Raw genomic sequence first — 69,509 nt, forward strand, 5'->3', positions numbered from 1 at the left:
ACGCCAGAGACAGCAAACACAACGCACACTGTGGGGAAATGAGAAGTGAGACACTGGAGGCCATGGGCACCGGGGAGTCACTCAGAGGACACTCAGGGCATGGAAACCCCTTTGACTATCTGCATGTATTAAAAGCGAAAGAGGGGCGCCTGGGTGGCGCAGTCGGTTAAGCGTCCGACTTCAGCCAGGTCACGATCTCGCGGTCCGTGAGTTCGAGCCCCGCGTCAGGCTCTGGGCTGATGGCTCGGAGCCTAGAGCCTGTTTCCGATTCTGTGTCTCCCTCTCTCTCTGCCCCTCCCCCGTTCATGCTCTGTCTCTCTCTGTCCCAAAAATAAATAAAAAAAAAAATTAAAAAAAAAAAAAAAAAGCGAAAGAGAGGAGTTCGGCTTTCTCTCGGGATGCAGAAAGCCACAAGAGAACGTCACTTCTAACAAGACAGAGCCAGATAATCTGCAAACTGAAAGTTTAAAAACCCACCAGAGAGCTGAGGTCGTTGTGAGCGACCAAGAGAACTGAACTCCAAAGAGTGAAAATTGCCTCTTAGGAACGACAGGACAGGACGGTTTGCCTCGGGAGCTCAGGTGGGGGGCGGGGGAGCACCCAGCCTTTCCCAGGAAGCAGATTGAAGGCCGAGTGGGAGGAGCAGGAGAGGGGAGAGACACCGCCCCCACCCCCCACCCGCACCCCCCCAGCACGTGCAGGAGGTGATTGGCTGGAGGGCAGTCCCTGCGACGTCTCCTGTTTCTCAAGGAGGTTGTCTCTAATAAACCACTTCCGGTGGGGCTGGTTGGGGGCGCAGCCGACTCTGATCCCAGGGCTGCTGGAGGAGAGGCAGAAACGAAGATCCTCTGTTTCTGGGGAGGATAAAAGTCCACGCCGCCTCTTGCCTTTTGGGAGGTGCAGGAACCTCTCTTCTGTCTAAGTCCCACCGAGAGACACGAGGTGAGGGTCAGGAACACTGCCAGGACCAACCCTGAGGTCCAGGTGCACAGGTTCTGTGAGGCTGGCCGGGAGAGCGGAGAAACAGTAACAGCAATCTACCACTGGGGGGGGGGGGGGGGGGAGCAAGAGCACGCGGAGGGAAGACTCAGCCGTTGGAGGCAGGCCGGGACCTCTGAAGGCTGAAGGTGGAACACCAACGGCGGGGTGGGGGTGGGGGGGACCCTCGCGAACCCTAGGCTGTGCCTCCAAGAAACCCGCTCTAAATATACAGACCTAGATATTAGGTTAAAAGCAAAAGAATGAAAAACAGACATGCCATGCAAACGCCAATCCAAAGAAAGATCAAGTGCCTATACTAAGACAAAGCAGACCTCAGAACAGAGAATAATTCCAGGAATAAAACACATAATGATAAATGGGTCAAGTTCATCAAGAGGAAAACCAACCTCAGGGGGGAGAACAGACCCCCAGGATACATATAATTACAACTGAAAGAACTGAAAGCAGAAATGGACAGATCCAGTTCTCTCTGAATACTTCAAAGAACGAGTGAGTAGACAGAAAATCGGTCTGGATGTGAATAACTCAAATAACACTGTTAACCAACTAAGCCCGACTGACATTTATAGGACACTCCACCCAACAACAGTGGAATACACATTCTTTTCGAAGCACGTGGAACTGGACCAACATTGATCATAATTCTGAGCCATAAAACAAATCTCAACAAATTAAAAATAATGAAAATCATACAAGTATGTTCTCTCATCATAATAAAACTATAAATCAATAACTGAAAGATACCAGGAAAATACCCAGATATTTGGAAGTTAAACGATATATTTTTAAATAATTCATAATTCAAAGAAGAAACCATGAAAGTAATTGGAAATATTTTCATTAAATTAAAAAAAAAAACACAACCTGGCAAAATTTGTGGGACAGAGTTTAAAGCACTATTAGAAGGAAATGATAGCATTACGTGTTTATATTAGAAAATGTAGAAGAATATGTTGGTGACCTAGTTTAGATAGAGATTTCTTAGATAGAACAAACAGTACAATCCATTTAAAAAAAAAAAAAGATTGTATTGGCTTTCACTAAAATTAAAAACTTCTGCTTTTCAAAAGGTACTAGGAAGAAAATGAAAATACAAACTCCAGATTGGGAGAAAATATTCGCAAAACACATAACTGATAAAGAACTTGTATCCAGAATAGATAAAGAAGTCTTCCAAGTCAATAATAAGACAGGCCATTTAAAAATGGGCAAAGGATTTGAAGAGAGACTTCATCAAAGATGAGATATGATGGAAAATATGTACATGAACAGATGCTTACCATTATTAGCCATTAGGGTATGGAAAATTAAAAACATAATGAAATACCAAATACAACTACATACCTATTAGAATGGCTTAAAAAAAAAAGACAATACAAAGTTCTGGCAATAGCCACTTTGTAGAGCAACAGTGACTTCGGACTTTGGCAGTTTCTTGTACGGTCAAACACGCACGTATCATATGACTCAGTAACCTCATTCCTAGATGTTTACCCAAGAAAACTGAAGATGCGTGTCCACTCAGAGATCCGTATGTGAATGATAACAGCAGTTTTCTTCATAATGGCCCCAAACTAGAAATGACCCAAATATTCATCTTCTGGTAAATGAAAAAACAAACTGTGGTCCAGGGGATGGAATACCACTCAGCAGTAAAAAGGACCAAGCTGTTGATACATGCGACAACATGGGTGAATTTCAAAAGCATTATGTTGGGGCACCTGGATGGCTCATTCGGTTGAGCATCAGACTTCAGCTCAGGTCATGATCTCACGGTTGGTGAGTTCGAGCCCCGCGTGGGGCTCTGTGCTGACAGCTCAGAGCCTGGAGCCTGCTTTGGATTCTGTGTGTGTGTGTCTCTCTCTCTGTCCCTCCCTCACTCGCACTCTGTCTCTGTCTCTCAAAAATAAATAAACATTAAAAAAAAAAAAAAGCATTATGTTATGTGAAAGAAGACATACAAAAGGCCATACACTGTATAATTTCATTTATATAAGATTCTAGAAAAGGCAAAACCATAGGGGCAGAAAACGGATTAGTGGTTGCCAGGGGCTGGAGGTGGGGGTAGAAAATTGGCCACACGGAAGCATGAGAGAACTTTCAAGGTGATAGAAATATTTTACATCTTGATTGTGTGTGTATGTGTGTGTGCGTGTGTGTGTGTGTTTTACAACTGCACATACTTGTCAAAACTTATCAAACAGTACACCTAAAGTGGGTGAATTTCACTGTATGTAAATTATTCCTTACTATATCTGCATTAATTTAAAAGTGAAAGAGACAATTGCTGTGAATCCAAAACAAGGTGGCCTTTGACGTCACATATCCTGTAAACAGAGTCCTGCACCTTCTGGTGGCCTCCAGGTACAGTGACAGTTTGTTTTCTGGCTAAGAAGCTCCCAGACAGCTGGGACCCCAGACAGAGGCCAAGGCCCGCACCTCTTGTCCAGCGTGGGTACACTGCCAGCTGGATCAAATCCCTTGGGCCCAGGATTTGGTAGCCCAAGTCACCGCAGGCACTGTCCCCAAGTTTTTGGGGGGTATGTATATTGATACCTCAAAGAGGGGATTCCATTAACACTTGATTATTTAATCAGATGTTACCAAGCCCAGCAGGGAGAAGGCAGAGGACGTAACCTATTTAAAGGCAAACAAGCAAAGACCTAAGAGCTTCTTGAAAAGAAAAAGAAATGACAAATTATCAACCTCACAGGGTATTCCAGCTGACCACAAGTTTCTAGCACGTAGCAGTAATTCAAGCGTAATTGAATTCAAGTAATTCAAGAAATACAAATTCAAATTTGTATTTCTGCAGGCTTTGCATCCTGTCTCTGCATCCTGCGAGGGGCAGTTAAGAGTGTAAGGGAATGTTGGGTCCCTTTTGTTTGGACCCAGATATTAGGGTCCAGTTTAGCCCCAGCACAGAGCAGGGGTGCGGGAAAGCATGCCAAACACCCGGTGTTGGATAACTGTGGGCATCACTGACTGCATCAGAGAACACGATAATACGGGGTTCTGCTTGCTGGCCTTTTATCCAGGACTTTTGTATCCAGTGCCAAGAATAAACCTGGTCTGTGGTTCTTCATCATGAGGGCGGGCAGGGTGACACGGTTATCTTTGTCAGATTTCTGTGTCAGGATTATGTTAGCTTCATAAAATCAATTCAGAGGCATAAAATCTCTCTGTCGTTTCCCCCATATGCTCTGGAAAAGCCTAGCCTAGAAATGACCTCCTCCCCTAGTTTGGAATAACTCATTCTAAATCGCTCTACCGGTGGTGTCTTCTTTAGAGACGACAGCTTGTAAAATTTCTTCTGCGGTGACTGGCCTTGCACTCACTGAGCCAATTTTGGCAACTTGCAAATATATTCCTAGAATATTATTATTCAATGTTGAAACACTAATTAATAAGCATGGAGTTGTATGTACTGTTCTCTTAAATTTCAAAAATAATCGCCATGGCTGTGTTAACATTCCCTTTCTAATCTTGTATTTTGTGTTGTTATTTTTCTTGACTAGACTAGTTGATGGTTTATTTTCTTAAATTTATTTTGTTTTTATTTTTAGAGAGAGAGAGAAAATGCACATAAGCCAGGGAGAGGGACAGAGGGAGAGAGCGAGAGAATCTCAAGCAGGCTCCACGCTCAGTGCAGAACACAACACAGGGCTCGATTCCACGACCCTGGGATTATGACCTGAGATGAAAATCAAGAGTCAGACGCTCAACCGACTGAGCCACCCAGGCGCCCCAATGACTTGTCTATTTTAATTAGCCCCTACCTTATAAGCATTCTATTTATTTATTTATTTATTTATTTATTTATTTATTTATTTTAATGTTTATTTTTGAGAGAGAGAGACAGAGAGACAGAGCATGAGCAGGGGAGGGGCAGAGAGAGAGAGAGAGACACAGAATCTGAAGCAGGTTCCGGGCTCTGAGCCGTCAGCACAGAGCCCAACGCTGGGCTGGTTTGGCTTTGAGCCGAAGTCGGACGCTTAACCAACGGAGCCACCCAGGCACCCTCCTTTAAAAAAAATTTGTTTTTAATGCTTTTTATTTCTTTTTGAGAGAGAGAGACAGAGAGCGTGAGTGGGGGGAGGGGCAGAGAGAGGGGGACAGAGGATCCGAAGCGGGCTCCGCACTGAGTGGTGAGCCTGATGCAGGGCTTGAACTCACAGACCATGAGATCATGACCTGAGCCCAAGTGGGACGCTCAACCGACTGAGCCACCCAGGTGCCACTTCCCATAAAGAGCGATCTAAGTGTGATTTATACGACTTCTAAGAGGAATTTTGCTTTCCTTCTCCCAACCACTTTTTGAACTGTTGTTTCCAGGAGTCATGATTCCAGAGAGTTGCAGAGGAAGGAGATGAAGGTTTGAACAGTGGTCTGGCTGTGCTTCAAAGCACAGGCATATGGCTTTGGGTCTGGTCCCAGATGTCTTTGAGGATCTGGTGGAAGCCACCCCCCATCTCCAGAAATGTGCCTGCATTTGAATCCTGGCTCTCTTATTTACTAGCTGGGGGATAGTGGGGCAAGTCACATGGCCTCTCCATGCCTCAGCTTCCCCATCTGCAGAATGGGAATAATAACAGTGCTGCCTTTATACGGTCATTGTGAGGAGTAAAGACTAACATTTGTATAGCATTTAGAGCAGAGCCTGGCACATGGCTGTGTTCCAGACGTTAGCCATCATTATCATTTAAATTTTTTTATTAATTTATTTGTTTAATGTTTATCTTAGAGAGACAGAGTGCAAAAGGGGGAAGGGCAGAGAGATTGGGGGACACAGAATCCAAAGCAGGCTCCAGGCTCGGAGCTGTCAGCACAGAGCCCGATGCGGGGCTCGAACTCACAGGCGGAGACACCATGACCTGAGTCAAGGTGGGACACTTAACCGACTGAGCCACTCAGGCGCCTCCCCCTTATTATCATTACTGATGTCCTCCTGCCCTGTCTTTTTCTCCTCCCCTGCCCCACCCCCAGAAGGTGCTTGTGCTTCCCCAAGCCCTTGGCTTCGTGATCGAAGTGGCTTCGTGAACCCAGGCACACACCATGGGGGTGAGGGAAGGTTGCCCCAAAGAGGAAGAGGAAAAGAGGGAGGGATTAGGGAGGACATGGTGGAAGCCTGCAGAGGAAGGGGGATGGGAGACCTCCCCTCCCCCACCCCCTCCCCCTCGACCGAGAGATGGGCTATCCCTCTGCTAGTAGCAAGGACAGTGTCCTGCCTGGGCAGTGCCCTGGGGGGTGTGGTGGACCTCAAGGGACATGGCTGCGTGGGGTCCTTGTGCCCAGCCTTGCAGGAAGCAGGGATGCCCTCCCTGGGGAGTTGTCAGTGGGCCAGCGGGTGCTGCCTGCCACCGACTGAAGACCTCAGGGCCCCTCCCTGTTGTTCTGGGCCTTTTGAAACCCCTAAAGTAAACCGACTCAGGACATCGGATTTCCCACCTAGTAGCCAGCGGCTCAGAACTAAATTTCATTTTGAAGAATTAAAGAAATAGAAGTGATTTCACACAGCCAGGGAATATGGAAACCCAAATCCATACCTACTTCCCTTGCCTTGAGTATTTTGAGTGCCACTGCTAAAGCCTTTTCAGGACCTTTTCATTCTCAGAAAGTTCCGCGACAGTTTCCAGGGTGGCGTGTGTCATGTGCACCCTTGGGTCTCAGGTTCTGGCTGCTCTCCTCACCCATACCCCCAGGCCCCAGTGAGCTTCCTGGGGTGTGGGCAGCACCACTCATTCTCCCTGGCCAGCTGGTGCCAACCTTGCCCACGGGGACCATCTGCATGATTCAGTCTGGGGATGCTGGGCGTCACTTTCCAGAAGTGCCTTGGTTGTTGTAGGTACCCGGATGCAGCCATAGGGAGGAGCAGCTGGGGAGGGCCCGGCCCTATCAGTGGCCACAAGGCTCAGAGGCTGTGGTTGGGCAGCCAGAGGGCTTTGGCCTCTTGTTGTGGGCATGAAGGGGAAGAGATACCTGGTGGGAGCTGGGAAGTAGGGCCCCCCACCCCAGGCTGGAGGGGTAGGTGCTATCAACCTCACTCAGTCTGGAATCCGCAGGGCCCCACAGGAACCTCTCTCAGGAGGCTGGCCTGAGGGGTGGCATCGGGCGTAAGATGTGGCCTGGGGCCACCGTGGGTGCTGCGGGATCGGGCTGAGAGACCTCCGATGCAGAGGGATAGGGGCTGGGCCCCCGGCCCCATCTCTTCAGGGTCAAACTTCAGAGGCTTTGTTTTCGTGAAATCTGTAAATGGCCTCACAGCGCCCCTCCCCCGCCCCTTGCTGAGCCGTCTATGAAAGTGCTCTCTCTTGAGTCAGTTCTACAGAGGAAAAGCTCCTCGCCTAAAAGAACCAGCTCTGCCGTTCACACTGTGGTTACCAGATGCTTCCATGAGACAGGCCTAAGTAGCTTCTCAAAAAAGGTGGGAATTTTGTGGAGCCAGGGGAGCCAGGACCCGTAATGTTTTCTCCCGGGCCCTGCCCTAACGAAGAAGGTGCTGCTGTCCTGGGTAAGGAACAGGTGTGGAACTATGTTCCTCTGGGGAGGGAATGGAGAGAGGATGGAGGCTGTGACTAGTGAGCAGAGGGATCTGGGTCCAAGCTGCCCCATTAGCAGGATTTCATCGGAGGCCCCGTCCCTGGCCAGGGTCCACCCAGCCACACCTCCCCCTGCCCAGGGCCTACTGACTGCCAGCCTTTCTGAAGGTTCCAGATGGAACCTGGTTTGGCATCTGATGCCCCCACTTCAGGCCTCCGTCTGTGGCATCCCCCATGGCCAGTGATGCCCCAGGCCCTCCCCAGGCTGCAGTCTCTCCCTTGGCTGCCCTGCTCTGAGCCCAGCAGCAGTCCCCAGGCCTGTCCCCACACAGCCTGGGCTTTGCATGGGTCACCTCTCCTCTCCTCCTCTCCCTCCCCTTCCCCACCCTCCCCTCTCTTCTCTTCTCCTGCCCAGTTCGCTGGCAGATGAGGATCAGCACTGGAGCCCTAGGAGCCCAGCCCCTTAGGGCACAGATGGGGAGATGGGGGCCTACCGGAAGGGAGACTTAGGGCCACAGGCAGGTCCCCTGCCACTTGCATGGCGTCTGCTCTCTGTCCTTCCTGCTTTCTGGCCATGCCCATCCCAGATTGTTAGTACCTAACATTCTGTGGCCTCGACCTAAGAGGAGGCTGAAGGGAAGCCCATTGTGCCTCGAGATGTTTCTAACAGCATCATCTGAGAGTCGTAAGCTTCTCTGCATGGGCGCTGAGCAAGCCCGGTGGGGGGGGGGGGGGCGGGCGGTACTGGGCAGGTGTCCGGGATGCCCTTTGCAACCTAGGTGGCTTCCTGCATGTGAGTGCCTAGATGTGCTGGTGGAGACCCTCTGGCTTTGTGAACCCCCGGAGGGAAGTGCTGAAAGTCATGGCTCACCCACCAGGCCTCCCTTCTTCCCCCCCGGGAGGGGGTTGAGTGCGAGCTCAGGTGGGGCACGCAAGCATTGCCAGGGACCAAGAGGGACCCTGTGTGGCACTGAGGACCTCACTGACCGGTCAAACCCCATAGCGTTTTCTTGGAATGTGAAGGATTCCAGGCAATCACCCTTTTCGGGCTCAGGTGGGGAAGGCAATCCTGCTCTTCTTGCTGTGATGCTCCTCAACCCTCGGGTCCCTGGAGAGCAGCAACCCCCCGGCCCCTGAGCACTGTGCATCCCAGGGGCCTTTCTTGAGCTGAAAGCACAGATATACCCCCACCCCCCACCCCCCGAACACACCTGGCATGCGGCCCCGGCCTGGGTTAGAGCATGGGTTCCGGCACTGGGTCTGGTTTGAACTCACCCGTGGCCTCAGACAGGCTCGCATTCTGGACTTCAGCCGTCTGACCTGGAAATTGGGGACTTTTGACTCTACCTTATAGGGTCCTTCTGTCTGGAATTAGGGACCTTGTCTGAGACCTCCCTTGCTCACTCCTGGGGACACCTAGAAAGGAGAGGGGTGGGGCTGGAATCAGACAGCATCCCTGAGGCATACATGGGCAAGAAATACAGCAGAATGGGGGGGCCCTTGGATGACAGGCTTCTCCAGTCCCTCACAGAGAGTGGCAGGGTCTCAGCACCCACCCTGTGCCAGGGGAGAGTTGAAGCCTCTCACGGCTCAGTCGGGGAAGGTGGGAGGGTGCAGCCATGCTTCACCCCGTCCTGCTGACTGGGCTGGGGAGTGGTCCAAGGGCTCCAGTGGGCTGGAGTGGGTCTAGGGCTTCTAGAACTGTGTGGCTCCAAGAAGCCCTCCCTCTCCACAATGTCCTTCACAATGTCACCCAGCCAGTGAGCAGGAGAATTGGCCCTGGACCCTAGAGCCCTGGTTCTTGGACCAAGTGCCCTACCCTTTCTCACTAGTGTTAATCCCCTAGGAAAGAAGGAGGCCAGCAGCAGCAGCAGGGGCCAGCTGAGATAGCCTAAGGGCTAGTGGGAGGGACAGAGGGGAGGTGCCTTCCTTCTGCTTCTTCCTGCCCGGACTCCCCTCGGCCAAGTAGATTCTTGTCCCTTCCCTTCCTGGGAGATGCCACCTGCCTTCAGAAGTTTCTACCATTTCCCTGGGGCTGTCTCACTAGGTGTGGTGAACACTCTCCTCCCTGCCCTGTGAACTGCCCGAGAGCAAGACTGATGCTCAGCCCTGGCACAGGCCCGGCATTCAGTTGGAACTCAATATGTGAGTAAGACAGTAGGTGGCTGGAAGAGTGAGTGACTGTGGGAGAAAGTGAGGGGTGGGGGGGATGGCGAGGCTGCAGGAGGAGGGGAGGCAGAGGAAGGAGACCCCGAGGAGGGGTTAGTGGGCTAGAGCTGCCCACCCCATCCTGCCAGGACCCCTCTCTCAGGGATGTGAGCCCCTTCCCACACTGTGGGCTTGGCCTTGGGATAAACCCACGGGGTTTCCACACTGGGCTGGATGCCCTCTTGGTCAAGCTGTGGTCCTGGAAGGTGGCGGCTGCCATTTCCACATTCTGCTAGGGGAAGGAAGAAGCCCGAGGATGTCCCCTGAGCCCAACTTTGCTTTGGCCAGTCCAGCCGGCAGGCCACATGCAGAACCACAGAGTAGAAAAACCTTGTTTTATTCAGCCCGGGGCCTGGGCAATCTTGCTCTGTGGTAAGGCCAAAATACAAAAAATAAAAACCAACCATCGACAAAATAACGTTGTAGAGAAGAGTTAAGTACAAAATTGGGCCTGGCATCCGGAATCCCTGTGGTTTCGGTCTGCGTTTGCTCCCTGAGGCCGGCAGGGAGGGATGCCTGTGGCTTCCAGCTGCCCCTGCCTGTGGGTGGGGGCTGGGCCCCTCGGGGCCAGGTCTGTCCTGGCAGGAGGTTTCCTGGGGAGCCGGGCCGGCTTTGGGAAGTGGGGACATTGGCCGTGTGTCCATCCTCTCCAAGATCAGGATCTAAGGAAAGAAAGAGAACAGTGGTAGGCTGCAGGGCAGGACCCCTCACTCGACTGTCAGCAAGCCCACCTCTGCCTCCCAAGCTGAGGGCTCCCCTTCCACAGCCCAGATCCCTGGGACGGGAGGCCCCAGCTTCAAGAAGAGGGGTTTCATGGACTCACCGACCCACGCAGGGTGCGGTCTCTGCACCACCCCCTCCCATGCCCCGAGTTCCACAGTGTTTTCTAGGCCATTAGTAGAGCTGCTACTGTCTGGAAACACTTTTTTTTTTTTTTTCTAACTCAGTACTTTTCAAAAAAGCCTCCTTCTTCCTTTTCAGAAACATGAGCGAAACCCACAGGCGTCAGTCCCATGGCCTTTCTGGGAACACTGCGTCCGGCTTCCTGTGCGCTGGCCCGGCCGCCCGCCTGCGGTCAGGGTAGCAGAGACGCTCTAATAAGACCTGAGCCTTTCCAAGCACTTATGTAAAGGGCTTGGAAAGAAGGGCCTCAGCCTTCCCTGGCCCACAGGCCCCAGGGGAGCTGGAGGGGTGCATGGGGCTGCTTCTCTGTCTGCCCTGCTGAGGGGCCTAGCTCATGGCATCACCGGAAAATGGGATGCTTTTCAATCCAACCTTTCCCAGCAGCAGGCAGGACAAGAGAGGGATGCAGGCTCCCTGCTTCCCTGCGTATCCCTCGACCCCCTTTTTTCTTATGTGCCCCTTCCTTCCTTCCTTCCTTCCTTCCTTCCTTCCTTCCTTCCTTCCTTCCTTCCTTCCTTCCTCTTTCTCCTTCCCCAGAATTGCTTCCCAGAGGCCCTCTACCACTGAGATGGCCCCTGAACTAGGAATGGCTGAATAAGAGAGGCCCTGAGGAGGAAGGAGGTCAGAAACCCAGGCCTATGAGAGAGCCAAGTTGCCAGGGATGGGGCAGGAGTCCGTTGTTTTAGACAGACTCTGTGACCTTGACAATTTTGATCAAATTCAATTTATGAGGAATCTGATCTCTGTATTCAACTAGAGGCTGCTGTTCTCATTTTTAGCATACGTGGTGTAGTGGGGGTGGGGGTGGGGGTGGGGGTGGTGTGTGTGAACAGTTAGTTTAATGGTAGCAGCCAAGGGTAAAAGGGCTGTATCTAAATGGGCCCTGACTCTGATCACACACTGAGCCTTAATCCTGGTCACACACTGAGCCCTGACCCTGGTCACACACTGAGCCCTAATCCTGGTCACACACTGAGCCCTAATCCTGGTCACACACTGAGCCCTGCCCCTGGTCACACACTGAGCCTTGAGCCTGGTCACAGGCTAAACTTCCTACCTGTCAATCATTGATAAGCATATGCTGACTCTCTGGGCCTTAGAATCTCTGCCATTTGTCACCCAGCTGATGGCCTAAAGCAACTCCTGGGCTTTTTGTTTGTTTGTTTTTAAATGGAAAAGAGTTGCTGTGGTCTGATCATTTTAAATTCACATGGGTGGGGTGGGGTTTCTTTGTGAGTTTGTAAGCAGAGGGTCCCTCTGCAAAGTGGCAACTGAGGACCCCGCCAAAGGCTTGGGCCAGAGTCCATCAGCTTCCCCTACCACTGGGCCCAGGCGTGGATGAAAGCTCATTCCAGCCAGTATCAGTTCTAACTCGGGGCTGTTTAACTCAATCCACTTGATAAGGCCACTAACGATTCACTGAGCACCATTATGAAGGATTCTCCAACCCGCAGACATCAGGCCTTTCAATCTTTCAGTCTCACAGGCCTACAGGGGAAGGGCCTATTTTGTAGTTGCGAAAAGTAGTTTTCGGAGAGGTGAGGCGAACTGCCCAATGGTCACAGAGTGAGGAAGCCTCAGAGGCAGGACTGCAGACTTCCACCCAATTATGCTGCCTCCTGCTGGTTCCCACCTGGAGCCACACAATCTGGCCCCAGATCAGCACGCCAGGGCCCGGCTTCCACCTCGAGCACTCAGCCTGGGGCTGGCATGGACGAGGCTCCTCCTGCTTAGCCTGTGGGCTGGGCCCAGGCGCAGCTGGGTTTGGCTAGGAAGGTGACCCAAAGCACAGGTATCTTGTGTATTTCATACAGCCCTGCTTGCTGCTCTCCCTCCCCCCCCTTCCCCCTCCCCCACCTCAAGGGTAGAAAAGGGGCTGGGGAGGGGAGGGTGGTGGGTGTGCACTTACTGGACAATCTTGCAGTTTGTTGTAGAAACATAGCGACCTGTATAGTGAATGTTGCATCTCACCACATTGTTGGTGAAGTCAGATTCCAAAACAATATACTTCGGGTTCACGTGAACCTGAAGAAGGAGGGGAGGAGAGGGCAAAGGGACCTGGTCAGGGGGCTGCATTTCACCTGGTCATTAGGGAAGGCCCCGGAGACGCAGACAGACAGACGTGGAGGAGACAGACGACAGAAGGATATAGGACGATGGAGGAAGACCCCTCAAGACCAAGAGGTACGGAGACAGAGCCACACTGGTGGAGAGACATGGAAAGAGAGAGAGGAAAGAAGAGACAGCTCGTGGTCAAAGAAAACATCGCCAGATCACCCTTATAGGAATGTGGGAAGCTTCCCCGGAGCCAGAGCCTGGGCCAGGTGGGCCCTCCATTGGGCACTCAGGGTCAGAGAGGTTGAGTCACTGCCCCAGGGAACACAGCAGTGAATGGGGGGCAGGGGCTGGGCAGGGATACCAAGGCTGGTCTCCTGAGTCTGAGGCTGGCACCCTGTTACCACCCATGCCTGTCTACATGACCGATGGAAGGGTTGTCTCTGCCAGGTGGCATCTCCCGCCCTGGAGCTGGAGAACCTGACGCTCAGTGAGATGATGGCCCACCCGTGCCTTTTGTCTGAAGAACCACTGGGACACAGGAAGCCTTCTAAACGTCGGATTAACTGGGGAGGGGGCGCTTCACTGGGGCAGGCTACACCCAGACTTATATTTGCAGAACATGGAAGAACATGTTACTTTTAAATCCTTTACACTCCCCAAGGGCAGGAATTGTGCATTACTTATGCGGTTCCAGTCCCTAGTGCCTGGAACTCAGAGGGGCCTTTGTACACGTCTGGTGAGTGGATGAACCAAGGGAAGGAGAAGCACCCTGGCCCCTGGGTGAGTTGAGCAGAGGGGCCTCTGAGCCTGCTGGGAGGTGCTTGGGACCGGACTGTAACCAGTGGCTTCCGGGTTGCTGTGTTCTGAATGCAGCTTTCCCGACAGGCTGTGTTCATGCAGGTTAGAGCACCTCCCAAGCCCATCGTCACTGCTCACAGCTCTGTCTTTGCTGCTCTGGGGTGTGGAGCTGCGGGTCCAGGGGCCCTGGTGGAATGGTTCCCCACCTTTGCTTTGCACCTTCACAGAGGAGGCTGACCTTTGACTTCCCCAGGTGAGACCGTGATGCCCCGGCCCCAGCACAGCCTGCATGGATGTACCACATGGGGCTGTGTGTCCATAACATGCTTTTCTACCCACTCTCACCCTACCCCCAGGGAAGTGGCTCTGGAGTAGCATTCATTGCAGGAGGGGTTCAGGCCAGAAGGGACTCTTGGTCACAGGAGCCCTGGGCTTTGCAGGGGTCACTGTGAGGAGTGGAGGGTCTCTTCAGAGAATGGCAGGGTCCCCTTCCAGATGGCACAAAGCCTGCCCTGTCTGCAGACAGGGGGGTGCACCGCACTTCAAATCCTCTGTCGCTTAGGGAAGACAGTGTCACTGCCTCCTATAGCATCACCGCACCCGGGCCGAAGGTGCCTTGGTGTCTCTATGGAAAGAGAGGCTCTGTCGGCCTGAGGCTAAGAGCCTCCAGGGGGAAGAGGAGACCCCCACTCCAGGTTGATGTCCAGGATGCCACCTCAGCAGCTGGGGGAAGAGGGGGTGTCCCAGTGGCTAAAGCATATCCCAGAGGCAGGGGCACTGAGCACAAGCAATAGTAGGGGGAGTGGCCCAGACCAGGAGGCCCACCTTGAGGACATAGTTCCCGGGCTGCACATCAGTTATGTCAATCCACTGGCAGTCGATGTCCGCGTTGTAAGTGTCATAGCAGCCGGGGCTCAGGCCCTGGGAAGAGGGGACAGGATCAAGGCTGGGGTGCCACCCTGTGCCTTTCCAGCAGTCTGGCCCCACCTTCCTCTGGCCCGGGGTAGCTGTTCAGAGTGGGTGTGTCCCTTCTTTTTTTAAATTTTTTTAAAGTGTATTTCTTTATTTTTGAGAGAGAGGGAGAGAGGGAAAGAGAGAGTCCCAGAGCCGGGTGTGGGGCTCAAACCCAAGAACCGCGAGATCATGACGTGAGCTGAAATCAAGAGTCAGACGCTCAACCGACCTAAACACCCAGGTGCCCCAGGGTGTGTCCCTTCTGAAGCCAGTGGGTGGATAGACCAGAGAGACAACAGGGAGGTATAATAGCCAGGTGGAAGGGACTGAAGGAGGGGGATGGCTGGAGAGATGGATGGAGGACTGGATGAAGAGACAGAGGGGCAGGACAGATAGACACTCGGTGGATGTTTGGACAGACTGATAGAAAGGTGGATTTGGGTGGACGACCAGGCAATGGAACACCACGCCATCTACATTTCGCTGCAATGTTCCTTTCTCTCCTTGGGCAGCACACCTGGGAGGCGATGCAGGGAGGGGCCCAGGCAGGGGAGGCGGGTGGGCGGCCCCCACAGGGCCCTGTGGTGGCCTGATGACCCGTGAGAAGACCCTTGCTCTGACGGAGCTGAGTGGAGCCTTGGCGCTGACCTGTCTTCAGCCTGGCCCAGCTGAACATCGCTCTCTGCTCCCTGGTCCCCCCTGGCCCCACTCCCCTGGGCAGGCTTCACCCCCATGCTCCAGTGTCCCCACCGCGGTGCCCTCGCCTGGCCGGACCTGCGTGTGAGAGGTGCATGCGTAGCGCTTGAGGTTGCCGAAGTCACAGGTGCTGTCCTCCAGGCAGAAGCTGGCCTTGTGGCCCTCGGCTACCTTCTTGCCTGTGGCTGCATCCAGCAGGTCGTAGTGGCTGAACTCATCCATGCTGTGGTAATGTCTGGGGGCAGAGGACAAGAGGAGGGAAAGAAGGGGGCCTAGTCACCCCTGGACTTCCTGTAACACCGCCTCCTGACCAGTCTGGGCTCCTGGGGCTCCTTGGTTCCCCGTGTCCCTCAGGGCAGGGTCTCTGGGGCTCCCCACCTGGCCAGGTCCCCTGGGAGGGCACCCCCTCAGGATTCCTCGCGTCCTTCTTGGGCTCCTACCTGTACCAGCCTCCCTCGGGCAATTCCCCATACTCTAGACATTTCTGTCCCCTAAGACGGATCCTCCTAGGTCCCCCTCCTGCAGTCTAGCTTTTGCTAAGGAACTCTTGCCCCAGTGGTGGATCCATGGCAGCAAATGTCTCCCGGGAGCGCCTGCCCCTCCCTGAGCACATACACGGTGGGGGGAGAGGAGGGGCCCCACCCGGGCCCTCCCACCAGCACCTGCCCCTCCCCTGGCACCTATGGGGGAGAAGAGGGCCCCACTCACTGGTGACAGCTGTGCCACTCCCAGGCGTGCCGCGGCCGGTGCGGGAGGAAGTCCGCGGCGCCCTGGTTCTTCACTCGCTGGGGGAAGCGGAGTAGCACCCGCACGTCGTAGTCAGTGGCCTCGGGAGTGTAGGCCGTGCTGCAGGGACAGGGTGGGGGACCGAGGTGGGGCTGGGTGCCGTGTCACCAATGCCCAGAGCCAGCTGACCTGTCCCTGACCGTCCTCACAACTGACTCCCTGTACTGAGGCTGGGGCTCAGGTCTCTCCCTGTCTCTCCTGACCACACGGGCTTGGCTGTACCCTCCTTTGCGGCTTCCACCCTGTGGCCGGCAGCTGCCAGCGGAGTCTTTCTAAAGCAGCGTCTGGTCTGGTGATGACAATCTCATCTGCAGGTGACTCTCGGTGGGGGACAGCCTCTGGGGGGTGGGGGGACCTATCGATATCTCTGGAGGGCTTTTTAAGAATGGGCCCATCCAGGAGATTCTGATAAGTGGTCCCTCCTCTGGATGGGGCCCCGGTTGTTGACCAAAGTACGGCATGTCTCAGGTGCAGGACTAAGACACAGGCTCGGGCTCTTCCATGTCAGAGTCTCTTCACTTTCCCGTTCCTGTCTGCCCTGCTGCTCCCCCACACATCCTGGGTTCCAGCTTCAGACACTGTTTCTCAAAAACACACTTCACTCATGCTAATCTATACTTTTGCCCGTGCTGTTCCTCGGACCTAGAACTCACCCAGCCTCCTAAGCGCAACACAGGCTCCCTCCTCCAGGAAGTCTGCCTTGATTGCCCCACAAAGAAGACCCTTGATGGCCTGTGATCACAGCTCTAACAGCACTGCCTATGGCACAGCCTGATGCCACATGCTCCTCTGAGCTAGGTGGGTGTGACTAGGTCCTTTCCCTGACGGTGTGGCTTCTGGAACAACGATCTGCCCTTTTCTGTTTGGGGAGCACAGGTCTGAGGCAGACTGCCTGCTCACAATTTGCTTGCTGACCCCCAATTCCCAGCTGACATGGGCTTTGTGAAAAGAGAAGGGGAGGGGGAGGAGAGGCGTGAGGGACAGCAGCGAGGGGAGGGAGGCAGCAGAGACACACACGTGCAGAAGGGCTGACTGGAGCTCCCCCCCTTCGTCAGAGTACTGCTGATAATCGTCCAGGCCGGCCTCAGGGGCACTCCCCTGGCACTCATTAAGGTCTGGGCCCTAAAGCCAGAGGCAGGAGGTGGCCAGTTGTGGGGATCAGCTCTCTCTGAGAGGATGTCTGCACAACAGGCGGTGCAGGCTTCTGTCTGCCAGGACGTAAGGCCCTTGGCCTTGTCTGGGGGAGGCTTGGAATCTGTCTGTGTCTGGGTTGGAACAAAACATCCCCCTTCCCTCTGTTCAGTTAAATCCTGCCCTTCTGTTCAGCCCAGCACACCGTGGGAACCCATCAGGGTCTAGGTTCTAGGCCCGGCTTGGCCACAAACTCGCGGTGAGACTTGGAGCACGTCCCCTCCCTGGTCTGGGCCCTGCCTGCAGCCCACGCCGCCCGTGATCCCGGGGAGCCCCACCATCCCAGGCCTCAGTTCCGCTGGCTCTTCTAGCTTTGTGCCCCGTGCCCAGCTTCCTCTGCCGCCTCGGCCCTTGCTGGCCTTTCCTCCTCTGACCATTTTCTCCTCCTCTGACCGTGAGCCACTCATGCCAGCTCTCCTCCCAGTCTCTGTGACTGGGTCCTGTCATCGGGACGGCTGAGGGGCCGCTCTCCAGTGGCCCAGGACAGGGGGCCGGGCTGCCTCTTCCCCAGCCCATCTGGGAGCTCGGGTCTGGGCCCACAGGGTGCTTCATGAAGATGGGATGATAATTTAGCTTTGACTCAAACTCTTCAAAACTCAGCTTCAGTGGACTGCCTTGCAGGCTGTCAGGTGCTCACTGCTGGAGGGACTGGTGACAGCAGGAACACGATCATTATGCTCCCTTCCCAGGGACAACTGAGGGGAGACCAGACCTGACTGGGCAGGCCAGCTGAGTGGTACAGTGGACCTCCTTATCCGCAGTCTCGTTTTCCGTGCTTTTGGTCACCCACGATCAAGGGCCAGACATTCTGGACCTAGGAAGCGGTGGGTGAAGTTACAATCTGGTGTAAGCATCTTATCCCGTGACAGACAGAGAAGGCCTTGTGGTCAGCTACTGAGTGGCAGTGCACTAGCAAGTCCGTAAGTGGGAAAATGTGGAAATTCCAAAGGGCTTCCCAGATACTGAAAAGTGAAAGTAAATAAAGACTCCAAGGGGAGTGGGGGAAGGCAGCAAGTAATTAAGAAAAATAGATGTTCTCAACATAGAGAGATGTCAACAAACGAGTCAGGACAATGTAATCTCTAACAGATTCTTTTAGCACAGGGAGATGTCCCCAAAGCATATGTATTTGAACAGAATATTCGCCGTTAATAAATTCAGAAGCAAGGGCTGCAGGAGGCAGAGTTGCCCAGGAATAACAGAGAGTTGACTGTGCTCACCTTCCAGTTCTTGCAAACTGGTCTCCTTTCCCGGTCTCTCTACTGCCACGCATAACTGGGGCCCCTTTGTTACCCGCGCCCACTGCCCCTGCTGGAGAGCCACACCTGTCCTCCTTGGAGAGGGCTCTGTACTCCTGCCCTCTATCCTGAAGGCTCGTTCCCCCATTGGACTTCCCTGGGTCCTTGCGGGAGTACCTTCTCATGAGGCAGCTCAGATTGGAAAAGTTTTAGTTCCTCTCTTTGCTCCCCAGTCGCGTGGGGCGACTTCATACTTTCAGGGCTGGAGTGAAGATTAAATGCCCCAGTAAAGTTCCTCGTATAGTGACCTATACAGAAATGCTCACTTGTTCCCTTCTCTTCCTGACTCCCTGCGGGCAGGCAAGGCTCACAGATGAAGAGGTCAGGGTCCTGAGAGGCTCAGAGGCTTGGCCAGGGTCATTCAGACTGTAGGCAGCCTGGCTGGCATGAGCACAGGCTCAGGGTGAGCCCCAGAGCCTGTCTGGACATTCCATGCTTCGTCGTCACCTCCTTACCTGGCCAGACACTTCTCCTCCGCAGCACAGCGCAGAGAGTACAGGTGGGCTCTCTGGACATAAGTGGATGCTTGCACGTAGTTGGGGTCCGGGACCAAGTCAGGGAGACCTGGGGATGGAGTGGGGTAGATGGAGGTGGGGGAAAGAGTTGGCATCGAGGGGTGTCAGGCTGGCCACGGCTAATGCCCAGAGACCTCCCCAGCCCCAAGCACCCTTTGCTGTTCTCCTTCCTCTACACAGGCTGTCGCCTCCTCTAGGAAGCCTCCCAACCTGAGCCAGGGGTGTGACTGGAACTGTTTCCCCTGGGCTCAGGTGTGGGCCAGAGAGGTGGGGGACCTCCATGCTGTGGGAGCCTCTGAGCGCCCCCTGGAAGAGCTGGGATGTGAGCGAGGTCTGGGAGGCTGGATAAGGTTTGGTGAGCCAGAGAAGAGGAGAGGGTATTCTTGGCAGGGCGACCAGCACGAACAAGGGCCTGGAGGCAGGACTAAGTTGAAGCAAGCAATTTCCGGACACTGCCTCCCTGTCCTTGTTCCCCAGGCCTCCGGACCCCAGCCCCCATCTGCAGACAGCTTTCTTCTTGAACCACCAGGAGAGCCCTGGGTTCTGGCCCCACGTGGGTCCCAGAGAGCTCATGGGCAGGGCCAGGTAAGTGCTGGTTGGCACAAGTGGGGTGGACAGGAAGGGAAGGGCTAGTGGGAAAACACATCCCCAGAGCAGGCTGCTGACAGGGCAGGATTCTCGGACTGGGCGCCCAGCCCGACCTTCTTCAGGATTCCTTTCTTCCTGCCATCGGCCCCCAGACCTGACCGCACCCTCCCCTGTCTGCAGCTTCTGGCCTGCAACCTGAGGGGCCCAGCTTCCTCCCCTGCAGGACCCAGGGAAGTCAGGAGTCTGCTCAGCTCCTGTGATCACTTGTACCCTGGGACATGCTACAGCCAGGGATCTGTCCACCCTGCACCTCCCCCACCTCTGTGCACAACTTGGTCCCAGGGAGCGTAATTAGGAATTAGCAGAAACCAAACTCAGGTGTCTAGACCGTCTCCGCACTGGAATAAAGAAGGAAAGATCTGATCTGGTGCCGGGGTGCAGGAGTGGTGGGGGCAGGGCGGGGTAGGAGGTGGGCAGGGGGCACTCCAGAGCCTTCAGCTCCATCCCAGCTTGGCCACTGACTTCAGGTTTGCGAGCCGGGGGCTCTTTGTCCCCTCACCCTCAGGCTTCGGGGATTCTGGCAGATAAGCAATGACATGAGCCTACAGGTTGCTTAGTTTCTTTCAAGCTCTCTGCTCTTGGGGGACAAGTAAGGTACGGGGACTTGAGTCACACAGATCGGATTCCGGCCCCTCTTCTTGCTGCCAAAACCCTTGTCAGTTTCCAGGTCCCGAAGGTGAGGCAGACCCTCACACACACACATCCCTTGGGCTCCAGACCCCAGCCCCGCTCACCCTGGGTCTGGGCCTCATGCGGGAGCCTGGTCCAGGCAGCCAGCGTGATCTCACCTACTCGGAATGGAGAGGAAGCTTGGAGCACAAGGGTGGGTGAGGATGAGGTGGCTCCTGGCTGAGGGGGGCCGTCTTGGCCAGCCTCGGTCCCATTACTCAAGCTCCAGGAATGCCTGCAGTCATTTCCCAAGGGATCCTAGGGCCCTCAAAGCGAGGGTCCACCTCGGTGCCAAGGTGGTTCTCGCACTCTGGTCCCCGGAAGCCTCTGGTGGGGTGGGGGGGGGGGGCGGGGGAGGTGAGGAAGACGGGAATGGTCCCTCTCCCCATCATCAAAGTGCCTTTCCCATAGCAACAAGTGGGGGTGGGTTAGCTGGGCCTGAAGCCTCACGAGATCCAGTATTTGGCACCAGACGGCCTGCCTCCCCCACCCCAGGCCCGGTTTCAATAAACAATGCACAGATGGCTCCTCAAAGCTTTTCTGGCCCGACCCTTCCTCTCTAGGCCACTCCATGGAGTGGCTGTGCAGTCCAGGGAAGTTAGAAAAGCCAGCTATGGAAGAGGCCAGAAGTACTCAGGGTCAGCGAGGGCTGGTGCCACTCCTGGCCTGTGACTGAGCCCCGACCCTGCTCCTATACTGAGCCCTAATTTTGGCCACACACTGAGGTCTGACACCTATCAACAACTCGGAACCTCAAGATTATGGACTAAAAACTCTGTACTTAAAACCATTTTTAGGGAATTGCTTTGACATCATTAATCCTTGTTGGTTATAACTGAGTGGGTGGAGGTGTTTTTTTGTTTGTTTGTTTGTTTGGTTTTTGTAAATTCCAAAGCCATGGGGGGAGGGGCACCTGTAGCATCTACATGTGGGGATTCCGGAGGAAGACTAAGGACAGACAGCTCAGAGCTGCTGGTCACAATCTGAGCCCTGACCCTGGCCACAGGTGACCATCTTCCTCTTACTGTTGAGGAATCTCAGATTCACACGGGTGCCTTCTGCTCCAAGAAGTCTCCCTTGACTGGCAGTGACATTCCAGGCTCACATACTTCTCCTGTCTCCCCGCTGGATCTGTATTGATCTATAATTAGATTTCATCGTATTTACCTGTGTCTACTTCCCTCCAGATCCTGCACTGGGTACCACTCACCCCCTAAGCAGGCAACCCACCATGCTCTGGGGCTGACTAACTGCGCCGTCCCATTGGCCTCTGTCAGGCAAGTTTCTTTAGTGATTAGTGGCTTAATACTTCATATTTTACCCTGTTCCTTGCAAGGCACCGGGGCACATGGAGGTGCTGGAGGGAACCAAGGCTCAGAGAGGGCAATGAATTTGCCCATGGTTGCACGGTAAGTTGCAGCAGCCCTAGGAGGAGCTCCCCACCCCCTCCTAGGACTCTACTTATCACTCTTTTTATACAAATGAACTTTTTTGAAGTATAATCTATACACAGTCAAATGCAGATTTAAGATACACAGTTTGATAAGTTTTGACAAATGGTATACACAGCGTGACTACCACGACCATCAAGCTAATTATTGTTTCCATCGTCCCTGAAAGTTCTGTCCTGCCTTTCCCAGTAAGTTCTTTCCTCCCCCAACCACCCCAAGTAACCATTGATCTGCTTTTCAATCACCTTAGACAGTTATGCCTTTTCTAGAACTTAAACGGAATCACTCCTATTATTTTATCTTCTTTGTTCTGTATCTTTGATCATCACAGGGGTCCTGTGACTCCCTTAACTGGCTTCCCCTGGCCATACTCCACCTCTGTCACACTGCTGGAAAAGAAAGTAGCCTTGGGAGTTCAGGCTGGGTCCCCCTATGCCTTTCAGAGGAGGGGATCCCCTGGGAACCCCAGGCCCTTCCCTCAGCTGGCATGTTTCTCTAGGAAGGAACAATGCCTCCTTCTCCGCCTGCTCTCCCAGGAGGCATTCCATCAGCAGTGGGACCTGCAGGCTTGAGATCTCAGCCCCCAAGGGCCGGGACTTGGGGGGCAGCCCATGTGTTGTCACAAGGGGGTGAGGGAAGGCTTGAGCGGGGGCTCGCGGATGCAGGAATAGGGGACTGGTCTCCCGTTTCTGGCTTATGGGGTACAACCAGGCCCTCCAGGCAGGGTGGCCAATGTGGAGTGAAAGACAGTTATAACTGGACCATGTGCTTATCCCCCATCCCCAAAAGTGTGCATTTTAAAAGGAAGTCTCTAGAGAGAGGGTAAGGCTTACTCGGAAGGCAGGAGAACCCTCAGTCGTGGAGATACAATTTTGAGGAGGGCCTGGAACCTTTTATCCAGAATATATGGAATCATGCAGCCCTTGGACCTAGCACTGGAGATTCTATAGAGTGGGTTCCAGTGGGAACTTCTCCCAGACACCCCCATTTCTTTAAATGCAGAGACTGAATTCAGCATAATTCTCATTTCGGAGCAAACAAACCATTATCACTGGTCTACACAAGGCTCCCCCTTTTGGAATAACATTTTTTTAGTGTTTATTTATTTTTGAGAGAGAGAGAGAGACAGAGCACAAGTGGGGGAGGAGTAGAGACGGAGACACAATCCGAAGCAGGCTCCAGACTCAGAGCTGTCAGCACAGGGCCCCAGGTGGGGCTCAAACTCATAAGCTGTGAGATCATGACCTGAGCTGAAGTTGGATGCTTAACTGACTGAGCCACTCAGGTGCCCCAGAATAACATTTTTTTTTAACCTTCATCATCACCCCTGACCTTCAGATATGTCCCTGAACATCTGTGTCTCTGTATAAAATCTGCACCGTGTTGGGGGTGGGTATGTATCCTTAGAGTACATAAATGATATTGTTTCACAGTCTCATCCTGTTTCTTGATTTTTCAGTCAATTTTTAAACTTTTAAGATCTACCTAGCTCATTATTTGTCATTGTTAAATAGGACTCCACAGTGTGTACCCTCCGTGGCCAATATGGCCAGTCTTCTGGGTTGGACACCCAAGATGGGGCCAACCATGGCAAGTGTGGCTGTACGGTCTGCCCAGGCTACCCAAGGAGTCCCTGGTCACCAACAGCATCCTGCCTTCCGCTCCCAGGAGGCAGACAGGAGCTTGGCCTCTTACCCCATTCTGTCACAGACTTTCTGCGTGACCCGAGGCAGGACTGGGTCCTCTCCAGGCCTCACTGCCTCCATTTATCCAGCTCTGATCATTCTCTATCCTACTCAAGGCCTTTTGGAGCTCTGGGCCAGTCCTGGGCACCCTTCCCCAGAAGCAATGTGCTGATTGTGGGGGTTGGGCACATAGGGATTCAGGCTGCCCCAGGGTCTGGGCCAGGGTTAGAGGAACACTGAGTCAGAGGGCAGTAAAGGCCCTTGGGGTAGCTGAAGCCAGGCTGCTGCTCCGCTGGGGAGGGGCTGGGCATAGGTGAATCAGGTCCCAAGGCCATGCTGCAGGCAGCCTTGGAGGGGACCCCGTCAGACCCTCCAGGGCAGGGAAGACACAGAACCGAGGATAAGGCTCTTCTGCATTCCTGCTCCGTCCCTGGAGCTTCCTCTGAGTGGGCATCCAGGGCCCCTTCACAAGGTGCTCTGGACAGTCGGCCATGCTCCCCACCCCAAGCTGGCCTACATGCCAGCCTGGGGGAAGCTGAGGCCTGTCTCCCTCTTCCCTGGCAGGACTTGGCTGGGACCTTCTCTGGAAAGACATCAGAAGGCAAGTTTGCCGTCCCATCCAATCCCCCATTGTACAGTCCCTTCCCTTTCCTTAGGCTCAGTTTCCCCATCTGGACTATGGACACACTAGCCTAACCTGCCCATGAGCAGTTTGATGGCTCCCAAAACACTTGGAGATTAAAAGACTTTTCAGGAGCTCTTTGGTCTATTCCCCAGCCTCGGGCAAGAGCCCAAGACCTCTCACAACCTCTACAGACGATACTTCAGCAGCCAGGAAATTCTCCCACTGTCTGACCTAAATCCTTCCTGCTTCATGAGAAATCTGTTCCCTCCTGCTCAGTGGTTCCTGGAGGCTGCCCAGTGCAGAGGGCCTGTGGTTACATTCCTGTCCCTTGCCCACACCTCACCTGTTTCCCTCTTGGCTTGCCCCTTTCTGTGGGTTCCATAAACCTCAGCTCCTTTGAACTCTTTCCTCCCCAGGCCTCCTGCTCACAAGAAGCAGATGAAGGAAAGTGGAATGCAAAATAGCCCTAATCTCTTGAGCCTGGGGCTGGAGGATAAACAATGTCCAGCAGGAACCGGTCAGTGGGTTGTGAAATATGTGTGCAGCAGGATGTTTTGGCACAGCAGCCAGACTCCAGAGGAGCCCTTAGGTAGGGAAAGCAGCAAGCTCACACAGAGATGAGCTGACAGGCCCTCCGGGGTGGAGGCGGGCAGCTCCCAGCCCTGTGAAATCATCATCTGATATTAAATTGATCAGGACATTAAATTGTCAGGGTTGGGCCGGTGGTGCCACCACCCCTGTGTGGCGAGCAGGTCGGCGAGGTGGCTGTGGGGTTCGCCACATCCTACCATGAAGGGGCGATCCCGGCCCGGGAGAAGGAGCCATGAGAGCCATAAAGCCAGGCCCAGAGCCTGCAGTGGGTCCCCACTGCCTACAGAATCAAGCGCAGACTTCTCAGGGTAGCAGCTGAGGCCTTTTGTGGTCTGCCCTTCACCCGGCCTTTCAGATCTCATAGCCCGCAGGGTCAGGAGGCAACTCGCTAGCAAACCTGACCTCTTCTGCCCCTGGCCTCTGACACCACGGTGTCTCGTCTTGGAATTCCGGGCTTATACACGCACCCAGAGCCCTGCAGGGGCACACAGTCCTCAGGCCCCAAAGCCTACCTTGTCAGTCCTGACCGCCACTCTGCCAGCTCACGTCTGCTGCCCCCCACTCGACTGGGAGAGACAGTCCTCACTCCTCCCTGCCGCAGGGCCCAACTCCGAGGAGGGGATCTGGGGCTGTGCGTTCAGATGAGTGACAATGGGAACAGGCTGGGGCTGAGCTGGCAGGAGGCAGACATTCACCTTTGGGGAGGTCAGCCGCCCTTCCCTCCGCTGCCTCCCTGCACGCCTCACCCCTTCACACTCTGCTCCGTGTGAACACAGCCTCCGCCCCTGCTGCCCTCCCTTCCCCTGCAGGCGGCGGGGTGCCCCCTGCCCCTACCTCCAGAAGTCTTTGTGGGTGCTTCTGTCCCCTGGGTCCCTCCCTGCCCCTCAGACCCTTCACAGGGACTTGAACTTTCATCGTTCTTACGAAACCTGCTCAGCCACCGCCTTCGCATCTCAGCGTATGGCAGCTGTGACCTAGCTGTGCAGGCTACACGCCTTTGTGTTACGCCTGGCCCCTGTCTTTCTCTTACACCCCACATCCGGCCCATCAGGAAACCCCATCAGCTCCCTCTCCAAAAGAGATCCTGAATCTGACTACCCCCCACCCCCGTCGTTCCCGCCCTGCCTGCCGCTGTCACCTCCGCCTCGATCTCTGTACCAGCCTCCTGTCAGCCTCTTGCCGGCCTCCCCACTGCCCATCCCCGCCTAGTGGTCAGAGACCTTGTTTAAATGTCACTGCTCAGCTCAAAGCCTGCAGTAGCTCTCCAATGGATAGAGAGTAAAAGCCTAAGTCCTCACAGTGTCTTCCAGGGTCCTGTTACCTCTCTGACCTGCCTTCTATCACGCCCCTAACTCCTGGGCTACTCTGCTGTGAGCAAACCGGGAACACACTTGAACCCCCCTACCCCCACCCCAGGAATTCCTGCCTCAGGGCCTTTGTACTGGCTGTTTCTTCTACTGGAATGCCCTTCCCGATTGCTGCGTGTTTCATTCATTCGCCTCCTTCAAGTCTCTGCTCCAATGTCACCTTCCTGAGGCCGACCTTAACCAGTAACCTGCTCATCCCCCCTCCCCCTCCAGATCTTATCAGTGCTCACCACATTCTATTATTTACCTATTTATTATGTTTATGCATGAAAATATAATGTCCACAAAGGCAACGGTTTTGTCTCTTTCATTTCACTAATGAAGACCCAGCTCTAGACCGTGCCCAGCATGCAGTAAGACAACCCATAAATATTTCTTGAATGGATGAGTTTCCTCATGAGAAACCTGCCACCCAGCTGTGGGTCCGGGGGTTGGTGCACGGCAGGTGGGGGCTGGAGACACGGGTGAGCTAGTGGTGGGCTTGGGCCCCTGCACCCCGTAGCCTGGTTTCTGGCTGCTGGGCCGAGATCTCGAAGGGGACAGGGCTGGGTCTGACGCACCCCTGACTTCTCTGTACCCAGCTCGGGGCCTGGCACCTGTGTGCCCTGGCGAGCACATGCCTCAGTACCTGCAGGGTCTGGTGGCATCTGCCTGCACGAGCAGACTTCATTACCAAGCAAAGGCTGGGACTGACTCCAAAAGTCCTTTCTTTTGACAAAGGATCAGCTTTGGGGTTGGAAAACTCATGGTTCCAGTTGGTCTACAAGCAGGAGGAAGGGTGGGTTGTCTCCTGAGGCTCTGATGGCAAAGGCTTCCCCACCCGAGTCCCTTCCTGCTCTGGCGTTCCGACACCTCATTTCTAGGTGGCACTAAAATGCCCAGTTCCGGAGTGTCCGTCAGCAAGGGGGAGAGGACCCGGACCCAACCCTAGCCCTGTGATCCCGAATCCGTACAAAAAGGCCCTATGGGTCCGGCTGCCTGCGGCGAGGAGGCTGTTAGGTCAGAGCAGGGGAGGCGACAAGACCCAGCCTTTCCTTCCGGCCTCTGAGCCGACTGCCGCTCCGCAGGAATGCCCGGCGCGGGAATTGGAAGCAGGTGTGGGCTGCCTGGGCGGCCCACCGGCCTCCTCCCTCCCTTCCTCTCCTGCCATTCCGACACTGCCCTGGGGAGTTTCCCATGTGTTCCCGGCTTGGACACGAGTGGGGTGGACGCAGGCCGGGGCTGCTGGCGGGGGCGGGGGGGCCCCTTCAGAGATGAGAGGACACCGAGATGGGGGCTCCCCGGGGTTAGGGGAGAAGGAGGAGGGGGGACAAGAGGCCAGAACTCCCAGGTCGAGTGTGGCCGCAGCCTGGTGCCCGTAAGGCTCTGATGACGCCCCACCCTGCTCGAAGGCTGTGTGGGGCCTGCGAACTTGAGGCAGAAGTCCAAATTTTGGCTTTCCAGGAGGTGTAGACCTGGGAGAAACAATGGACAAGGAGCCATATCCTTCCCAGAGAGTCGGCTGGGGTCCTTGGATGAGGGACTGTGAACTTCTCTAGCCTAGTCCTGGTCTGCACCATGGCGGTGATAATACTCTCTACCTCACAGGGTTGCTGGGGGGATTAAATGAAAAAGAAAAAAAAAAAAAAAAAAAAAGAAAACAAAATGCTTAGCATAGTGTCTGGGGCATAGTCAGCGCTCAAGAAATATCAGCGGCTATTATTATTATTTAGAATAGGAACTGTCTCTTTTTGCAGGGATGGAGGGTTTGAGAGCAGGGGAGAAAGGACGTGGCCTTACGACTGGATGATAACAGAGGAGACAGGAAGTCTGCCTGAGCCGAGGCTGCCTGGGACACAACTTGTTTGTTCCAACACTAGTGACCTTCAACTGCCAAACAGGGAGCAGGAAGAGGACCCAGGCCCCTCTGTTGCCACAGCTCGCCTGAGCCTTCACAACAGCTTCCTCGGCCTGAAGGCTCCATTTCTTCCTGAAGGAGCACCCGAAGCAACCTCAGGGAAGGAAGAAGGGAGGCTGAGCTGTGATTCTGGCTCTACCGGTCACCAGTGATGTGACCTTGGACAAGTCACTTAACCTCTGAGGGCCTCAGCTTAGTCATCTACAAAATGGGGATGAATGATACCCAGGGTTGTCCTGAGGATTCAGTGCCTCTAATCCTGAAGCTCCAGGAAGAGTATAAGACACTTAGTAAGCAATGACAGAAGTGCTTGTGAAATAAATGTCCTGGAATCTGCAGTGAGAATTGCAAGGCTTTGTGGACACCACGCCGAGAAGGGACTCTCTGCGTCCAGGGCCTTGCAGATCCACTGTCCCATCTCACCCTGTCACCACAGTGCCTGGAACACAGCAGACAGTCAGATCTCTGTTGAAGTGCCAAATGAATGAGTGGATAAATGAGGAGTGCGGGATAAGCAAGAATACATAACATTTTAAAAAATTACGTATGGCCGTTAAGAACCCAGGATGGGACCGCCATCCTGGTTTCACTACTAAGAGGTCGTGTGATAATCAGCAAATGAGCCTGTCACCTTATCTATGACATGGGGCAAAGAGCAGTAGCTGGCTGGTGGGGCTGCTGCGGGAATGAAGAAGGGTGATGTGCAAAGTGCCCACAAACGCTAGTGCCATTCTCTGTCCCCGGGTTGCAGTTGGAGGAACTGAGGCCCAGAGAGCTGGTGGAGGAGGCCCAGGCTCTCTCCCTGCCCCCCACCCCACCCCCACCCCCCGCTCGTAGGTGGAGTGTGGGTCCTCCTGGGGTCATCTCCGTGCAAGGCAGAGATGACGGGCTCGGTTTGAATTCTGGCTCAGCGGCACAGCTGTGAGACCTCCCTAGGCCTCAGTTTTCTCATCTGTGCCAGAGGAGCATAACCTCTACCTTTCCAGGAGGCTGTGAGAATGAATGAAATCGCACATTTAAGCCACCCAGCTCAGCGGGTACCCTTCAGCAAATGGCTGGGTTGTTATTATCTTCCCTGCCTTGGGGCCTGAACTCTGGACACTTTCTGGGTAGAGGTCTGCTTCTGTCCTTCCCTGCATTTACTCCAAGCCCTGTGGAAGTAGGGAGGTGACCTGGAGATGGGGAGGTGGCCTGGAGGGCGTGGGGGGGGGGGGGTAGGGGCTGGGCCAGGCATTTGGGCTGCTCGCAGGGACTAAGGGGCCCCGTCTGGCTTCCTGAGTGCAGGATGCTAGATGGAGAGGGGAGTACCCTAGGAACATCCCTGGGTGTGCAGGGAGGTGAAACATCCAGGTTGAGGAGCAGCCCAGTTCCCATGGGACTGTGGGGGCGTGAGACAGGGAGGAGAAAAGGAAAGAGATGCCTCTGGTTCTAGAGCAATAGGCTGAGGCATTTAAGTTTTATCCTGAAGGCCTTCAGGAGTTATAAAACTCTCTCCAGCGGGAGAATAATATGGTCAACACTGCAAGGATTTATCCGCCCCACATGTAGAGGGACTGGCCAGGGACAGGCTGAGAGCAGCCCCAGCTTCCTCCTGGGCTCTGATTGGCCATGCAAGGACAGGGACGGAGGACGGCGCCAGGCAAGGCTGGCACAGCCATCAGCGATGCCCCAGGAGAATGGCCAGGGAGGGTTGCCAGGGCCGGGGAATGAGGCCGGGGCTGGAAAGGGGAGCCCTGCGAGAAGAGTTGTGGTTTTCTGGGACCAGGAGTCAGCTTAGCCCAAAGACCACCAGCTCAGAAAAGCTGAGGCTATGGGGAGGCAGGAGCAGAGAAAAGGGGCTGGGAGAGGAGGGCCTGGCCATGGTGGAGGGAAAGGCAGGGGCCACAGCTGGGCCTGGGAATCCACCAGTCACCCAGGCCTCTGCATGGATTTGCCGAGAGCCAGGCGAAGTATGTGACCCTCTCTGGGCCTCTGTTTCCTGGTTTTCTCTCCAGTTACAAGTTTCAGAGTCAGAGACAATGGTATTGCAGGAGGCCTGGGCAGCCCCAGCCCTGGGTGGGAGGGAAGAGGGTGAAGGCGCCAGAGGAATAAACCGGGCTCTGGACAGGCGCTTGGAAACTGCCCAAACATGGAGGGACGTGGGCGGCGCGCACATGTGTTTGGTGTTGTGAGGACACATCCACGCCCACACACACACAGGCTGCCAGCACCCAGCCTCAGACCCCTGGGTGTGTGGCCAGGAGGAATGAGGTCAGTCCCGGAGAATCTGCCCTGGACTCCCACACCGGGCCTGGGGGTCTGATCTCAAGCACAAGGCTTGGCCTTCTCTTAACTGGGATTTTCCATGGTCTGGGCCTAGCAGGGTGGGGAGGGGGAACCAACGATCGGGGAGAAGGTACAGTTCCCTCTTTGGCTTCTTAGTGAGCCCCAAACTAGCCTGTACCCTCCCCCCCCAACTCCCTCCCACCATCCCCTCCATGACTAGGGGAAGGAGCACCTGGAGGATGCTGATGGCCATCGCTTGCAGCAATGCATGGGTACCTCCTCCTCCGGGAAGTCCTCTCTGAGTCCCTAGCCCCTGACTGGGGAGGCCCCTTGTGTGGGCCCCCCTAGCTCATCCCTCTAATGCCTGCCCAACCATAGCACTGATGTGTCCCCTATGCTATGCCTCCCCCAGAGCACGGCCTGGATTGGATGCATATCAGCACACTGGGCGCCTGGTAGTCTACCTTCAGGGGGAAATGTCTTTAACCCCAAATGAACTGCGGGGCTCAAGAGCAAGACCAGAGGCCCTGATAAGCGCCAAGCACCCCCAATCCAGACTTGGCCTTGCCCTGGTGGGTGGCCTCTGAACTTTAAGAACTGTCAGGCCAAAGAGGGGGCCCTAGAAAACACACCGGCTTGGAGCACAGATGGGAGCCCCAGGCCTGACTCTGCCAGCAGTGAGTGCTATGGCATCTGAGGTCTCAGTTTTCTCCCCTGCCCAGCAAGTGGGGCACTTCTGGCTGAGCCCCACTCTGAGGTTGTGTATTCTAAGAAGAGCCACCGTGAAAGCTTAGCTCCCTCTAAATGGGATGACCTCTCCTCCAAGGAGCTCTAGGAGCAAATGAGGCACAACTGTGAAGCACCCTGCTGCAGGATGGTCCTGGTGAGGACCAGCTGTGTGTGAGGCCACGCTGGGCAGGAGGATGTTCGTCATCACAGAAGTCCCCCGCTGCCCCCAGCTCCTGTCCTGAGCCCCTGCAGGTTCTCAAAGTGGGATTCAGCACCCAACTTGAGTGCTATGCCAAGGATGTGAAGGAGTGGGTGCTACCAGTGTGGACCTTCCTCACCCCTAGCCTTGGGCTCCAGCTGCCCCTAGGGAGACAGAAACCTCCACCCCCAAGAGGCAGCCTCTCACCCAGGTCAGTGTGGCTGGAGACAAGACAGCAGTCCCAGTGCTGACAGAGCCAGAGTAGCAAAGGCTGGCGGAGGGGGGTGGGCGGTGTACCTGTGCCCCTGGGCCCTGCAGGGCTCAGCCCTCCCCTGGTGAGTCCCGTGCAGCGACCTCAGCACTGAGCAGAGAATCGGGGCACAGACTGCCGCCTCGAGGAGGCAGGCCAGGGTTGCGATGTGGACACACAGGGGACTGCACGGAAAACCTTGACCAAAGCTGACTTTGGACTGGCAGCTACAGAGGCGGAAAGGGGGAATTCTAGGACAGCAGAAGATGGGCCAACAGTCAGCTAACCTTGGCCAGACCACAAGTGGGCCCTCACCACAGTAGCCTGCCTGCTAAGAGCATGTGTGGAGTTGTCCATCTGAAGAAGGAAATCTGCCCCTTCGCTGTGTTCTCACGTACAGACGGCTTGGGCCTTCCCTAGACTAGGTCCTGCTTTCACGTCCCCTCTCCCCCCAAAAGATGCCAAAAGGGAGGCCTGTCGGCAGCTCCCTCCCAGGACTCTCCCCCACGCCCAGGACTAGAGTGAGCTGAGCGAAACGAGTGAGACACTGGCCTGGGCGCCAAAACATTCAGGAACCAAGATGAGTAGTATTTGAGGCAATACTTTTAAAAACCAAAGCTAGTGCCAAAAAATCTGTGATGAACAAAATATCAAAAGTTTAAATAAAGGCAGGATCAGTATTTCTGAGCTTTCAGTTTGCCTCAGGCTCCAATAGGGCTTGGCATGGCACCACTAACTCTACTTAAAGGCTGGATATTTTGTTCATCACAGGTTTTTTAAATGTTTGCATTACTGTTGATCTAAAAATGCCATTAAAATATTACTTTTCTTGATTACTGAGTTTTTTGACATCCCCTTAAATTTTGCACCCAGGCCAATGCCTCACTACCTCTCTAGTCTGGCCCTGGCCCTGTCCCTCTGAAGAAACTCCTGTCATCTAGTCTGGACTCTTGCCTAGGGGAAGGGCTTCCTCCCTAACCTCCTGCTCAACCAGGCCAAGCTCACAGATGCGAGTGCCTGGGACCTTGCCACACCTCCAGGGGCATCCCCTAGGGCCCTGCTGACCCTGAAGGTTTCTGATGTTGATGCTCCCTGCTTCACCCTGTGTGGCTGGCCCGGGGGCATCTCCAAGGGTGCCCTGATTGAAATGAGGGAGGGCCAGGGAGAAGGGCTCCTTCCCTTTGTCCCCAGATGACCCAAACCAGGTCTGGAAGGTGCCTCCTCCCAAAGCTTGGCCTCCAGCCCCTACCCATCAAGCCAGGGTCAGAGCCCAGGCCTCCCTGGTCAAATGCTGCCACTAACGATGAGAGGACCCAGGGAAGGTTGGGAGGTGAGACGCACGGTGGCTGTGGAATTCCTTTCTTAGCTCAGGGGAGGCCCATGGAACAGTTTCGCCGGCCATGACCGTGACCGATCGTGCCCCCGGAGGGTGGGCGGCGGGGCGCGGAACGGTACTCACCGCGGCCGTTCTGGTTGGGCCGGTACACGCTGCCCACGCTGAGGCGGCCCTGTTGTGCGCCGCCGCGCTCCCCACCGGGCGGGGGCGCGTCGGAGCTGCGCACCGGCAGGTAGGGCGGCTCCAGCACGCGGAACGGGGGCTGCGGCTCCACGGCCCGCGGCGGGACGTAGGCCTCGGGCGGCACGTTGGCGTAGGGCGGGTACCAGCCGAGGCGGGGGTCGGCGGCGTAGGCGCCGCCGCCCGCGGGCGGCGCGTCGGGGCCCGGGTCGGGGTAGGGCTGCTCGAAGCCGGCGGTGCCCTCGTGGTACAGGCTGTGCGAGTAGCGGCGATCCAGGCCGTCGGCGGGCGGCGGCGGCGGCGGCGGCGGCGGCGCGTAGGGCCTCTCGGGGGCCGGGTAGAAGGCCTGCGGCGGGTACTCGGGCTGCTCCTCGCCTCCGCCGTACTCCTCGTAGCGCGCCCGCGGCTGGAAGGGGTAGATGACCCCCGCCGAGGCCACGGCCGCCGCCCCCGCGCCACCGCCGCCGCCGCCGCGGTAGTACACGTAGCCCTGGTCGTAGGTCCGCGACGCGGGGTCGTAGGTCTCGTACTGGCTGACGAAGGGCGCCTGCGGGTAGGGGAACTGCTGAGGGAAGGAGGGCGGCTGGCGGTAGGTGGTGGCGAAGGCCGAGGCCGAGACCGAGGAGGCGGAGCCCCCGTGTCGTTGCTGGGAGACGGAGGTGCGGACCCGGGCCATGCCAGTGCTGTCCCCGACGGCCACCTCGCGCCAGTTGTCGGGCACCTGGCCGAAGCCGAACGGGTGCCGCGCCTGGCCGCGCACGGTGTCCGAGCCCACGCGCCCTGGCAGGGGCAGCGACGGGGCTTGCCGACGCCGGGGGCCTCCTTGGCTGCGCCGCTGCGGGGCCTGGGGTGCGCCGGCTAGCAGCACCCGGGAGCTACTGTCGGTGCGCTGGGGCCCGGCCGGCACGTACTCTGAGCCGGAGTTGAGCAGGCTGTACACCTGCCCGTTGTTCTCCCACTGAATCAGCTGCCGCCAGCGCCCCGGGTCCGAGCCCTGCCCCTGCCGCGCCTCCTGCCCGTGCACCAGGACGCAGAGGCAGGCGCCCCACACCAGGGCCCCCAGCTGCCAGCATGCTCGGGCTACAGCCATGGTGGCCCCTCTGCAGAGGCCTGGTGGACCGAGAGGCTCTCAGGAGTATACTCCTGTACGTGCTTCTCTTCCCACGGCCTCGAGGACAGGACGGCTCCTTGCCTGCCCCAGCTCTAGCTTTGTCCATCCTGGCCTTGTCCCGAGCGGGACGGCTCCTCCGATGACAGCATTTCGAGGCCAAGGGGTCAGGGCAGGGCAGGGGCGGTGCCCAGGGCTGCACGAGGCTCTCTGCAGGGCACCGGACAGGCAGGACTGCCTGGGGGCCTTACATGGCCAGCCCGGTACTGGCTGGCCGCTGGGCTGGCGCTTTCCCACTCTGAATGAATAAGCAACAGGCTGGGAGCGTTGGGAGGTTTCGGGCAGCCTGGTCCGCCTGCTGGGGCCTCCTCCGCGGGGCCCTATGGCCCGCCGGCTTTTAGCTATGTTGCCTGTCCCACAGCTGCTGTGCTCCCTCAGTCCCTGGAGCTCCTAGCCAAGCCACAGACCTGCCTCTGAGGAAGGGATGGAGCAGGGAGTAGAAAGGAGCCTCTGGGGGTGTGTGTCTGTAAGTGGGGCCCTGGCAGGCGGAGCAAGGCTGGGGTGTCTCTACCACTATGGCCATTTCTCCCTGCTTTGGACCCAGCATCGCTGGTCTCTTTGGGCTTGAGCCCCTGACTCCTGTCCACTCCAGCCTCTCCCCAGGACCTCCAGAGCTCCCCTTCTCCGAAGTCAGTGCTAAGAGACCCCCCCCCTTGCTGGTGGGCTATTTGGGGAGATGGTGAATTTTGGACCCCAGGTGCACCTCAGTTCCTTGGGCTGAGTACAAAGGGGCTGGAGCTTTAGCTTTTTCCTTCTTGGGCCTTACTCGCCCAGTCTATAGAATGGGGGCATGCCCTTGTGGTGAGCAGAACTTGTGAAATCCTGGGAGAGGTCAGCTTCTCACGCATCACCTCACTCGAGGTTTCGGTTCTGTGTCTTTTGAGTCAACATAGCCTGGCAATAACCTGAGTGTGCACGTTGCTAAAAACGAGACCCAGGGGCTATCTTTGACATGAGATAGGAGGCCTTAAGTGCTGTCAGCATAGAAAAGCAGAAAGCGGGATTCAGGGGAACTAGGCCCGGTCCTGTTGCTGTGATTAAGTTGCTGGGTCATCCTGGGCAAACCTCTCTCTTCTCCATTCTGATCCAGTTGTCACATCTGATCTCTGGAGAATGAGACGAGATGGTCCTCAAGAGTGCTTTGGGAGTTTCTCTGTCCTCTCTGAGGACAGCAGAGCTGGGAGGTTCCAGAAGTTTGAATGTCTTAGCATCCAAGAAGTCACCCTCTGCAAGCCTCCTCTGGGCTGCCTTCTCCAACTTTGCTCATGAACCAAAGGGCAGAAATTTCCCTCCTGTGCTTATACACCACCTAGGAAGAACTTGCCCTTAACTTGGCCCCTGCAGATCCTCCTCTACTTTGGAAACTCCTGGAGCCCCCCTGGGGGAAGATGGCCAGTGTAGACATTCCTGGGGGGGCCCTGGAGCCCTGGCCCTCAGCATTCATTCACCCATTGTGCTGTGCCTCAGAGTGGGGCTTGATTCAGGTGACTTCTGGCATCTGTTTACCCTCCTAATCCAGCCAGCAACAGAAGGACATGGGCCCCTCAGCAACCCCGTGTGGGGTTAGGTTTCATACTCCAGACAGGACAGAGCCTGATGCCGATGCCGATGCCGAGCCAGGCTCACTGGGGGCCGGGACCTGGAGGGTTAAGCCTTTCCTGCCTCCTGCCTGCCCCCTGCAGTGCTGGCCCCAGCTGCTTGGAATCCCTGGGGTCCTGTAGGGCCCTCCCGCCAGCCAGAAGGGCAGCAGAGCCAGGAGAGGAGGAGGAGAAGGAGAAGTGGAAACAGGCCTCAGGGTACCCCCAGTCAGGGAGGGGAAGGGAAGGGAAAGGATGGAGGGTGGACAGAGGATGGCTGTGAGGTAGGGGAGCCCCACTAGCTAAGAGTGGAGAAGGCAGGACCCCCTCTTTTAGAGCCAGGCAGCGTGCAGGGGCTGCCTCAGGCGTTTGGGGGCTGTGGGGAGATCAGGGCACAGGCTATCGTGCTCGGCTGGCCCCTGCCTCGGAGCCAGCTCTTGGCGTGAAACCCTACCCAGTGCTGGCTCCTGATCCTTTTTTTCTTAATAAGGTCGAATCAGAGTGAGTCACAGGAGCCAAGTTTCCTGTTAGGCTCTGTTGGAATAAACTCCACTCGGAACATAGCTTGGGCCTCTGCGTAGGTCCTCCGGGCCAGGGCTGTGGCCCTGCTGGCCATCTCTGCAGAGACCAGAGAGCTGCGGTCCCTAGGGTGACCCTGCTGGGGACCTGGCCTGGCCCTCGGCCATTCCCTGGAGAAGCCTGTTAAACTCAGAGCTTCAGCCTTCATCTGTCTCTTGGGGGTGACAATACCTTTCTTGTGGTCAATTTGGTAGGATGAAATGACATTATGAAAAGTCCCCCAGGCATAGTGCCAGGCACGCGGCCACCATTTTCTTCCCTCAGCACCTCCCCAGGGTGTTCCCCCTCCCCCCATTTTCTCTGTCCCTTTCCTGTTTTTATCTGTCTTCAGCATCCTTCCTGGTTTGGGGCTGAGCGCCACCCCTCTTCTTCCCTCCTCTCCACTCCCTCCCTCAGCCTCCTTCTCCCTTCCTGTCTGGATCTCCTGCAGCTCTGGGAGCCCAAGGGAGCCTGCCTGGCTCCCCCTCTCCAGCCCCAGGGCCAGGCCTTGCCTCAGTAGCTGGAAGTGTCCTGGCATCCTTCGACTGCAACTTTCAGAGTGGCCGTCTGAGAGAGACCTGGGCGGGCTGTAGAGGGTGCAGAGCTTGGCTCCAGGGAAGGCCTTGAGTCACCAGGCTGGGCTGGGCTGAGCTGTCTGGACCTGAGAGGGTGGGGTGGGGGCTCCTGTCTATGTTCTGTCCTTACAGGCTGGGATTCACACCCACATTTTTAAGATCTAGCCATACGGTTGAGACGTGTTACCAGTCCCTGGCACTAGGAACCAGTCTCAAGGGACCTCGGAGGGCTGGCGATGCAGGGCTGAAAGCTTGTTGAGAGCGCACGATTTCGCTAAGCACTTACTATGCTCTTGGATCTGGGTTGGGCTGCTCTGTGGCTGGGGCTCTCTCATGGAGCAGTTAGTGTCCCGTGATCCTGTGATGGAAGTCCAGGTTCTGGAAAATCCATGCAGGAGTGAGAGAGTGTCAGTCCTGACCAGCAGAGGGGAACAGAGAAGGGACCGAGTGTGGGACGCCTCACTGCTTTGTAGAGGCAAGGAGGCCCATTGTGGGTCCGAATGTTTCTGTGATTGGGGGGTAGGGATGTGTCCCACACAGGGCAGGGCCTGGTCTCCCCCTCCTCCCTGAGATCCCTGACTGCTGAGCCCAGGCCCTGGCACCTGGGCGGGCAGCTCAGGAAAGGGCATTGATGGGATTTGTGTTGAATCGGGAACAGAAGGCCCAGCCCAGCCAGCCTTGGACCACGAACTACATGGCGCTGCCTCTGGAAAGGGGGCTGAAGGAAGTGCTGAACGAGGAGGCCTGGCGAGCTGGCACGGAACTTGCTGACTCTGCAGGGAGAGGACCACCGAGTGACCATTGCCAGCTGAGGCCTGTGCTCTCCGCTCCCCAGCAGCCACATCTGGTGCAATGGTTGGGGAAGCAGGGGGGCTTTGGTCCCCAGAGCCAGGCCAAGGGAGGGGCCCATGGTGGGGACTGGGGCCCTTTGGTTTGGAGTGTCTCTCCTCAGGGCTGGAACTCTGGAGAAGTCCGGAAGCGGGGGGAGGTGAGGTCAGGACCTTTGGGGGGGGGACAGATGGGGTGGGGGTGGGGGGAGGGAAGGAACCCATCCTTCTCTAGGACCCAGGGGAATTCAGTAGCCCTGGCCACCTCCCACTCGGTTTTCCCTCCTAGCTCTCTGGGCCCCTTCCCCTGTGGTTCCCTGGGGAATTGGAAATACCAGAGCTGAAATAACAGTCTGGGCACAGAGGCAAGTCTCCATGGAGGCAGGAAGCCCCCTAGATCCCCCTCAGCCACCCGCCTGGCCATCTTCTGGTTTTCCTGACTTTCTCCCCCACTCAAGAGGCAGGCGGGGCTGCGGCCTGCTGAATGGGTAATCTTGCCTGTTCCCACCCAGACCCCTCTGGCCCAGGGCTCCGGAGCTGGTAGAGGCCCAGCTGATCTTCAGTCCAGGAAGGAAGAGAGGGGATCTCATCCCGGGGCCTTCCTCAGTGAAGGGATTGTGCAGAAACTGCCTCTGGGGCCTGCTGAGTGGGAGAGCCCCTTCTGTCAAGGTGGGGGGTGGACCTCAGCCAGGAAGCAGGGGGGTGGGGGGGAAAGGAGGTTAACAGTCCCCTGCCCAAAGGAGAGAGCCAGCCAGACCAAGCAGGGTGCCAGTCCCCTGGGTTACAGCCCTGTAAACCCTGAGGAGAGAAACTGAGGAAGGAACCCAGTGATGCTGACTAATAACATCCTGGCAAGGCTGAGGGAAGTCGCTCTCCTCTCCTCTCCCTGCTTTTATTTTCCTGCCCCTGTTCATTTGGGTCTCACTGGGTTTCTCTAGCTTTTTTGTTTCTTTTTTCTCCACACCTGCCCCCATCTTGTTGTTCATTTGTTCACTCATTCATTCACTCATTTACCTTCTCCATCTCCATTTCTGAGGCCTGCAGTCTCTTCCATCTGTCTGTCCATTTGTCTGTCTTCCCCACTCACTCTGTCTCTGTCTCTGCCCAGTTTGTCTCCCAACTACTCATCTTCACATTTTTTTTAAATTTTTTTTTTTTATTTTTGAGAGAGAGAGTGTGAGCAGGGGAGGGGCAGAGAGAGAGGGAGACACAGAATCCGAAGCAGGCACCAGGCTCTGAGCCGTCAGCACAGAGGCCGACACGGGGCTCAAACCCACGAACTGAGATCATGACCTGAGCCGAAGTCGGACGCTTAACCGACTGAGCCACCCAGGCGCCCCTCTTCATCTTCACATTCTGTCAGCATGTCCCCTGCGTACCTGCTGAAGGCCAGGCCCCGGGCTGGGGGCAGGGGTGACAGAAGCCTCACCTGGCTGGTCCCCAAAGAGCCCCAAAGAGCCCCAAAGAGCAATCTAGTGAGGGCAACACAATAGACAAGACGAGAGTGACAAGTCCCCAGTGGAGGCGAGGGCGTTGTGCCAACTCTCTGTGACCTTCAGGAGAATTTCTGTCTGTCCATCCAACCATGGTCCCTGTCCATGTGTGACTCTGTGTGTGACTTCACCCTTGGGAGGTGGCTCGCTTTCTGCTTTCCCTAGGGCTCATGCAGTTTGCTTATTTCCCTCTGGTGGGGGGAGGCCAGTGTTCTGGGGCAGGTGGCCAGGGCCCAGCGCTCCAGCGTGCTTCTGAGGCGTGAGTCTGACGCCTGGGATTCTACTCAAAGGGTGTAGCTTTGCAGGCGGTTAGTGGTGGTCATGGGTATGGATTAAGCTCCTACTGTATGCCACGGGACTGGACAAAACAAGGTTCTTCACTGATGGTATTTCCTGTAGTTTAGTGTGTGGGACCACCTTTCCCCCCAACCCCCCCACCGCAGGAGCCCTCCAGGAGTTTAGTTTTGCCCACCCGGGGCCTGGAAGTAGGGTCACAGCTTATGAAACAGGAGCAGAGGCAAGGTGCTAGCAATCTCTCCTTCACGTATTCTATAGCTTTTTATTTCAGTTTACAAAAGAAATGAGTTACAGGAAATTTAGAATATAGACAAATCAAAAAAAACAAAAACAAAAAAAAAACCCTTACACTGTAACCACCACTCTTTAGAGTGACCACTCTTTCAGGCTTTTTCCTTCATTAAAAAAATTGAAATCATGCTGCACACATTGCTTTATAACCTGCTTTGCTTACGCAACGATATTGGATGACCGTTTTCTCATGTCAGGGTAACCGTCACGACCTGCTTCCCCTTTCAGCATTCACACTGACCCCCGGAGCTCCTCCTTGCCCAGAAGAAGAGGTGGCCAAGACTTTGTTCCCTCTAGATGCCTCTGTTTGGGGCTAGCTCCAGCTTTCCCTGTTAAGCCCTCCTCCCCTTCAGGACTGAACCTGGATCCTGAGGCTGCAGTCAGATCCTCAGTTTCACTCTGGCAGGGGGAACTCGCGTCTAAGTTGGGGCATCCTGACCCACTGGTCAAGATGGAAGGTCCCCAAGGAGTAGGCTGGTGGCTGCCAGCCTTATGCCTGCAGAACCAAGAGGGACTCTGGGGACCCCGGAAGACTAGCTCCATAGACGTGACTGAGTTCCCCAGGAGGAGAAGCATCTGACAACATTTTTAAAATAACTTAAAAATGTTTTACTATAGGGGAGCCCAGGTGGCTCAGTTGGTTAGGCATCCGACTCTTGATCTAGGTTCAGGTCATGATCTTGAACATGAGAGCCCCACATGGGGCTCTGTGCTGACAGCATGGAGCCTGCTTGGGATTCTCTCTCTCCCTTTTTCTCTGCCCCTCCCCTGTTCTCTCTCTGTCTCTCTCAAAATAAATAAATTATTTTCAAAAAAAATTTTTTTTACTATAATGTACACACAGAAAAGCATGCAAAGTGTAAAGTTTGATGAACGATCCCAGAGTGAAGACACCCATGGAACTACCACCTAGATCGAGAAATGGAACATCACAGCAGCTGGCAACTTCCGGCAGGAAGCTCCTTGAAGTTCTGCTTAGGTCAGCACTTGGCTACATCTAAAATGATTTTTCTTCAACAAGATTTTTGATGACTGAATTCTATGTTTAGATCATAATTTAACTAGTAACCTCCCTTTGTTGGTTTCATTTTACTTTCTTAGCTCTTATAAACGAGGCTGTAATAAGCAACCTTGCACGTAAACCTTTGTCTGCCTCTGCTATGTAGTAGCCTCAAGTGCCTGGGTTTGGGTCCAGCCCTCCTTTATGAGCTGCAGGACTCATTATGCCTTTTTTCTTTCTGTCAAATGGGAATAACGGTAAGGACTTAAATGAGGTGACATATAGGGTGTGTTTAGTACAGAGTCTGGTGCTTACAAACAATAAGCATCAGGCATTATTAGTTCCTTAGATTCATTTATTAGAAGCTGGATTTCTGGAGAAAGGGTTTGAATATTTCTAAGGTTTTGAAACAAGTTACTCAACTGTCTCTAGAGTGCCCTGGCTCTTATCGCCACTGGGTACTATCTTCTTAAAGAGCATTAAACATTGGGTAGGTTAAAAACACATCAATGTATTTTTTTAGTTGCATTTCTTTGATTACCTGTGAGAGGGAGCCTTTTTTAAAATGTTTATTTATTTAATGGTGTGTGTGTGTGTGTGTGTGTGTGAGAGAGAGAGAGAGAGAGAGAGAGAGAGAGAGAGAGAGAGAGAGAATGAGTAAGGGAGGGGCAGAGAGAGGGAGACACAGAACCACAGAACCTGAAGCAGGCTCCAGGCTCTGAGCTGTCAGCACAGAGCCCTACGTGGAGCTCGAACCCACGAACCGTGAGATCATGACCTGAGCTGAAATCTAGAGTCGGATGCTTAACTGGCTGAGCCACCCAGGCACCCTGCATCAGCATTCTTTATACTTTGCTGATGTGCCAAAGCACTTCATTTTTAAGCTGTCAAATTATTAATTTTACCTTATGATCCCAGACTTTATTGTTGTGTGGCTTTTGCTTTCAAGAATATATACATTAAGGAAATTTTTTTTTGTAATGTTTATTTTTGAGAGAGAGTGAGGCAGAATGTGAGTAGGGGAGGGGCAGAGAGAGAGGGAGACGCAGAATCCGAAGCAGGCTTCAGGCTCTGAGCTGTCAGCACAGAGCCCGACGTGGGGCTTGAACTCACAGACTATGAGATCATGACCTGAGCCAAAGCCAGATGCTTAACCTACTGAGCCACCCAGGCATCTCATACATACTTTTTTTTTTTTTTTTTTTTTTTAGTAGGCTCCATGCCCAGTGTGGAGCCCAGTGCTGGGGTTGAATTCACAATTGTGAGATCAAAATCTGAGCTGAGATCAAGAGTTGGACGCGTAAGTGACTGAGCCACCCAGGCACCCTCTAAACATTTTCAATTAAAATTTCTTTCATGATGTTATGATTTCATTTGTTAAGCCTTTAGTGTATTTTGTCTTTACGTATGGTGAGAAGTAAGAACATAGCTTTAAAACAACTTAAGCAACTATCCCAATATGGATCATAAATGAATTAATCATTTTTGAGTCATCTAAAGGCCATTTTTAATCATATGCTGAATATATTTTATGTGTTTGGGCTTTCCATTCTGTTCCATTGGCCTATCAGATCATTCTTGCACTGATACTGTCCATTGCAATAATTATGACAAGTCCCCTTTATTATTTTTTTAAATTATGTTTTGCGGTTGTCATTTATATGAACTCTAGATTTTTTTTTCTTTGCCAAAGTAAACAGAAATGAAACAATCCCTCTGGGAATTGGAATTGGCTAAAATGTATAGATTAATTCAATGATGATCAACTTCTTTGTACCATTTGAGTGTTTTCATCCAGAAACATGGCGTTTCTTTTTATTGTGAAGGTCTCTTTTATTGTTATTCTTCAGTGAAGTTTTATTTCATAGATGAGTGTGTTTGGTGCTTCTTTTCATGAAATATAGAATGTGTGTCTGTGGTTTGGTGGCTCCAGAAATGGCTCCCAAGGATCCTTGAAAGTCCTCACGTTTATGATCTTCTCCCCTTGTATGTGGGTTCCACCTAGTGACTGCCTTCTAATGAATAGAACATGGCAAAATGTGATGAGATGTACTTCTGTGATTATGTTATAAAACACTGTGACTTTGTCTTGCTACAACTCTCTCTGGCCCTCTCACCCGCCTGCTGTGATGAAACCACCTGCCACATCGTGAGCCACCTTAGGGGAAGCCCATGTGGCAAGGAACTGAGGGTGGCTTCTGACCACCAAGTAACAAGGAACTGAGGCCCTCAGTCCAACAACCCATGAGGAATGGAATCCTGCCAGCAATCACCTGAGTGCACTTCCCCAGGTGAACCTTCAGATGAGACCACAGCACTGGCTAAAAACTTGATTGTAGCCTCGTGAGAGACTCTGAGACCGAGAACTCAGCTGAGCCACACCCAGATGCCTGACCCACAGAAGCTGTGAGATAGTAAATGTTTTTTTTTTTTTAATTTTTTTTAACGTTTATTTATGTTTGAGACAGAGAAAGACAGAGCATGAACGGGGGAGGGCCAGAGAGAGGGAGACACAGAATCCGAAACAGGCTCCAGGCTCTGAGCTGTCAGCACAGAGCCCGACGCGGGGCTTGAACTCATGGACCGCGAGATCATGACCTGAGCCGAAGTTGGCCGCTTAACCGACTGAGCCACCCAGGCACCCCAGATAGTATATGTTTTAAACCACTAAGCTTCGGGGTAATCTGTTATGCAGCAATGGATAATTAATATAGTATCTTTTGTGCATATATTCTTTTTTTTTAATGTGTATTTATTTTTGAAACAGAGACAGAGCATGAATGGGGGAGGAACAGAGAGAGACAGGGAGACACAGAATCTGAAGCAGGCTCCAGGCTCTGAGCTGTCAGCACAGAGCCCGATGCGGGGCTCAAACTCACAGACCATGAGATCGTGACCTGGGCCAAAGTCGGACGCTTAACCGACTGAGCCACCCAGGCGCCCCCATATATTCTTTTTAAAAAATATTTATTGGTTTATTTTGAGAGAGAGGGGGAGAGAGAGAGAATGTTCACGAGTGGGGGAGGGGCAGAGAGAGCCTGACGCAGCACTCGGCCCCATGAACTGTGTGATCATGACCTGAGCCAAAATCAAGAGTCAGATGCTTAACTGACCAAGCCACCCAGGCGCCCCTGTGCATATTTTCTAACAGGTTAGTAGGAAGTAGAAAAGACATTAACTTTTCTGTAGTTATTTTATGTCTGGCCACTCTTCTATTCTGGTATTTTGTATTTCTTTTCCTAGTTTTTCCAAGAAGATCATCGTATCTACAGATATGTTATAATATTATAATTTTTTCCCCTGTCTAATTGCATTAACTAAGATCTTTAGAACAGTGTTGAATAACAAGACAGTAAAAATCTTTGCCTTGTCTCCATATTTAATGAGAATGCTTCTTGAATTCCACTCTTTTGCCGCGGGCTATGGGTTTGAGAGTTAGTATTTTTTATCATGTGAAATAAGTACACTTCAATTTCCAGTTCGCTAGAGCTTTTTAAAAAGAAAATGAGGAATGGATCTTGACATTTACCAAACATTTATTTGGCATATAAAATGATTTTTCTCTTCTCTGACCTATTGCTGTGGTTAATCAGCTTACTGCATATTTTTAATTAAACTTTTTTCTAAGTTTATTTATTTTGAGAGAGAGAGAAAAAAAGCACATGCCCAAGCAGGGGAGGGGCAGAGAAAGAGGGAGGGAGGGAGAGAGAGACAGAGAGAGACAGAGAGAGAGAGAGAGAGAGAATCCCTAGGAGGCCCTGCACTGTCAGCACGGAGCCTGATGCGGGCTTGATCTTATAAATTGTGAAATCACGACCTGAGCCAAAACCAAAAGTAAGACACTCAACCAACTGAGCCACCAAGGCGCCCCTCCTGCATTTCTAATATAGCATCATCCATGCATTCCAGGAGTGTTTGCTCATGGACTTAAACTTTCCACTTAATCTGATTAAAATTTTATTAGGACTTTACGTTGATATAAATAAGACTAGTATATGATGCATTCATTCATTCTGTCTTTCTTTGGTGCCATTTGTCAGGTTTTTAATTTTTTTTAATGTTTATTTATTTTTGAGAGTGAGGCAGAGGGAGGACATGAGCAGGGGAGACACGGAATCCTTAGCAGGCTCCAGGCTCTGAGCTGTCAACACAGAGCCCAATATGGGGCTTGAACTCACAGAACCACGAGATTCTAACTTAAGCTGCAGTCAGATGCTTAACCAACTGAGCCACCCAGGCGCCCTGTCGGGTTTTAATAACAGGGTTATTCTGGCTCTACAAAAAGAATTGAGAAGTGTGTGAGTCAGCGTCCTGGCATGAAACATTCTCCCCAAATGGTTTTAAATAAAGAGACTTTAATGAAGGGACTACCTACAGAAGTGCGAATCAGGTGAAGGGAACAGGCAAGGGATGGCAAGACACCCAGAGACTAGCAATGACCAGGAGCCATTGCCATCCCCGGGGCCATGGGGACAGGGTGGGAGATTGATCCACACAGGCACTGAAGCTGGTGACAGTGCATAGAGAGAGGGCACTAAAGTAGGGAGGGAGCAGGAAGGATCTACTAAGGCTTGTCTCCTCTCATCCTCCAGTCTCCTGCCCACTCCTCCTGCTGTGAGAACCCAGCCCAAAGCTGGAGGACCAGCCTGGCCTGATAAATGCAGCTTGTGGGGTCAGCGCCCCCCTCTCCCCCCTGCATGCAAGCGACTAGTCAGGGAAGGATGTAGTTTCCGTGACTGGAGCCTCACATATCCCTGCAGAATCATGTGCCTAACACCTTTTAAATATCCATTTCCAGGTCTTTTACACAACAGCTTCCCCATACAGATTTTTTTGTTGTTCACTATGATTTTGCTTATTTGGATCCTCTCATGCTTGCTAAGAGTGCATGGCTGAATATGTTTCCCCCACAGAAGGTAGAGCCACGCGTGACAATGTGTCCTAAGTTCTGGTATGTACGAAAGTCTTTCTCTCTTGTCTTCATGTACGAATGCCCCTGGCAGGTTGTTGCAATTTTAGGTCACAGCTGTGATCTCTCAAAATTCTGTAGAAAAGGGGTTCCTAAAGTGTAGTCCAGCTTGCCACACGGTCAGAGGAAAAGGGTTTCATCATCAAATAAATGTGAAAAAACTGTGCTTGCTAATCTTGCTAATAATATGCACAATTTAAAAGCCCTGAGACAGCCTCAGTCTGGGATTTTCTTTTTTTTTTTTTTTTTTTTTGTCTCATTCAGCATTTCCCATGTTCGTTTTATGGCAGAAGGCTCTTTTCTCCAGCAGAGAAGCCCTTCCCGACATTCCACGGAATCGCTCTTCTGATTATACAATTTCAGAAATGTTGTAGGTGTTCCCTGCATCTTTCCCTTCCGCATGGGTGCTTATAGGATTATTTCTTTACCCTTAAAACGGACAAAATCCTGCGTGGTATTTCCAAGGACGCCTTTTTTATTAATTAGACTTAGATAAAAAGGAACCTTTTAACTTTAGAGGCGCAGGCTTTTCATCAGCTCAGGAGCATTGCTATCTCCTTTCTACTTTGATTCCTGCTTTGGTTTGGTTTCTTCTTTGAGCCTCACTGTCTGTTACGTTCTCTCCCATGTGGCTCTCCCTTTGGGTTTCCCTGTGCGTTCTCAGAGCGCTCCTATCTGCCACATTTACGGATTCTCTTTGCTGCCGTGTCAGTGCGTTCTTCGCCATCCAAATGCAATTTTAAATTCCGCTGCTGCTTTTTGGTTTCTTTATAGCCTTTCTTTTCCTTGTATGGTTTGCTTTGGATTTCCACCTGCTTCTGAGCCCGCAAACCTTCTCCCGTCGTTCTTTCCATCATGTTTTCAACTCTCCTTTCTTGGAGTTCACATGTTAATTAAATGAACTGAGTACAAAGCGAATGTGGCCTGAAAGTTATTCGTGTTTCTGTGATAAACCTTTTTCAAAGGAATTCTTTTTCTCTGCCTTTTGAGGGACGTGATCTTGTCCCTTCACGATACAGAATCTTTCCAAAGGCTTTGCAAGCATGTGTTTGCATGTGGGTGTGTGTGGGGGGGGGTGTGTGTGTTTGTTTTCACTCCTCCTTAAAAAAAAGAGTGTTTTGTAAAATCTTATTATTTTCCCCAAAACAGGAGGGAAAGAAGTTTGTCTTTAGCTCACCATCCACCTGGACATTTTTCCAATTGTCATAGCTTAGGCTGAAGGGCTGGTCAATGCAAACTCATGTCACCAGGTGGCTGGGAACACAAATTGCCTGTGACATATGTCCCTCCCCCTCCTCCCCCCATTGCCTGAGTTGACATGTGGGTCTCTGGGGCTGCAGAGTTTGTATATGTGTTTGTGTGTGAATGTGCATGCACACACAGTTTTCCCTACTCAGGTCAAGGCTTCCCAGGGCCATGATGAGCTCGGGGATCTAGCTAAGGGAAAGGGGTGGACATGGCAGGGAGCAGGCACAGTGGGGAACTTTGCCTGTGCACCAGGGCGAGCTGTATGCTAGGCTCCTCTTCTAGGTAACTGATGAAGCCAACGCAAGGCTTGAGCTCACCCTAGCATGTCAGGAGAGGTATGGTAACACAGGGGAAAATGATCCAGGGAGGAGCTTGCCCCGCTTAACTACTTGGCCTAGCAACTCTGTGCACACCGACCTCTCAGTGAGCTTCTCCCAGATGTTGTAGATCCCGTGCTTCCCACCTGCCCTCCAAAGCCAGGGGCAGTCAGCCGATGCTGTCAGGATCTCATCCACTTGCTTCTCATGAGGGAAGTTTTGCTTTTGCAGAAACTGGAATTGTGAACCGGCCCTCGGGGTCTCCCTTCAGTCTGGACCTTGCCCATTTCCCACAGATCCCCAGCGTCTCTGGCTTAAGGATGCGCCTTCCCTGGCTTCCCGGCCAACACAGGCTTTCCCTTCTTTATATTCTTTTGATCAATTCAGCTGGGATTTGGGCAGGAGGAGAGCCCTGCACCAGCACAACAGGATGTTGCGTGGGACTTTTCCTTCTGTTCTGGAATGCAGCTAAGACCCAAAACTGTGTATGAAAGACACTAGGGAGCCTGTGTCCTTACACTCAGGGAGTTGCCAGTGAGCGGACACCTCCCTTCAGCAGGGCTGGACCCAGGGCAGGGGCGGGGGCTGTGCTGGCTCTTTTCTCATCAACCACCACCTCCTCCCACAGCCAGTGCAAGGGGTGGGGCAGGGGGGTGGGGAGTCATCTGCCTTGTGGGGGGGTGCAGGGTTTGTAGCAGAGGCTGTTCTCTCCCCTCTTCAGAGGGGAGGGCTGCCTTTTCTCCCTGAAGCCACAGGGAATTTCGAGTAAGGCAGACCAGCACGTCCTTCTCCCGGGAGGGCGTCTGCAGACCCTGTGACGCTCCTCTGAGCTGCCTGAATAGGGAAAAGGGAAAGAGGAGACAGATAGCAAGTGGAGAGAGCGGTGTGAGGTGGCTGGGTTCAAGCCCACACGCTGGTGCCCAGCCCGGAAGGACCTCGTGCAGGGCTTTTAAGGTGTGCTCAGGCCCTCCAGAGGGAGCCAGCTTTTGAGCAGAGGATGAGTTGGAGGAGCCAGAGATGCAGGGACAATCCACCCAGGACAGGACAGTCTTGTGAGATTTGCTTCCACATCCCTCTGTCCCAGAGATCCCCGGAAGAGAGGGCAGGAGGATGGGTGTAGCCGGATCCCCCTTGCTCTGGGTCCTGCGGCTAGGGGGGCAGCACTCTGTCTGAGCAAAGGCGGGGGTGCCTAGAGGGGATGAAGAGGCTCTGCTCTCGGGTCCAGTTACAGAAACCAGACTGCTCTGATAGGGGAAAATGGCGGGGAGCTGTGCCACTCAGCCCTTGTCATTGAGAGCCCTGCCACCCAGCAGGAGAGGGGATTTGAGCAGGATCCAGTGCGAGTGCGGTGAGGAGGGTGGCTGTTAGAAAGCAATTTTATACCTCAACAAACTGCGACTCAAATAAATGTATTACACGGGAACAGAATCATTCTTAAAAATAAAAAGGAAAAAAAAAAAAACAAAAACCCGAGCTTTGGAACCTTGTAGGGTGGGGCAGGTACAGAGGTATGGGATGGGAGCATCTGTGAGTGAAGACGGAGAGAGGCCATCAGCAGGGGACCGAGGGGGTGGATGAGACATCTTGCCCTTTTGCTTGCAAGTGACGGAAGCCTGGTTCACACTAGCTTCAGCAGAAGTGGGATTTATTGGAAGGGTCCTGGAGCATCTCACAGAATCTAAGTAAGAGTCTGACAGTTGAGACTGCTGTCTCTCTCTGCAGGAGGGGCAGAGAGAGAGGGAGAGCTAGAGAATCCCAAGCAGGCTCCCCACTGTCAGCGCGGAGCCCAGTGTGGGGCCCGATGCGGGGCTGGAACTCACGAACTGAACCGGGAGGTCATGACCCGAGCTGAAACCAAGAGTCTGACCAAGAGTCCCACTAAACCGTCCAGGCGCCCCCTTCTTTTTTACTTCCTGCTGCAGGCCAGTCTCGCTGTTTCCTCTCACTGTAGACTGGTCTCCTCGCAGGGCAGAAAATACCACCACTGACAGCTTCCAAGCGTTGGAGTTTGGAGGTTCCGCCACAAGACAGGACTGACTGCCAGTGGCCCCAGAGGAGGCCTGGACAGTTAGCCTGGCCCCAGGAGGGCAGCTCCACAGAGAAGCAGCGAAGGACCATCCCAGGAGAAAGAGGCTTGCTGTCCATCAGACAGTCTGACGCTGGCCTCCTGCAAAGACGTGGCTCCCATTAGAGGTTCTGATGACACTGTGCCCTTCAGCCTCATGAGACCCATGGCAAGGGAAACAACAATAATATAACTAGTAATCATAGCTGGTGTTTACTGTGTGCTTACTGTGTGCCAGGCCCCGGGCTGTGCTCTGGATGAAAAATGTCGTTTATTCCTCACAGAAACCCTATTACTTACACCCATTTGGAGGATGAGGGTCCCGCAGCTTGGAGAGGTCAGGAGCCCAAGGTCATGTGGCTAGTGAGGGGCTGTCCTGGCACTCTGCCCGTGTCTGTCTGGCTCCCCACCCCACCCTTTTTCACCGTCAAGCTCTCCTGCCTCCCAGACTGAACAGCTGGGCCCTGGTGTTTCCAGAGAAGGAAGGAGAATCTTTCTGATCCGGGGTGTAGTTCCACTGTGTGGACTTACAGGCCTCACAGCCAGAGCCTGGGAACTCCCTGGGACCTGGCTGCATCACCGTGAGGTCTCAGATGGTGGTTAGGAGCATCCGAGATGATTCTGTGGGAAGCCCCTGCTGTGGTCGGTGGAGTGGCTGTGTGGCCGGCCCCTCCATCCTGGTGGCTTTGAGGGTAGAAGGAACCCAGGTTCTGGCTTTCCCTCCTCCTGCACAAGAGGGAGGGGTTTCCTTGTCCCTGTCCACCCCCCACCCCCACTCCAAACCTGGGTTTGCTACAAGGGCTCTAGCTGGGTCCCTTGTAGACTGCAGGCAGCGCTATCCTCAGCAGAGGGCGCCAAAGCCTCTTCACACACCCAAGGCCCAGGCCTGGTGCAGGAGGGGAGAGCAGAGAGGCAGGCTGGCCGAGGGCAGGGGTTGGGGGGGGGGGGGGGCGTGCAGCTGGAGGCTCCCTGCCCATTCCTCCTGCTTCAGTCAGCCTGAGGTCTGCACCCCTACACCCTGAGCCGCACCCTGAGCTAACAGATACACGAATGCCCTCGTGGGTGCCCCTGCAGCAGTCCAAGAAGGTCAGAATCAGGGTATAGGGACAGATACTCTGTCCATAACAATCCACTGATTTTACAGATCCCAGTAAAGCCATTTTCTGGGCAGGCAGTATAATTCTAGTTTCTGTCCTACTGTGGGGCAGGCAAAGAATGACTTTGCAGGAAGGGAGGTTACCAACCCCGGAGGTCTTGGCCAGGTAGGTCTTGGCTATAATAAGCTCACCCTTGTCATCCTGGTTGACCATCCCAACAGTCCTGTGAGCCAGGGCAATAGTAGCCTCACTTTACAGCTGAGGATGATGAGGCTCCGAGAGGTTAAGTTACTTGTCTGAGGTCACACAGCTAGGAAGTGGTGAAGCTAAGATCTGAACCCTGGTCTCTCTGATCCCAAAGTACATGCCGGTTTCGCATCCTCAAAACCGGATTTCTCCAACTTGTGTTTTCCTTACGTGCAGACCCCCGACAGTGAAGTTTCCGGAGCCGCAGCTGGCTCGTGGCTGGAATGACTGAGCTGAGAAATGAAAGTTGATGGACTGTTAGTGGCCAGTTTCTAGGAGTCAAGGAGTAAGAGACTATATTTAACAGTTTGCTGTGGGCTCGTCAGCTGATAGGGCGTAAGGGCCCAAGCTGGGAGAGAGGAGAGGGAGGCAGAGACAGTGAGACAGAAATGAGAGAGACAAAGAGAGAGAAAGAAAGAGAGGGAGAATGAATATAAGGTGCCCGGCTGCCTGGCCTGGCTTTTCACCCTCACAGTGGGTCTCTGTTGCCAGCTTTGAACGGAAGCACGATGGCTGGTTGAGGTCTCTTTATGAAGGGAAGGCCCGGCAGTACCTCCAAGCTCATGGGACAGAGAACAGGGCTTGCGGAAGAGAACCTTCCAGGCCTGAGGGTGTCTTCTCCGCATCCGTGACTTTGGTGTACAAGCCATTCCAGCTTGGGGGTGCTGGGGCTCTCTCCACCAGCACCTGGCATAGCTCAGGTCCAAACAAGAGTCTCTCAGCACTACAAACATGTCCTAGATGCGGTCAGGCTTTGATTCACCTGACCTCAGTTGCCCCTCTTTGTGGGCGGGGACATCTCTCTTCTTCCCACAAGAGGAAATCCAGACACTTGCTCTAGATATGCTTGGGCTTGGTTTTCTGGAGCAGTCAGCTTCCAGGGGAACTGAGAGATGAGTTCTGGCCTTCTCACACAGAGGTCTGTGGTTCTGCCCCCGCCTGCCCTTGACATGCTTTCTGGGCATTTCTCTCCACCCCGTCTCCACCCTTCTCCCCACTCCAGCCTCCCTGCCTGTCCTCAGATCCCTCAAGGTGGGTAGCACATAGGCCACCGGTCCCCAGGCCTCGGCTTCCTGAGAAGGCAGTGAAGCTATAAATAACAACAGAACTGCTCTATGTGTGGAAGTTGCACCAACTTTCCAGGACTCTCTTAGGCAAGCAGAGAGGCACTGGGCTGGAGACCAGGAGACCAGCCTGGCCCATCCCATCCGTGTTACTTGTGACTGAGAGCCAGCCACTTCCCTTACCCGGCCTGCGTTTCCCTGACTGACACTCAGGATTCTCTGCGGTTGCCTGCCGTTCGGGCCAGGGCTCTTCCCTCCAGACCACACTGCCTTGAGGGGAAGCACGAGGGCCCAGCACTCCCACCCAGGCTCTGCCACTTGACCTTCCCCAGAGGGCATTCTGCTCTGCCCCTTGAGGGAGGCTCACACCTGAGCCTGGGAACCCTAAATGGGTGGGGGTGAGGGAGGTGGGTGAAGGAACTCACCTGAATGAAGAAAAAGAACCCGTTTGTCGCAGCTGCCAATTCCCATGGTGTAAATACTGCCCCCCATGATTGATTTCAAGCTATCAACATGATGCCCCTACATGCAGAATTGGGAAATCTGTGCAAATAATTTTTTTTCGGAGCCAGTACAAGCTGACTGCGGCATGCCACTGACTAAGGGGAAGGGTGTGAATCTGGGGGTCCTAACCTCAAAGATTCGCAGAATCCCATGGTGGAGGGTGGGGGAGCCCCCAGGCAGATCTGTGGATCTACACGTCCCTCCCCTGGGTTGTTTAAGAAGGGGGAATGAGAAACCCAAGAGAGCATTGGGAAGGAATTTCTTTCAGAAACAATCAAATCACTTCGCGATTTAATTGCCTAAATATTTTTTTACCTAATTTAAAGTCACTTGTCATGTGAGTAATTGGGCAACGCATTATTGAATTACGGAGGAATTTAGTACCTAAATTGAAGAAGCAATCAAACATTTGCTTTTTGGGTCAAGCAGTTGATTGATACCTGGGGAGGCATCCACACCGTGGCTGTGGGGCCTTGCTCTCCGTTCTCTGGGCCTCTCTTGCAAGTTGCCGCGCACACCCCGGGACCCTGAATGTAGCAGAGCCTCCGTGGGGCTCCCCTGGCCCGGGACCCTCTCCGGCCTCCCCTGTTGCTCCTGTTTTTATTCCATTTTTGCACCACTCCTGAGTTGTCCTTTTTTGTCACTGGATTCTTCCCTCGCTGCCCTTGGCTTTCACGTTTCTGTCCTCTCCCTTTCTCCAGCTGTCTTTCTGCCTCTCCGTCTGCCTCCCTGTTTGCCTTGTCTCACTCCCTTTTCTTCTCTGTGTATGTTGTTTGTGAGCTTCATCTCTCCACGTCTCTCTTTCTCTTCTCTCCTGGGCTCTTCCTTGCCGTCCCCGTATCTCTCAGTCTCTGTTTTTCCTGGAGTCTCTCTTTACTACACAGACACACGCAGAGACACGGACACGCATGTAGACACACACACACACACACACACACACACACAGACCCATGCGGACATGCATGCACAGACACGAATACACAGACACACACAGAGACACACAGAGACACTTAGACCCCCCCGCCAGACACACAGACCCACACAGACACCCGGCTGCACTCTGGTCCCTGGCTCCTGTCTGCATCCATCCGGGCACCACGCTGCCCAGTAGGTGCTCCCCCTCCCCGCCCCCGCTAATTCAGCCCTGCCTCTTGAAGGAAGCCCTGAGCGGAGTTCTGTGCCATGAGCCCACTGACATACCACATACCCACATCCTTGACATACCGAGATGCCATCACACCTGGGAGCCACAGGCTGTGGGGAGGGGGAGGGAGGGCCAAAGGCCATGATGGCTCACTGAAGAAAACTAAATTCTTGATTTGCAGCATTTGCCAATTTCCACGGTGTAAATACTCTCACCAGAGCTGACGCAGGCTAACCGACACAATGTCAGTTGAACGCAGAAGTGGGAAAAGATGTACTTTGGTTCTTTCGAGCCGGTGCAAGCTGACTTTAGCACACCACCGGGCAAGGGGAAGGGGCTTCCTGCCTGCCTGCAGGAGCTGGGGGTCTGCTAACGGGGCTGGCCAACGAGCAGCCACTGTAGTCTCCCTCTGAGCATAAAACAGAAGCGTAGAGGGGACAAGGTGTTCCAGGCGGAGGGCAAGAGCCAGCGTGGAGGGAAAATCGCTATTGTGGGCGGCGCAGGTGACCGTGAGCAGTTCAGTGTGGCCAGAGTGTAAGGGCTGAGGACGGGAAAGGTGAGAGGTGCTACAGAAGAGGCAGACGCGGGCCAGGATCCCTGAGGGCCTTGAAGGCTGAATGAAGGAGTCTGATCTTTCCCAGTGGGCAATGAGGAGAGTAACATGATCTGTTGCCTTAGTTTGGCTTCCCAGGAAACAGGTTTGTTGATAAGGATTTGAGTTCAGTCCTTTGCTTGGAGAGGATTTCGGGAAGCAGGTGAGGGAGTGGGGCAGTGAGACCAGATGGCGAGGAAAGCGGAGCAAATGTGTACTATTCCTTCTGCTGTTGGCGATGGGGGTCCAGTACCAGTGGGGACGTGCCTTAGAACTGTCCAATTGAGGGGCAAGCATCCACCAATTCTCATTCCTTGTTGGTTGGGGGTTGTTCCTGGGGGGCTAATGCCCTTGGCATTCCAGTCTGACCTATGTGCAGGCCAAGTTCAGTCCAGGGCCAGAGAATGCCCTTGTGAAGAGAGAGCAAGAAGCCTATGGCGTGGGCACCAGGGTGGGAAGCAGCAGAGAAGCTTGTTCCGGTCAGTGCCTTTTGAGTGATGCCTTTGGACCAGGTGGCACAGAGGTTGCTGGTGACTCTGGGAGGATGGTCTCAGTGGGATAAAGGGGGCGAAGCCAAAGAGGACTGACTCATGGGGAGAAGGAGAGACAATACAGAGAATAGAAGCTATTCTGAGAAGTATGGAAAATGGGAGCCCTATTGGAAGGTCCCCGGGGCTGGGGAGCGGGGGAGCTGGGAGCAGGCTGGGGAGTTGCCCACAGCCAGGGAGAGCAAGCGGGTGAACCGCAGGGGCAGGAATGCACTACTCAACCAGCTGGCAGCCCCAGACGGATGGAAGGGTGGGTCGGCCCTCCCCAGGGAGCCCCAGCCCGCACTGACTCACATAGAACAGCCAGAGCATGGACCTGACACCTTGTACCCCCATCTTTCTCCTTGGGAGCCACGGACAGGCACGGCATGACCCAGTTCTGCAAACATTTATTTGATCAAGTGGAAACAGACGAGGCCTCTTCTCTCCAGGGAAGCAGATCCCATGCCAGGCATCGAAGGGGGAGAGGAAATGAGGAAGACTCATCCTCACAGTCCAGGGAAGTTGCAGGTGAGCAACGAGATGCACACAGCAGCCTGGGGGCATATGCACCAGTGGGGGCGCCAGCGAGCACGGTGGAGGCCCAAGAGGAGGCAGCTGTTTTGCCTGGGCTGGGGCAGCTGAGCCTTAAAAGAAGAACATGTAGAAGCAGAGAAAAGAAGGAGTGGGCATTCCTGGACTTCAAAGCCTCCCCAGCCTGCTTAAGCCTTCCTGGTAGCTGGTTATCACACACCCTCAAGACCAGGGATCTCCTTCCATAGCCAGACCCTTCCCCCTTTCCTTGGATGGAATCAGCCTGTCCTTGTTTGGGAGATGTCCAAAAGAGGGTGCTTGGGAGGAGGTGAGCAGCGTCACATTGGGCCTCCAGCTTGAGGGGAGAAGGCTGCTTGCTTGGGTTCGGTTTCTTGGTGTCAAAGGCTATATAATAACACCTTCCCTTCCCTGCAAAATATCCAAATCCTGACCCCCAGAACCTGTTACCTTATATGGCAAAAGGGACTAGGCAGATGTGATTAAGTTAGGGATCTTGAGATGGGGCGATTCTCCTGGACCATTACTTGTCCGATGTAATGCCAAGGGCCCTTATAAAAGGGGGGCAAGAAGGTCCAAGGAGGAAGTAGGACATATGACAACAGAAACAGAGGTAGGCCAAGGATGCTGGCGGCCTCCAGAAGCTAGAAAAAGCAAGGAGGGGCACCTGGGTGGCTCAGTAGGTTGGGCGTCTGACTTCAGCTCAGGTCATGATCTCACGGTCTGTGAGTTTGAGCCCCGTGTCAGGCTCTGTGCTGACAGCTCAGAGGCTGGAGCCCACTTCAGATTCTGTGTCTCCCTCTCTCTCTGCCCCCCCCCTGCTCATGCTCTGTCTCAAAAATAAATAAAACATTAAAATAAATTTTTAAAAAAAGGCAAGGAAGCAAATTCTCCCTTAGAGCCTCCAAAAGGAACCAGCCCTACTGACTGACACCTTGATGTGAGCTCAGTTGAGACTGCTTTTGGACTTCTGGTCCCCAGAACTGTAGGAGAATAACCATGTGTTTTTTATGTGTGTTTTAAGTCATCAAGTTTACCGTGATTTGCTCCAGCCCCAGAGGAAGCAGACCCAGTGACGAAGATTTGCATGCTCTTAGAGAGTGCCCCTCTCCTGCAGGGAGTGAAGGGAGCAGAGGTGGGTAGAGGGAGCAGCTGAACGCTGGGGAGTCACAGACAGTTCCAGATGGACGCAAGAGCACTTGGCACATGACCCACACTCGTGGAACGGGGCTGCCGCCGGTGGGGGGTGTGGCCTTGGATGACAGCAGTTCTTGGGGAGGGACCATGAGCCCTCTGCAGGCCACACTCACCTGGTCCTGAAGGGGGTCTGGGGGCACAGCTCAGTATCCCCCTAGCTCTGGAAGGTGCCCCCTCCTGAGCCTTCCTCCTCTGGTCTGCAGGCCTGGCACCAGACCACTTTCTAACATTCTAGGCTTCTTCACCTACCAAGGAGCTCCACAGTGTGTCCACATCTTTCCCTGAGCAGGGAACTGGGGTTCTATTCCCAGTTTCTACAGCTGCCAGGCACCGTCCAGGCACTGCTGTCATTAATCCTGGGAAGAACCCTAGCTAGCATTCCCATCTTACAAATGAGCAAATGGATACTCAGAAGGGTGATACGAATGCCCAAGTTCAGGGCCAAGATGCTCCCTAGGTCTGCCTGGCACTTCTTCACTGCTCTGTGACTTTGCCTCCCATCACTCACCATTTTCTTGCCAGCTGTGCTATGTTGAGCAGGCCATTCAACCTTTTGCTTGGCACAAAGGCACCATCTGCCAAGGGGCTGCATCTACCCAGCGGGGATGGCCTTTTCACATTGTCACAAAAGTTCAGCAATGGTTCTCAGTGGGCAGGGATGGGTTGGTTTTGCGGAAGGCCAGTGTTACAGCTCAGACCTCAGAGCCTGGAATCCAGAGTCTAGAAAGGAAGTAAGAAGCAAATGCCTACCAACTCACTGTCGCAGTAACAGAAGCCACTGGAATCCCTCTGTGGGTGTTACCCAGGCCCTCCCAGAGATACGTGGGGGGAGCCTGGGGACTCCAGGGTGGCCCATTTCTGAGCCTTTGACTGCTTCTCTCTGCCAACCACAGAAGGGCACAAGTCCACATTAACTACCCCAAAGCAGTCACTTCCCTACTCACCTCTCCCTTCTCCCTTCCCAGTCCTCTCTGCATGAGCTCCAGATTGCTGTGTCTCAAAGCCAGACTTTCAGAAACTTCCATGGTTCCACCTTGTCTAGACTGGCGGTTAGTGCACATCTCTCTCTCTCTCTCTCTCTCTCTCTCTCACACACACACACACACACACCCTCCAAGGCCAACAGCTGCTCCTTTCTCTCCCCTCATTTCCCTTTGGCTCCCTGCCATCTCCTGTCCCCCAGATCCCACCTCCAGACCTTTGCACACACTGTTGCCTTCCCGGAACTCTTTCCTTATCCTTTCCACCATCTAAATATTAACATCCCTTACGTATTACACAAAGGCCCTCTGCTCCTGCGGGGCAGAACGACATCCGGCATCAGCTGGGCAATGGGCCAGGACAAGGATTCGGGGAGTGTGACTTGGTGCCTTGAGTGCCCTGGGGACTGGGTTTGAAGAGCGCCCCTGGTGTGCCCTCTGTGGGGCCCGCACCAGATGGCAGCCTCCTCCAGCAGGGTTGATGGCCCTTCTGGCTCTGAGTGGCTTCCAGGGCCCCAGGAGGCTCCCAGGGCCCCCTAACTGGGAGAACCAAAAGTAGAGAAACTAAAGCTCATCAGGCCTTTCAGTCACCGCTGCTGCAGGATTCCCAGGAGACCACCAGCTTGTAAGCCAGTCAACACACATTTATTGAGATTGGGGACCAGAAGATAGCAAGTGTGAGTGACTAACGTGCACTGGCCCATCCAGGAGCCACTAGCCACAGGCGGCTACCGCACACTTTTAATGTGGCTCATCCCGATTGAGACGTATGCACGGAAAATGTAAAATACACATTGGATCTCGAAGACCTAGTAGAAAAAAGAGAGAATGTAAAAATCTCGTGAATAATCTTTATATTGATGGGGCGCCTGGGTGGCTCAGTCGGTTAAGCGTCCAACTTTGGCTCAGGTCATGGTCTCGCGGTTCATGAGTTCAAGCCCATATCGGGCTGTACTGTCAGCACAGAGCCTGCTTCCAGATCCTCTGTCCCCCTTGCTCTGCCCCTACCCCTCTCTCTCCCTCAAATGTAAATTAAAATAACATTAAAAAATTTTTTTTAAATACTCTTTATAGTGATTACACAGTTGTAACAGTAATATTATGGCTATATTGGGTTAAATAAATCTTCTCACCCATTTCTTTTTACTTTTTAATGTGGCTGCCAAAATATTAAAAGATGCTTCTGTGGCTCACGTTATATTTCTGTTGGACATTGCTGGTCTTGGGTGGAGAAAACATAGGGGAGGTCCCTGGACGGTTGTTCACACGGTGAAACAGGTAATGTTTAGAAACTGGGTAGAGAAAACAGAGGCGGCCTCCCACTCCAGCCCCACATGGGGACCTGCCGGCAGCTGGAACTGGCCGCAAGCACTGGCCCTGAGGCTCACCCTGCAGCGGGAGGGCAGGGCTGGCGTGGCTGCTGGCTGTGGGGGCTGTCCTGGAGCACGGCCTTTGCTAGTGGGGACAGCACATCCTGGGTGTGTGAGAGGGGCGGGGGTCGTGGATGGAGGCCTGCGGGCCCAGGGAGGAGTCTGACAGATCCTCTCCAGGTGGTCCTCATTACTACCCCGAGATGATGACTCTGCTAGGTCCCGCTCTCCTCAGGCCACCCTGGGTGGCGATGGTCCACAGGCCATCAGGACGATTCTCATCACTCACAGTGAATGATGCTGGACCACGCACTGTGTGCGTGTTTTGGGAAGGGAGGGAATTCCCAGTCGAGAAGGGGGGCCTGGGAGAGGGTACGGTGCTCCCTGCACCTGCTCACGGGGCTCTGGGGCTGTCCAGAGATGCTTCCGAGGGGATCCCAGGGGCTCCTCCCTGTCAAGCTAACGGCCTGCTCCCGACAAATCTGCAGCCAGAGTAGAAGGCTTAGGACTTCTGAGAGCCAAGAACAACAGATTCCTTCCCTCTGCTCCCCTTCCAGTCCCCCAAAACAGCTCTGGCCCAGGGGACTAGGCTTCCTCTTCTGCAACCCCTACACCCAGCCAGAGCAGGGGAATTTCCGGGCAGGTTGCCTTCTCCTTGGAGCAGCCTTGCCTTCCGGGTGGGATCCTCGTTCGTGGAGGAGGCGCGCCCTCTACAGGACGAACGTGCAAGTGCAGGTTCCACAAGAAGGAGGTGGCTTATTGTTAGAGGCTATACCTTGGGGTTGTGGGAAGTCATGGGTCCTGGAGATGCCCTCTCCTGTGGCTACTTCTTCTGGGGTTACAGAATAAGTGATACTGGTGCACCTTACTCCTGCAGTATCTTCCCGACAGCTATGGGGTCTCTAAGTTGACGTTTGCTGGACCAAACGCATTTATAGACATCCATACTATTATCTAGAAGGTAGGTATTTTTATTTCTAATTTATAAGTGAGAAAACAGAGGCGCAAAGAGGCTTATTGCCCAGGCTCACCCAGCTATTACCTGGAATCTGATTCCGGAGCCTATGGACTATAGGGTGTGGCCTTTTAGGAGGGAAATAGAGCTGTGAGCATAGTGTCAGACCCACAGCTCTGGAACCCTTCACTGAAGGGACCGAGATGAGGGGAGGGTGATGGAGAAGTGCAGAGGATCTGGGCCATGGGGTAGGAGAGACACTGGGAGTTTCCAAGTTCTCCCGAGGAGACATTTGTCAATGTCTCCCAAGCCCCAGTTACCGTGTGCTATTTTTCGACACTCACCCCTCTTCCCCGCTGCCACAAGGCAGCTTCATTCCAGAGTCCGTGACCCTGCCATCAGCCACCTCTGCTGGGAACGGAAGGAGAAACAAACTCACCTGTTCACTTGGTGGTCACACTTCCTCCCACTTCACAGAGCTCAGTGGGGCTGCGATTTCTCCAACCATGGGGTCACTTGCACACCTTCCCTGAGCGGAACTGGGGTGTAACAGCCGAGTCTTTCCCAAGGAGACAGAAGTCAGGAGTTGTCTCTGAGCTTTCTCTGGGTCTGTCGTTGGGGGCCTCCCCCGACCCTCCCTTCCCCATCACGGAAGACCCTGTCTGTCCTCTTCACATTCCCCCCTGGTCCCCCTGCCTTCATCTGACAGGTTCTCAAACACCCTCCCCTGCTGAGGTGAAGGGTTTTGAGAGCCCGTTTTCACCAACTCCCCCTCCCCATCTTCACCTCCTCTGTCGCGTCTCCACCCATCGGTCAGCTCATATTGGTCACACAATGACCGTCACCACCCATCACTCCACCCGGGCCACCTATGCTACCGGCATCGTGGCCATGGTCACCCACCACCGTCACCACCACTGCCCTTCACTCTCTCCCAGCACCCCTGCATCACTGTCCTCCTCCTCCCCACTGCATTCCTTTCCCTCACACTACTGTTAACATTACCTCTGTCATCGCCACCTTGCCCCCAGTGTCGCCTGCGGTATTGCCAATGCCGTTATCGTCACCACTACTGCCGCTTCCATCCCCTCCCAGCCCATGTTCACCACGTCATCACCACCATCGCCAGAAACACCACCCCCCTCACCTCTGCCTTATCCTCAATTATTTCCACCCCATCCCTTCCCACTATCACCTCTCCTTTTGCCTCAGCCACCTCCGCCATCCGTGTCACCACCTCTCTCCTCCACAGCTCTGCCTGGCCTTGAACCTGGGACTTGGGCAAGGAGCCCAGTCAAAGAACATCCCCCTGCCTGGCGGACCATACCCCTCCCCGCCCCCCAGATTTCTCAGAGAAGATCATCAACAGGCCAGTGTCAGAACAATCGCTTCTCTTGACCCTTCCTCGGGATGCTTCTGAGGGGAGACAACTCAGCCCTCCCTGTCGGCCATGCCTGTACCTGAAGAGACAGCTGCTGTCTGGTTGAAGGATGGAGGCCATTATTCCGGGGCTGCCCTTGTTTGCATAATGATTGCATACATTTGCATCCCATTTGCTCCCAGCTTCTGAGTGCTGCACTGTGGGTGTTCAGGTGCCATTTGCATATCACTGCAAGTGAGGGTCAGGCCTTTGAGACTTGGGCACTTAATTCCCTAAAGAGTTTTTTTTTTTTTTTTTTTTTTTTAATGTACTGGTGCAGAAAAGAAGGTGGGATGCTTAATTCTAGAGTCGTTCAGCTTCAGGGCTCTAAGGTGGGGAGGTGGGGCAGTTAGGGAAAGAGCTGGCGAGGCAGGGGCAGACGGAGGCTTTGGTGTGGTCCAGGGTTGGACCAGTGGTGGGGGTCTCGGCTGCAGGGACCTTGTGGGCTCTGCCCATGGTATTGGTATCAGTTCAGGATAGTGCCCTGTGTCACCACTCCTGTCCTCTCCAGGCCATGATTCACTTGCTGTGTGACCTTGGGCAAGTCTCTTCCCATCCTGAGTGGAAGGAGGGCATTAAACCACGAATCCCACTCCATCCGACACCTGCTCTGAGCACCGGGGTTCTCATTCCTGGCTGCACATTGGAATCATGGGGGGGGGGGGGATTTCTAAACAATACCAGTGTCCTGGCCCCAGCCCCAGAAATTCCAATTTCATCAGTGGGCCTTGGGCATGGGTTGTTTTTAAAAGCTTCCTGGTGATTCCATTGGGTCACCAAGATTAAAAGCTACTGCTGTGACTTTACCTTCCCACCCTGCCCCCAGCCTTCTGCTGCCTCCCTTTGACCCACCTCCCTCGTTTCTGGTTGCTGCTAATCTTTTCCCCACTATAGGCTCACTAACCCCAGGGTCTGGCAAGACAGTGTGGCTGTTAGTGCTTTTGTTTCAGGTCTCAGAAATAACTCCTTTCCCCTCCTGGGTAAGGAAGCTGGGTAGGTGGCATTGTACTTGGCAATGACTGGAACTTCCCCACTCTCCACTTTGGTCTCGTTCCATTCCACCTCCGGCCCAGGGCCGGTCCAGAGCGGGGTGGCAGGGGCTGGGGTGGGGAGGGTTAATCCTGTGCGGCTCTCCTCTACCCCTCCTCTCCCACACTCACATGTCTGGCTCATTCTGGCCTCACAGGCTTTGCCGCCACTGTTTTGCGCCTGGCAAAGAGGCTCGGCAGCCCCCCTTGGGTCCTCATGTTCACCCTTGCGCACCGACGTCCTTATAACCCCAGAGCCCCAGCTCAGCCCTCGCCCCATAGAAGGAATGACCGGAGTAACCTGAACTTGGTTGCAAAACAAGATGTGGGAAACATGGCTCTGGTCTGGCCTTCTCCAAACTTCCGGGGGTCATAGCAGGCATGGGCAGGCTGAGGGAAGTGGCACAGAGTCTCCGGCATGTTCCCCAGTTGTCCAGCCCTACATCATCTCCCCACCCCCCCTACCCCCTGTGGGTCCTCGGTTGCCAAGGGCAGGGGTGGCCTGTGAGGTGAGGGGTCTGGCAGAGGACCGGATGGGAGACGGGTGTGGGCCATGGGGTAGACGGCACACCTGAGTGAGGCTGGGAGCAGGCAAGGAAGTGAACACAGGGCACCGCCCCAGAGCCAGTACTGTGGTGTTAACAGTGTAAGCTCCCGGGTTTGCCTGCCAGCGTTTGTATTCTGACTCTGCTATCGTGGGCCATGCACCCCAGCGCCTCTGGTTCCTCACCAGGAAAAAGGGGGTAGTGATGGTGTCTGTCTTCTGAATGAGGCCATGGGAGAGAAGGCTTATGATGCGCTTAGCACGGGGCTTGGGACACAGTAATCACTCAGCAAGTGCAGCTGTGACAACCGTGAGGGTTAGGGCCACAGCACCCTCCTTGTTCCTGACCTCCGGGAGCTCCAGCCCACTCCTCATTGTCATGGTCCCCTCCCTCTGGGGCTTCAGGCTCCTCGGGGATCAGTGGGAAGGTGGAATCTGGGAAGACGTGCTCCCTTGTCCTCTGGGGTGGGGGCTGCAGCTCCAGATTCGAGGGCCAGGCTACTTGGTGGGGTTCTGGCCATGGCACCGAGGCATGGCCTCTGACCATGGCTCAGGCCTCGGCACTGATGAGCTCTGGCCTTGCAGACCCTAGCCTGTATCCGCCCAGAAGGAAGAGGGTCAGAGGGCAGGTCGTCACCTATCCTCCCCCAGCAGTTCCAGAACCGGCTGGTCCACGTAGGGGAGAACAGGCAGGACTCAGGTGAGGAATTGAATGAAGTGTGTGTATTGGGGGGTGGCGAGTGCCTGCAGTCAGGGAGGAGGAGAGCTCCTTTGGTCTAGATGGATCCAAACGGCCTTTTTCTGAAAAGCAGACAAAAAGAAGACGTTTCCAAACCAGACGTAGTCACATCCCAATCCGGTTAAACAACAAAATCTCCAGGGGTACCTGGAGCCTGCAATGTGAGTGTATGATGGGGTCTGGGGGCGGGGGGAGGGGTCTGGGAGACACATCAGTGAGCAGCAGTGGCCTTGAGGATCACTACACAGGTGCCATTTGTCACTTTGCCATGTTCCACCTACATTGCTGGCTCTGTGGATGGTCCGTGACGTGAGTGGCAGGCGTTAGTTAGCTGAGGAAGAGACTTCATATTCCCTCCTATTTCACTCCCTCCCTCCATTTGCTAAAACTTCTCTTTTTCCTTCTTTTCCTTCTTTCTCACTGTCCTCTTCACAGGCCAGTGCTCTAGCCTCCAGTCTGCTCACTGGGGCTGGGTCCTGGGGAGTGGAGCCCCCGCCCCTGCACCCCCCCCCCCCACTAGCTACGTGCTTCCTCCTGCAGCTAGGGGGAGCCCTTCCCCCTCGCTGGACACGGGTCTGTAGCCGCAGCCCAGGTCCAGGCTCTGTGGGCCTCCTCCACCTCCTTTCCCCCTCTGAGTCTGAAACACAGGCTCTGCGGCCCCGAGAACTTGGATCTTTATACATGCTGCCTCTGCAAAGCTCTTAGTGGGTAAAGAGCCACTATCCTGGCTCCAGGAACAAAGAGTGAGGCTTGGGGTCACTCAAGGTGGGCAGAGAAGGGAGAACGAACCACCTCTGGAGAGAGAGAGAGAGAGAGAGAGAGAGAGAATCTCAAGCAGGTTCCATACTCAGCGTGGAGCCCAATGAGGGCACAATCCCACAACCCTGGGATTATGACCTGAGCCAAAATCCAGAGTCAGGCATTCAACTGAGCCAGCCAGATGCTCCAGGCTCTAGGGTTCCAGAGCTTCCCATAGTTCTATCTCTGGTCTGGACCTTACTAAGAAAAACATAACACTGGATGATAAAGTGATAAACGAAGTGAGGAGAAGTCTGGGCTGTCCCTGTGATATGCATAGCAGCACAGTGGGCCGATTCTAGTCCACACCCCACCGGCCAGGGGTGCTGCAGATGAGCCGAGAAAAGTCCGCTCTTCTAAGATCTTTACTCCCATCGCTACATAGCCTGGAATTTATCTGACCCTGGATCAATTCAGGGTCAGGACTTAATCCAGGTCATGTGTAACACCAACAGAGGTTTCAAACGTGCTCCCAGTAGGCCAGAGGTTCCACAGGGAATGACACGAGGGTCGAGGAGGGGCCTGAGGGAGATCACAGGGAGGAGGGCCCTGGACTCCCCACCCAAACCTCAAACACTGGGCTCCTGAGGAAAATGGTATAACGGTGGTCTTAAAAACACACGCTTTTAAAAACAGGTTTGAAAACCATCAGCCTAGAGAGTGACTTCTTGAGTATTTTGGTTTTGGAATAGATGTCCGGCATTGTGTATACGTCTGAGCCAACAATCATAGGCCAACTAATGCTACCAGGCCAAAGGACGCGTTAGGAACAGCACATCTCCCGTGTTTATGGACTCTCCCCAAGGTCACGGTTCGCGCGCCGAAATGTCTCTTACTCTGGTTCTTTGGTAAAATGAAAACACAGTTTTGTTTCTGGAGAACTGTATTCCATGCAGGAACCGTTACTTAAATAAGCTGTCTTGGGAACATAAACCCAAGAAGCGTAGTACATGAACTTAGCCATGTGCCTTCTTGCCCGAGAAGCACTGGCTCTTTGGCCATGCAGAAAAGACGCTGGTGGGGGAACAGGGCCGCACTCTTCAGTAACACCCCCCACCTCCAGAAGACATACAGCAGCCAAGAGACTCAGAGCCAGCCATGGATGGGGATTGTCACTTGAAGGGAAGGAGACCAGACATTAGTTGGGGACGTAGTGCCTTTTGAGTGACAGTCACTGAGAATGACAGGATGGGAAAGAAGGGGGAAGCTGGGGAAGAGTGAGGAGGATAGTATGCCTCCTTCTGAGGGCCAGGGTCACAGCAAAACCGATGGATCCTTCCTGCCCATCCGTCGGCCCCTCTGAAAAGGTATAACCCCTGGGCAGGGGTGTGTGTGTGCGTGCATGTGTGCACAGGCAAGCAGATGAACACGCTTGCAGAGCAGATATGGGGGCACCAGGCCAGCCCCAGCCCCTCTGCAGGTTCAGCCCCTTCTGGCCAATCTTCACGTCTGCCCTCAGGGCACAGCAGGCTGGGCAGGGGGCTCAGGGCTGTGGCATGGTCCGGGGAGGGCACCCAGCATGAGACTCTGCCCCAGGGGGCAATCGATATGCCTGGGCCAGGGGACGGTTCCCTGGAGAAACTGAGTGAGGCTGAAGAAAAGAGTTTGGTTTGCGGATGCATTCCAGGCTGAGAAGGGACCACGTGACCGGGAGGCTTTGAACCCAGGAGGGGAATGGCCTGTCCTGGGGAATGGCCTGCTAGCCAGAGACTTGGGCTGTGTCCTTTCTCAGACAACCGGGGAAAGCCCTGGAAAAACACCTTAATGTGTGGCCGCCGTGTTGGGAGGAAGGGGGAAGACGCGGGTCGTGCGTGCAGAGCCGTGTGGTCAGGCCTTCCTCTCGGGACCTGGTCTCGGGGATTGATCAGGCCTATTAGACACGTTCAGTTTGTCTTCCACAGGAGGCAGGGAGGCTCTCAAAGTCACATCCTTACCCATTTGCGTCCGAGTGTGGAACCACTGTAGCCTTGGAAAGCCCTCAGCTGTGGAAGAGTTGTGACCCGCAAGGTCTCCCTAGTGGGCCTGCCCTCTCTCCAGCTCGTGATGGCCCTTCTCGCCCCCCAGGCCTCTCTTCTTATCAGACAATCCTCTCTGCCGTCAGGTGTCGCCAGGAGATACACTGCCCACCACAAACTGTGAGTCCAGAGCCTGTTTCTATTGTAGTTGTATTACCTACACTCTCACCCTAACGCCCCGTCAGACTTCATGGCTGAAGGACCACCTTCCTTCTGTCCTTTGAGGGCATCTGTCCATCGTGAGAGTCTTCAGAGAAAGAAATCCTTTAACGGCTGAGGAGCCTGGGGAAGAGGAGGGTTCTGGCAGATTGAGGTGGACAGAAATTGTTCTGTTGAGCTCATTCTTCACATTTGTCCAGCTAGTGACATTCTACAGAACCCCTGGGTGCTCAGTCCTGTGCCTGATCCACTGGGAGGGACACAGGGAACCAGGGGCGAGGGCCGTGTCCTCGGGCAGTGCAGTCTCCTTGGGGAGGCAGGAGCTGCAGATGGAAAGCAGCAAAGAACCAGACACAAACTGTGTCTCTGAAGCCGAATATGCCTGCCGGGTGCTTGGACTGCGCTTGGGAAATCAGAGAAGGCTTCTTGGAGGAGGAAGAGGAGGAAGACAAATAATCGGGGCAACTTACATCTCTTTGGATGAGCTCAGCGTAAATCAAGCAGGCAGCAGAGATCAGCACATCAGCATCAAGGTCAATGAGGTTGTTGCAGGCCTGTGCAGAGAGAGGAAGCTGGGACGAAGCAGGTCTCCTTGGGCACAGGCGGCTGCCTCCCGCTTCAAGGGACAAGGCGGCTGCCCATGGCAGTCACTGGGGCCACCTGATCTCTCTCCAACCAGCCCAGCACAGTGCCTGAAATTTCACCACTGGAACTTGATATATGGGGGAGATGGTAAATGTAACTTTCCTGCTGGGCTCTAGGGAGTACCAGGGTTCCACTGAGTGATGCAGGGGCTTCTAAGGAGGACCCGTTTTATAATCGGGCTGCCACCCTAGAGCGTGTTGAACGTAGACCTCAGCTGCTTTTTTGAAACGCCAGAAAACTCTCTGTCTTTTGCCGCAGGAGGACCCTAAGGCTAAGGGATTAACTGTGAGGCAGCGAGCACGGACAGTAAGAGGCATTCAAGGCCTCGGGTTCTTCCTGTGCTAAACAGGGGTGCTGGGGATGGTTATGTCCCACTGCATCAGCCTTGTTGTGAGGCTTAAAGGAGCTGCTCTACAGAAGCACCAGCACAGTGCTCAGGACGTGACAGATTCCCGCCAGGGGCGAAGGGCTGGCCTGGCCCCAGGGCGGGTGCGCTCACCAGGATGATGTCATCCCTGGTCATGCTCTCCTGTAGCACCTGCTCGCGCACCATCTGTAGCATGCTGTAAGCCACCAGCACCTGGAAGTTCCTGCAGGGCTTCCCCGTCAGCAGAACCTGCAGGTGGCCGGTGAGTGTCAGCCTGAGCCCCGCAGCCAGCCGGAGACCGCAGCCGACCGAGGATGGTGACCCACCCGCTGACTAGGCACCCGCCCGGGGTCAGCCGTTCCTCGGCCTCACTACTGACTCTCTCATTCCCTCAAGTGCTACCTCGGGGGTCCTGAGGCTACTGCGGGCTTGGAGAAAAAGGCTTCAGGGAATTCATTAGCTAGGGGGAAGGAAGAGGAAGAGAGAATGAGAGAGGGAAGGAGGGGAAGAGGAAGGGAGGGAAGGAGGGAGGGAGGGAGGGAGGGAGGGAGGAGAGGGTGAGGGAATGACCCGGTGACTGTCTGTAGCATTTGAGTAGAGCTTTGGCAAAGCAACGGTTGATGAGAAGTCAACGATCCAGGGGTGTCAGCAGAGGTCTGGGGGTGGCCATGGACTTGGGCATGGAGACCAGCAGGCCGTGAGGGAGGGATAAGGCAGGTGGGAGTTGACTCGGGGGGGCACTGAATGCCAGGCTGAGGACTGGGCTGGGCTGGGCAGGGCAGAAAGTGGGTGGTGGGTCTGTTCCCAGGGAGCTTCATCTGCTGATGGCCCAAGGGCCTGGGAGCAGAGAACTGCACCTTTGACCTGCCCTTTGGTGGGGGGGCCCTGCTTCTCCAGGAGTGAGGGGCCAGTAGGGAAACAGCACTCAGATGGAGGGGAAGGCAGAGGAAGGGGCAGCTGGGGAAGCAAAGCAGAAGGCGGCCCACCTGGGCAGGGTGGCGGGAAAGCAGGCCAGGCTCCCCCCGCCCCCAACACTGGCCAGAGGCCCCTCCTTCCACCCTGATTGCCCTCCAGGAGGTGCTGGTGGGCCTGGATGAACAGATGGACCAGCTGATGTCCTAGCCTCCTCCCACGAGGTGGGAGCAGGGTCGCTGGCCCAGTAAACCCCAAGCTGCCGAAGTCCATCCCGGGCCAGCAATAAAGGGGAGGCGAGGGAAAGGGCTGCCCGCTGCATGCTGGAGGGGTGGGGCCTAGCCCTTCTGTCCAAGGAGGCCTCACCTCCCACAGCCTCCAGACATCTTCAAAGGACTTGAAGGCACGTTGGAAGCAGAAGCAGAACCAGGGGAAGAGGGACCGCACGGTCCCGGCACCCTTCCCTCCTGTGCAGAAGAGACAGGGGCGTCAGCCCAGAGGCCGTGGTCGGAGAACACAGGGACAGCTCATGTGACAGAGCAAAGGCACACAGAGGGCGAAACGACAGCACGCCAACACGCTGGGGAAGTACGAAATGCCTGGCCCTCACTGTTCCAACCGCCTTTGGAGACTGGGGTGAATTTTCAACTGTCCAGATGCCAACGCCATCCGGGTGAACCGTGCTCCTAGGACCTGGAGGGAAGACCAAATGACCCGCTCCCGCCCACCATGAGTGGGCCCGGCTGCCTGGGGCTGGGTCCTGGTGCCCCCTCATGCCTGCCCTGGTGCGGGGGGGGGGGGGCGACGTACTGTTGCAGGAGGCGGAGGGTCCACTCACTTAGGTGCTCAGCAAACACGGGGTCCAAGAAGTCAATCAGGTCGTTGAGCATGTCTAGGTTCTTGCCCACTCCGATGTTGATGACGCAGCTGTGCTCCTGAGAAAGATGGGTGGGAGGGAGGGAAACGGCACCTCTCTCCGTGTGGGGGCACCGGAAGAGCCAGCCCTGCTTCACAGCATCTTGGTTCTGGAGGCCCTGCGTGGGGCTGGCTCCAGGCTGGGCTCATGCCTCTGGATGAGCCTGGATGCCTGGGTCTGGGCGTGTCTACGTGATCTGTGTCTGTAGGGGTGTTTGTTTGCACATGTGGATGCACCTGTGTGTGTGTGTGGTGGGGATGCAGGGATGTTCCAGATGTGGCTCACGTGCAACGCATCCAGTTCTGCCTCTACACACATGCTGTGGGTCAGAACCAATTGGGACAAGGAAAGAGCAGTGAGCACCTTGCTGCGGGGATGGAGACAGGGGTGAGGGTAGATGCTGAACAGCCTCTCACAGATCATAAGGAAAGGTTTTCCAGGGAGGATGTTCCAGGGAGCAGCAACTTTAAAAGCCCTCAATGTGGTCATTGTGGGGTACATCTGGGGAGTACC

At 54.5% G+C, this 69,509-nt stretch overlaps 2 protein-coding genes across 6 annotated transcripts in view; both read right to left on the bottom strand.

Moving 5' to 3' along the window:
• Positions 1-10,070: 10,070 nt before the first annotated feature.
• On the bottom strand, positions 10,071-34,267 carry LOXL1 (lysyl oxidase like 1). The gene is made up of 7 exons (XM_058737095.1): positions 32,784-34,267; positions 18,889-18,997; positions 15,867-16,004; positions 15,237-15,393; positions 14,334-14,429; positions 12,562-12,677; positions 10,071-10,411 (listed from the first exon to the last, which is right to left on the bottom strand). The coding sequence occupies exons 1-7, from the start codon at positions 33,928-33,930 to the stop codon at positions 10,405-10,407; spliced, it is 1,770 nt and encodes a 589-aa protein (XP_058593078.1). The 5' UTR covers positions 33,931-34,267; the 3' UTR covers positions 10,071-10,404.
• Positions 34,268-66,129: 31,862 nt separating this feature from the next.
• The window catches only part of TBC1D21 (TBC1 domain family member 21), a 14,339-nt gene continuing 10,959 nt past the window's right edge, over positions 66,130-69,509 (bottom strand). For 3 of the 5 annotated variants that reach the window (XM_058737097.1, XM_058737099.1, XM_058737096.1), the window contains 5 exons: positions 68,919-69,015; positions 68,447-68,547; positions 67,301-67,417; positions 66,627-66,710; positions 66,286-66,479 (listed from right to left, as the gene is read on the bottom strand). In XM_058737097.1, the coding sequence (XP_058593080.1) occupies positions 66,387-66,479; positions 66,627-66,710; positions 67,301-67,417; positions 68,447-68,547; positions 68,919-69,015 (492 nt within the window). In that variant the 3' untranslated portion in view covers positions 66,286-66,386. The other 2 variants (XM_058737100.1, XM_058737098.1) reach the window with 1 other exon arrangement.

The sequence above is a fragment of the Neofelis nebulosa genome, chromosome 7 (assembly GCF_028018385.1).
Source record: "Neofelis nebulosa isolate mNeoNeb1 chromosome 7, mNeoNeb1.pri, whole genome shotgun sequence".
Taxonomy (NCBI): Eukaryota; Metazoa; Chordata; class Mammalia; order Carnivora; family Felidae; genus Neofelis; species Neofelis nebulosa.

Excerpts from the sequence above, each read along its gene's own strand:
- LOXL1 (XM_058737095.1), bottom strand. The coding sequence starts at position 33,930 with ATGGCTGTAGCCCGAGCATGCTGGCAGCTGGGGGCCCTGGTGTGGGGC. Across the intron at positions 16,005-18,888 it reads GAGGAGAAGTGTCTGGCCAG|CACGGCCTACACTCCCGAGG; the intron begins GTAAGGAGGTGA and ends CTGTCCCTGCAG. Across the intron at positions 12,678-14,333 it reads CCGGGAACTATGTCCTCAAG|GTTCACGTGAACCCGAAGTA; the intron begins GTGGGCCTCCTG and ends CTCCTTCTTCAG.